General features: G+C 59.1%; 1 protein-coding gene and 1 long non-coding RNA gene across 2 annotated transcripts; both read left to right on the top strand.

Annotated features, from left to right (window-relative positions):
* Positions 1-9,359: 9,359 nt before the first annotated feature.
* On the top strand, positions 9,360-11,053 carry LOC147370201 (uncharacterized). Its single transcript, XR_015166071.1, has 2 exons — positions 9,360-9,807; positions 10,446-11,053. It is a non-coding gene; the product is annotated as an uncharacterized LOC147370201 (long non-coding RNA).
* A 16,522-nt stretch (positions 11,054-27,575) lies between these two features.
* Positions 27,576-57,075, top strand: HTRA3 (HtrA serine peptidase 3). The gene is made up of 9 exons (XM_086407430.1): positions 27,576-28,222; positions 40,915-41,014; positions 43,780-44,002; positions 45,891-46,085; positions 47,327-47,359; positions 48,294-48,408; positions 52,499-52,547; positions 54,274-54,369; positions 55,964-57,075. The coding sequence occupies exons 1-9, from the start codon at positions 27,838-27,840 to the stop codon at positions 56,127-56,129; spliced, it is 1,362 nt and encodes a 453-aa protein (XP_086263556.1). The 5' UTR covers positions 27,576-27,837; the 3' UTR covers positions 56,130-57,075.
* The last annotated feature ends 3,752 nt before the right edge of the window (positions 57,076-60,827 follow it).

Here is a 60,827-nt window from a genome sequence, read left to right as displayed (position 1 = left end):
AGTGCAGGGTAAGGGTGTCTCCAGGAGACAGGGGCGTCCATGCTGGAACACACAGAAGGGGTGGGTTCCACGTCTCTGATGGCTCCGGGGAGCCCCATGTGCAGGGTGAGGGGACCTCTCCAGGGATCAGTCGATCTGGGGAGGCTGTGAGGCTGGGGGAGGGCAGGGCTGGGATTCCAGAGGAGGGAGAAACAGCCCTTACAACACTGAACGCTGACGTCTGGGGCTCCGGCAGGCCCGCCCCTCAGAGGGGGGCAGCGGGAGTGGCAGGTCCACTCGCCAGGCCTGGGATGGACCCAGGAGCAGGGCCCCCTGCCCTCCACCCCGTGGGGCGGCCCCTGCCCGCCTCCTGCGCCCCACATCCTACATCTCGCCTGAGCCAGCTGCTGCCACTCAGACTGGCAGCCTCCTCGAGGCTGGCAGGGAGGGACCCGGTGGAGTGTGGTCACGGTCACACACGGCAGGCTTCACTGTCCAGCAAGAGCTGACACGCCCGTTCCTGACACGGCCTGGATCCTGGAGCCAAAGGGGAAGATGGGCGGGCCTGGAAGTCTGCTCCCCTGGATGCGCCCCGTGGGCCCTGCCTGGAACAGGGCGGCTGATGCGGAAGGGCCCCTCCGTGCCTGGATGGGCCCTGGCTGGAAGGAGGCCGGGGCGCCCTGAACTCAGCTGCCCCACCGCGACCCTCCACCAGCCTCCACGTCTCGCTGGGTCCCTGGCCAACGCCACGGGGCAGAGCAGACGAGACCCCCAGAACCACCTCAGTGGGTGCAGTGGATGCATTCTGCGTCCTGACACCCGACCCGTGATGAGCCCTCTCACAGATGAGGAGCAGACCCCCAACCTGGCGAGGGTCTCCACCATATCCAGTGGAGCCTGAGATGTGGTCCCCGAAGGTCAAGGGTGTGGCCGGGCGGCCCCCACCGCCCCTTCTCGTCAACATTGCAGTGAAGGTCCCAGAAAATGCAGCAAACAAAGGAAAAAGAAAGAGGTTGTTAAAGAAGGAACAAACGGACATTATTCACCGATGACGATGGTGGTTTACATAGAAGACCCCAAGAGAGGCTCAGACGGCTTTGGAATTAACAAGAAGCCAAGTCTGCAGGGAAAAGCGTGAGCCGAAGTCCACTCTGTTCCCGCAGACCAGCACCCATGAGCTGGGAAACGCTCTGAAAAGCCATGCGATTCGGAGTCCTTGCCCCGCCAGATTCCATGGTTTGTTATGAATACAAAGTCATTTCATGGATGCACGTGTGTGTGTGTGCGCACACATGTATGTGTGTGTACATGCGTGCATGTATGCGTGTAGTCGTGTGTGCGTGTGTGTGTGTATTTTCTCAGTCATGTTCAACTCTGCGACCCCATGGACTGTGGCCCACCAGCCGCCTCTGTCCATGGGATTTCCCAGGCAAGAACACTGGAGAGGGTTGCCATTTCCTTCTTCAGGGGATCTTCCTGACCCAAGGATCAAACCTACATCTCCTGCACTGGCAGGCAAATTCTTCACCACTGAGCCACCTGGGAAGACCCATTTCATGGATACAGGACAGGAATAAATAACTATGGAAAAAATCCGAAGCCTAGTGTTGAACTATCCCACGTGTGGACTCGGTAGAAAGCGTGCAGGCCTGCAGGGAGAAGTTGGATGCTGTCACTGCTGCAGAGGGGCACTGAGCTGCCCACCGGTGAAACAGCGTCCTGACCACACAGCCTCCTCATGCCCACTGCCGCCAGATTAAAGACCACAGGACGGAAAGAAGAACTGATGTGCACTTCTAAAGAAGAAAAAAGGGAATTTTCCTGAGCTGGCACGGGGAGAATGTCTCCAGAAAGACACAAATATCACAAGAGGAAAAGACGGACACTTGTTTACCATTAAAATTGTAAAGCACTGTGCGTGAAAAGACACTGAGAGCCGCTCAGGCATGTCTGACTCTTTGCGACCCCATGGTCTATACAGTCCATGGAATGCTCCAGGCCAGAATACTGGAGTGGGTAGCCTTTCCCTTCTCCAGGGGGTCTTCACAACCCAGGGATCAAACCCAGGTCTCCCATGTTACAGGCAGATTCTTTACCAGCTAAGCCACCAGGGAAGCCCAAGAATACTGGAGTGGGTAGCCTATCCCTTCTCCAGCGGATCTTCCCAACCCAGGAATCGAACCTAAGTTATCCTGCATTGCAGGCAGTTTCTTTACCAACTGAGCTATCAGGGAAGCTCAGGGGAAAAAAGCCACAAGCTTGGAGAAGATGTTTGAAATGTGTGTATCCAAAGCAGTGTATGTGTATTTAGGAGTATAGGAAGGCTCAAGAATTCATCAGACCTGATTAAGAAGCCTAACATGCTTGTGTGCTTGGCCGCTTCAGTCACGGCCAACTCAGCAACGTCATGGACTGTAGCCCACCAGGCTCCTCTGTCTATGGGATTATCCCAACAAGAATACCGAAGTCGGTTGCCATCTCCTCCTCCAGGGAATCTTCCTGACCCAAGGATCAAACCCGAGTCTCCTGCAGTTGCCTGCACTGGCAGGCAGATTCTTGACCACTCGTGCCACCTGGGGAGCTCAAGAAGCCTCACAGTGATTAGTAAACAATGAAACCAAAAGCTCTGGCTGTGTTTCAGCAGCACTTGACATTGAATGGGCTTTGTTCTTAATCCCAGAAGGGCTTGGCTTGGACAGGTCAGAGTAAAAGCCAAACGGATGAAACGTTTTATGATTCAGTTCAGTCAGTTCAGTCGCTCAGTCGTGTCCAACCTTTGCGACCCCATGAACCGCAGCACGCCAGGCCTCCCTGTCCATCACCAACTCCCGGAGTTCACTCAGACTCATGTCCATCGAGTCAGTGATGCCATCCAGCCATCTCATCCTCTGTCGTCCCCTTCTCCTCCTGCCCTCAATCCCTCCCAGCATCGGGTCTTTTCCAATGAGTCAACTCTTCACATGAGGTGGCCAAAGTACTGGAGTTTCAGCTTTAGCATCATTCCTTCCAAAGAAATCCCAGGGCTGATTAACAGATGGGAAGAGGCGCCGTGATACAGACCTATCAGGGTGCTACGATCCTCACCAAACGCTGGTGAGGATGTGGAGGGGGGCTCTGGCTCGCCGCTGGTGGGAATCCAAAATGGTGCAGCCACGGGGAAGGCAGTTTCTTACGAATCTCAACATCCAGCAGTCAGGCTTCCTTGGTATTTACCCAGAGGAATTGAAAACTTAAACCCACACAAAAACCCACAGATGCATGTTAATAGAAGCTTTATTCATAACTGGCAAAACTTGGAAACAACCAAGGTGTCCTTCAGTCAGTGATGATGGATAGAGAAATAGCTAACATTCAGAGCTTGAAAGAGACGAGCGATCAAGCCTCTGAAAAACATGGGGGGTGGGAACTCAGTCGCGTAGCTCTAAGTGACAGAAGCCACTCTCAAAGGGCCACAGACTGTATGAGTCCAGCTATCTGACATTCCAGAAAAGGCAACTGGTGTTGGAGGAGACTCTTGAGACTGCAAAGAGATCCAACCCATCAGTCCTAAAGGAAATCAACCCTGAATATTCATTGAAAGGACTGAGGCTGAAGCTGAAGCTCCAGTACTTTAGCCAGCTGATGCGAGGAGTTGACTCATTGAAAAAGACCCTGATGCTGGGAAAGATCGAAGGCGGGAGGAGAAGGGGACGACAGAGGATGAGATGGGCGGATGGCATCACCGACTCAATGGACATGAGTTTGAGGGAACTCCGGGAGATGGTGAGGGGCAGGGAGGCCTGGCGTGCTGGAGTCCATGGGGTCGCAAAGAGTCAGACGCAACTTAGCGACTAAACAACAGCAAAATAGAAACAGTAAAAAGAGCAGTGGTTGCCAAGGGCGGCGGGTGAAGGGATGAAGAGGCGGAAGGTGAGTTTTCAGGGCAGCAGACTCCTCGGGATGACTCTAACGACGGGCACGTGTCATCTCAGATTTGTCCAAGTCTCTGGAACAGGCAAGGAGAAGGCAATGGCAGCCCACTCCAGTACTCTTGCCTGGAAAATCCCATGGATGGAGGAGCCTGGTGGGCTGCAGTCCATGGGGTCGCTAAGAGTTGGACACAACTGAGCGACTTCACTTTCACTTTTCACTTTCATGCTTTGGAGAAGGACATGGCAACCCACTCCAGTGTTCTTGCCTGGAGAATCCCCGGGACGGGGGAGCCTGGTGAGCTGCCATCTATGGGGCTGCACAGAGTCGGACACGACTGAAGCAACTTAGCAGCAGCAGAGGCAGCAGCAGCAGCAGCTGGAACTGGCAAAACCAAGAGTGACCCCCAAAGTAAACCGCGGCCTTTGATGGTGGTGATGTGCCCGTGTGATTCACCGATTGTAACGAAGGTGCCGCTCTGGTGGGGGATGTTGGCGCTGCGGGGGTCTGTGCACCAGCGGGGGTGTGGAGAGGCACATGGGGACTCTCAGAATCTTCCCCTCAACTCTTCCATGAATGTAAAACTGCTCTTTAAAAGTGGACTAAGGGTCCCCTGAAGGCCGGCTGTGTGTGGGGGGCAGTGAATCAAACAGGGTGACTGAATGCCGGGAGGGCCCAGGGCCTGCCCTGTTTTGCTTTGTTTTGCCTGGCTTCGTGGCGTTGGGCATCTTAGTTCCCTGACCAGAGATTGAAGCTGGGTCATGACTGTGAAAGCTCCCTGTCCTAACCACGGGACCACGAGGGACCCCCCCCGGTCCTTTGGCAATTAAAACCTCCCAAACTCCCTTTGGGAAACTGGAAGGGGCGGAGAGAGGAAGGAGGCTCAGCGTGGGTCTCCGGGTGCGGAGGCTGGGGCTGCAGTGGCGGCTGGCCAGGGCGTCCCCGACCCCAGTCTGGGGACAAGGAAGTGTCGAGAGGGCTCTGGGAGGCCCGAGGCTTGCAGGACCCCTGGGGGACGTGAGTGGGGGCCTCCACGTAGGGAGACCTGGGCCAGACCATGGCCACCAGCAGAGTGGCACCCAGGACTGGAGGGTGGGGGGTGAGGTCTTCCCTGACAGCAGAGCTGTCTGAGAGCCCCTGAGAACTGAGGGGCCGGGCAGGTGCCGCTCAGGGTGGCTGAGTTCAGATCATAAGGCTGCCACGTCTAAAGCCAAGAGTAATAACATGGTCATGGTCCATGGGGTCGCAGAGTCAGACACGACTGAGCGACTGAACTGAACTGAACTGAACATGGTCATGGGAATCGTGCGAGCACGGTCCCTGCCCCAACTTTCTCATAAAGCAGTTGGAGGTGGGGACCTGGCATCAGAACCAGGTAGAGCTGGGACCTCCCCAGAGGCGCAGTGGTTAGGACTCCCCACCTTCACGGCAGGGACCCCAGGTTCGATCCCTGGTCAGGGAACTAAGACCCAGCATGCCTCGCAGCACAGTCCAAAAAAAAAAAAAACTCCCCAGATGACTCTGAGAGTAGCCAGAGTGACAGCCCCAATCTTTCCGGCCATCCGGGGCCACGCCCCCCCACTTAGGGGCTCAGAAGTGTGAGGCCTGCCCTCCCCTCCTCACCCCCACCCCAGGACAGCTTTTCCAGGGCTCCTAGGTACCTGGGGAGGGCCGCAAGCATTGGTCCGAAGTAAGTCCTCCTCTGCAGGCTTCCCGCGCTGGTGGGGGCCCTTTTGGGAACACAGGGGACAAGTTAGGTACACACAGGGGTCTGGAGGGCAGTCAGTCCTTTTTTAAAACTTTTCACTCGTATTTAAGAACCTCATAGTTCCCTATGGAAGCTGTAACAGATGCCCACAGATGGGGTGGCTTTAGGACTACAGAACACTACCCTCTGGGTTCTGGAGGCCGGAAGTCTGGCCTGGCCCCCGGAGGCCCTCGGGCAGGACGGCTCCTTGCCTGCTCCAGCAGCGGGGGCTGCCAGCATGCTTGGCTTGTGGCCGCGTCAGGCCAGCCTTCAAGGGCAGCATCGCATCCTCAGACGTCCCTGCTCCATCTCCACACCCCCTCCTCTGTGCCTCCCCCACACAAGGACACTTGTGAACACACACAGGGTCACCCAGATAAGCAGGAGGCTCACCCATCTCAGGACCCTTGATTTAAACACATTTACCATAAAAGGTCACAGGATCCAACGTTTGGGAGTGGATGTTTTGGAGGCTACCATCCTGCCTCTCCCTGGAGAAGGCAATGGCCACCCTTTCCAGTATTCCTGCCTAGAGAATCCCACAGACAGAGGAGCCCGGCTGGGGTCGCAAAGAGTCGGATGCAACTGAGCGAGTAACCCACACATCCTGCCTCTTACATCCGTCAAGGGCAACTCAAACGCCACGGCTACCGGTGGATTCATAGAGCCGGTGGAGGAGTGGATCCCACCAAGAGCCACAGGGAGGCGGGCGGGGAGGGGGCAGTCCGTCCACACCAGCAGCCTGGGATAGGCAGGCAGTCTGAGTCCCCACCCGCCCCCCGCCGCCCCCCGCCACCCCCCCACCGCCCCCCACCCCCAGCAGGAAGGAAAGGGTGTGGCCTAGAGCCTGGGAACTTGGGTCCTGGGTTGGGGCCACTGGCCCGGCAGGAGGCAGGAGGCAGGAGGGCAGGCGGGTTTCCTCTGAGAAACCTCAGGCCCTCCAGCTGCTATGAGCATCCCTGAAGGCTGCTGTCCTCTGGGTCTGGGGCCTGGACTCTGAGAGCTGGTTTCTTTCCCTTTGGGAGCTCTGTGTGTGTGTGTGTGTGTGTGTGTGTGTGTGTGTGTGAGAGCGAGGTGGGGGAATGAAGACGGACAGGAATTGGTGGGGGGAGAGATTGCAGGGGAGAGGTATTCCCACCCACGTCTGCCTGGCCCCATTGCCTTCCTGGAGGACACCGACCTTGCCTCTGACCCAGGAAGTAGCATCTCCAAGAAACGCGTGCCCGAGGGGCCAGACAGACCCCAGAAGGGAGCTGTTCAGTGGTGTCAGGCACTTTTGACATCCCCACCAGGCACATGAGGGGCTGAGGACCGTGATGGGGCGTACCCAAGGTTGGAGGGGCATGCCCAAGGTCAGAAGGGTGTGTCCAAGGTCGGAGGGGCGTGTCCCAGGTCAGAAGGGTCCCCACTCTGATGCTCAGAGCTACACATCTGTGAGCATCACCCCCCTGGGACCCTTGTTTTTCTCCTCTGTACCACGGGGATAGCGATGCTGATTTCAGGGATTACTGCAAGGATCATGTGAGGGTGTGTTGGTTAAGCACAAACCCTCAGTAAATGGCACGGTTCTTATCTTTTTCTGGGAAAAGCCTTGCGAAAAGAACAGAGGGATTACTTATGTGCACTGGGCCATAATCCGCCCGTCACATCCCCTTTGCACATGCGTGCTGCCTCCTCACCCAGGGGCTCCTAGTCACCCTCCAGGACCCACTGTGAATGCCCCCTTCTGTAAAGCCTTTTCCGGATGCAAGGCCTCCCTGCTGGTCTCCACCTTGCTGTCTACACCTCACCGTGCAGCACTTTTCATGGTAGATGGTCGCCACCTGTTTGCCCGCCGGCGTCCTGTTGGCTGTGAGGTCCAGGGTGGGTCCATCCACCGTCTATGCCAGCCCAGCTCTGGGCCAGCTCCCAGGAAGCTCAGGCAGAAGGCCCAGGGGCCGGGGCCTCCTGACGGAAGGTGGGTCCGCGAGGAGTCGGCCTCCTTCCGTGAGGCTGGTTGGGAAGCCGGCGGGAGTCATCCCAGGGGCTGGGGCACCCTGCCAGCCTCCCTGGGCCCCAGCGGCAGGTGTGTCTTGCACAGCTAAGAACAGGCCTTGAACCCACACGGGGGGAGACTTGGCGGATTCCTGCACAAAACAGAAAGTTCTTTTCTCAGAAATCCCTGAAGCACCTCTTTCCCGGGCCGTATTTTTCATCTTGAGTTATTGTCATGTATTTTTTCCCCTGAAGGGCGGGCCAGGCAAGCCGCCGTTGGGCTTCCTGCTGCAGCGCCCTTGCCAGGCTGCTTTGGTGAAGTACATGTTTGACAAACACCCGTGTGGAAATTCCTGCCCTGAACCACCACACGCACGCTGGGTGGACGGTGGGAGCCGAGGCTCCTTCAGGATGAAGCACCTGCAGAGACCACGTGGCCGCAGCCCCTCCGGGAAGCTGAAGCCCAGGGTTGAGAAAGACGGAACCCAGACACCCAGGTGGCAACCATCTCCCGTGGAGAGCGCTGCACACTGAGGTGACGAGGGCAAGGTGGAGTCCCAGCAGGGAGGCCTTGCATCCAGAAAGGGCTTTACAGAAGGGCTATTCATGGTGGGTCCTGAAGGGTGAATAGGAGCCCCTGGGCGAGGAGGCAGCACGCAGGAGCAAAGCCACCTGCAGCTCCTGGGTACCCAGCCTGCACCTGGCGTGGTTTGTCCCGGTAACCCTGGGCTGGTCAGGGCATGGAGTGGACTCACCCTTACGGGAGGTGGGCTGGAGCCTGGCCCGTGTCCAGCAGGGGCTGGGATGTGACTCACGTCTCCCCCTTACCTGGATCACCCTCAATGCTTTCCTTGTCTCATTACCGGTGTATTCATTTAACTGTTCCCTGAGGACCCTGGGCCCACAGCTAGGGGAAGAAAATGTCACTGCAATATGGGGTGAAAAATTAATGGCAGTGATATCTGCCTACTGAGCAGGCTGAGCATCTAGCTCTGATCTCTAGGAGGCCGGGAGCCCTGAGGACAGTAGTGGAGTGTTGAGCGGTGCCCCCAAACTCAGGTCCGCCCTCAGGTTGTGACCTCACTCAGATCTAGGGTTTTGCTGATCACCTGTCGTGGGTGCCCCCAAGTTCCGACACCCACTGGCTCAAAGCCTGGCCTCCCCCACTCGCATGGGGGCTCCTGCGGTCCAGGGACACCCAGCCCAGTGTCCCCTGCACAGAGTCACGCCCTGCTCCAGCCGGCGGGGCCCGGGGTGGGTGCACTGGGGTAGCCCGGAAGAACGGCGTGACCTTCTGAAGGGGCCAGGGGTGGACGGCCCCATCTCTGTCCTCAGGTGAGGAGACAAAGCAGGGAGGGGACACAGAGAAGGGGCTGGAGATCCCACCGGGGGCTGGGCAGGCTTCCGCCGAGGGGGGCCATAGGGTGCCCGGCTCCGCATGACAGCAACGTCTCCAGCTCCTGACGGCGCTCAGCGCTGTCCACGTCTCCCCGAGGCTCACGGGCGCCGCGTGTGGATGGACGCCGGGCCGGCAGGTGGAGCGGTGTCTGGGGCAATTCCAGGCAGAGCCAGCCCAGGGAGAGGCCCCGGACCAGGCCCAGGAGTTGGAGGGTGTGGCCGAGGGTGAGGCCAGCCCCTCCAGCAGCCGCCAGGGGAGGGTTTGGGGGAGAGCAGCTGCGGACCAGACCCCAGGCGTCCCCTAGAGCACAGACGACCCGCTGGCCTTCCATCCTGGCACCCCTCCTAGCGATGGCATCCAAGGATGCTCACCCAGCAGCAGGAGCTGGGCTGAGGTGGCAGCGCGAGGCAAGTAACTCAGGACGAGACTCCACGATGCCAAAGGTGCGCCCAGCCCAGTGCTCCGGCTGGAGGAAAGCGCCACCGGCAGAACCTTTCTGCAAAGCGAGGTGGTCCCAGTGCCAAGTCTTCAAGCATTTACACCAGTGACCCTGCAGCTACTCGGGTGGGACTCCTTCCCGAAGAAGCCAGTGCAATGCCCGCCAACGTTCACATCCAGGAGCTTTCATCCGGCCTTATCAGGGGCAGCGCCCTGCGCGAGGAGGTGGAATTGACTGACAGATGACAGCACCCATGCAGGCCAGGCGACACGTGGCCTCCAGCAGCAGGCTTTTGGGAAAGGGGTCGCTCCGGGACGCGACTCAGTAAACACGAAGCACGTCACGACAGGAGCCCCCGAGGTACACAGCCTGCTGGTCAGTGGCCCCCGCTCCCCCAGCCCCAGCTTGGCCTTCCCCGCTCTGCCCTGCATCTGCGGGGAGAGGACCCCTTCCAGGCCGCCAGCCAGCTTCCAGCTGAGCTCAGGAGAGCAGAGGGGTTAGGGACGGGTGATGGGTATGGGCGGGCACACCTGGCCAGGCAGTCCCAGACCTCAGGAACCGCCCCCACCCCCAGCCCCCGGGGCGGTGGCAGCTCTGTGCCCTGCTTCCGCTCCTCTGCAGCTCCATCACCACCCTGGTGCCCGTCACCACTCTGAAGTGCCGGGAGTGCTTTCTGTCTTCCCAGCAGGACGTTGTTTAACTTTCTATTTTGAAATGATTATTGATTTGCAGAAAGTTGCAAACACGCAGAGACCTCCCGTGTACCCTCCACCCGGCTGCACCTTAGGTAACCGCTCTGCAGAGGGAGCACGTGTGTGCGTGCGCGTGTGAGTGCGTGTCCCTTCAGCACAGGGGTAGATTCCGACGAGCGTCCCGCAGTGAGGACACAAAGCTGGTCCCACCCCCCACGACCACTTCCCTACAGCTCACGCACCTCCCACCTCTAACCCCCGGCACACATGCCCCTGTTCTCCATCCCTGTGATTCTGTCCTTCCAGGAAGGTGACGTCAAGGAATCACATGGCGTGTGAAGCTGTGACAGAGACCTTGTCCCCTCCACGTGATGCCCTGGGGGCCGCTCAGGTTGCTGTGTACCAGTAGCTCTTTCCCTGGCGTTGGGAGAGGCGTCCACAGTGCAGATGAGAGGGACAGACGTGCATGGTTGGCTTCACCACCCACGCAGGACACTGGGCTGTCCCCACTCTGGGCCACTACCCGGAAAACCTCTCTGAAGGATGGCTTGCAGGTCTCACGTGACCGTGAGTCTTCCTGTCTCTGGAATGAACGCCCAGGAATGTGAAAGCTCGGTCATACATAGATGTTTACTTTAGTGGATTTTTTTCATTTTTAAGAAGCTACCAGATAATTTTCCAGAGTGGCCACACCATTTTACACATCCCGGCAAGACTGTGACCAAGGTGCACGCCTCGGAGAAAAGCAATGAGACGGTTGTCTGTGGTCACCATGGTCCAGCCTAACATTTATCCCTTCTGTGTATATTCCCGTATGCTCTAAGTTTCATGAGATACAGGTGTAACTTCTAATGTACATTTTTGTCGTCAAAAGATGCGTTCATGAAAATACTTTATAAAATGAGAAAATGTTCATGAAATCGTGTTTTTTTTTAAAAAAAAATGAAGACACCACAAGGTCTCTCAGTAAAATCTAAACTGTGTAACGAACACATACACAGGCCCCAAGGCTCACGACCGGAGGATGGCACCCCACCTGTCGACAAGACCCACCCTGACGGCTGGGGTTGGGCTCACTGTTTGTCTCCTGGACCTGCCTTGACAAAGCACCACAGATGGAGTGACTGCAAACGATGGAAGGGCTTCCCGGTAAAGAGGCCCCCGGCCGATGCAAGAGACGCAGCTTCCAGCCCTGGGTCAGGAAGGTGCTCTGGAGGCGGGCATGGCACCCCACTCCAGTATCCATGGACAGAGGAGCCTGGGCGCTACAGTCCACGGGGTCGCAAAGAGTTAGACACGACTAAGAAGTACACGACTGAGCGACTGCACTGAAACTGAAAGCAGTGAGCACAAAACGATAGAAATTGATTTTCTTACCGTCTCAGAGGCCAAAACTCCAAATAAACGGTTCTGCGGGGCCGGGTCCCTCCCAAAGCTCCTGGGGAGGAGACCTCCTGCCTCCTCCGCCTCCTGGGGGCTCCAGGTGTTCCTGGGCTTTTGGCCCATCATGCACTCCAGTCTCCGTCTCCATCGTCACATGGACATTGTCTCCTCCTCTGTGTGTGTGTCTTACAAGGACTCCCATCCCTGGGTTTAGGACCCTCCCAGGTAACGGAGAAGGCAGTAGCACCCCACTCCAGTACTCTTGCCTAGCAAACCCCACGGACAGAGGAGCCTTGTAGGCTGCAGTCCATGGGGTCACTAGAGTCGGACACAACTGAGCGACGTCACTTTCACTTTTCACTCTCATGCATTGGAGAAGGAAATGGCAACCCACTCCAGTGTTCTTGCCTGGAGAATCCCAGGGATGGGGGAGCCTGGTGGGCTGCCGTTTATGGGGTCGCATAGAGTCGGACACGACAAGCGACTTAGCAGCAGCAGCAGGTCACCCAGGGGGATCTCATCCCAAGACCTTTAACTTAATTACATTTATAAGGACCCTATTTCCAAATAAGGAAGTTTACATTCACAGGGTCTGGTTTGCCTTTTTTTTTTTTTTTTAAGTTTTATTTTATATTGGAGTGTAATTGAATATTCATTTGAAGGACTGATGCTAAAGCTGAAACTCCAGTACTTTGGCCACCTCATGCAAAGAGTTGACTCATTGGAAAAGACTGACGCTGGGAGGGGTTGGGGGCAGGAGGAGAAGGGGACGACAGAGGATGAGATGGCTGGATGGCATCACTGACTTGATGGACGTGAGTCTGAGTGAACTCCGGGAGTTGGTGATGGACAGGGAGGCCTGGCGTGCTGCGGATCATGGGGTCGCAAGGAGTCCGACACGACTGAGCAACGAGAGTTGAATAACCATGTTGTGTTGGTTTTAGGGGTACAGCAGAGGGATTCCATTATACATACACATGTATCTGTTCTTTTTCAAGATCTTTTCCTGTTTAGGTTATTACAGACCGCAGAGCAGCATTCCCTGTGCTGTACAGTAGGCCCTTGTTGGTTATCTGTTTTAAATATAGCAGTGTGTACATGTCCATCTCAAACTTATAATGTATCCCTCCCAGTCTGGGGCTTAAGAACTTGGATCCATCGTTTGCAGGGCCCCACCATCCAACTTACTGTGAGGGAGTGACTCTAAAAACTGTGTATCTATTCTTTGCTACTTTCTAGATGAGCCACAATAATATTTTATTATTGGAAGCAGCCAGTAGGATTAATAATACTATGGAAAACGAGTTGCATACTAATAGCTTGAGAGAGAGCCAGCAACAGGGAGACAGCTGAGGCAGGCGAGTGGCAGGTCCAGACTCCCGGGGCACAGACGTGCCTGTTTGCCGGCGGCATCATCACACAGGCATTTCCGGGGCGTGCAGAGACAGGGCGGGGGTCCCACGGCCCGAGAGGACCGGGCCATGGTGCAGGTGAGGCGGGATGTCGGGGGGGAGCGGACGGGAGGCCCTGATGTGTTTACCGAGCGCGATGTGGGTGGCACCCGGGGTCAGCCTCGGCGGTCATCTGTGACCACCGGGTGAGGTCAGCGCAGCGGCCCATGTTGCAGGAGAGGAAACGGCGTTTTGGTGGGTGGGTGGCTGCTCGGGGCCAAGGGCCGGTGAGTGGCAGGGCTGTGACAGGGACGGGGCCCCGGGCTCGAGGACGCTTTCCAACACGGACTCTGGCCAAGTGTGGACGGGACCCTTGTCCCCTGGCCTTGCCTGGTGTGTGCAGTGGTGCTAGCAGACGCTCCTGGACCCGCCTGCCCGGGCGCAGTGCTCGTGTCTACGCTGTCCCCGTGTGCCTGGTGGCCAGCTGGAGAGGCGAAGCCCTGGGGTGGGGCCGCTGAGCTCCAAGCCCCCCGACTCAGCGCTCCCTCGCTCAACGATGCCTCCCCGGGCCTCGGTGTCCTCACCTGAGACCCGGACCAGCTCGGTTCCTCCTGTCTGCGATGACAAAGGGCAGAGCAAGGTTTTGTCCCCAGGAGTCTGGCCTTCCCAGAACCATGGTCAGCACTGCGCTCTCAGCATCCTGGCCCCTGCCTGGACCCAGCTGGAGGCGCCGGCCTCCCCCGTCCACCTCCCCTTCTACTCCCTCTCCTCCACCCCCTCCCTTCTCCCCTTTCACTTCCTAACCCCTCCTCCTCCCCCTCCTCCTCCCCCTCCTCCTCCCCCTCCTCCTCCCCCTCCTCCTCCCCCTCCTCCTCCCCCCTCCCCCTCCTCCTCCCCCCTCCCCCTCCTCCCTCTTACCCCTTCACTTCCTAACCCCTCCTCCCCACTCCAGTTCCTCCCCCTCCCCCTCCTCCACCCTCCCCCTCCCCTTCCCCCTCCTCCCCTCCAGAAGGAGTCCCAGGACAGGAAGTCAGGGGAGAACTCTCTTGACCAGGCTCTGGGAACAGGCTGCCTCAGGGACCAGGACTGTCTGCTGGGCAGGACAGTGGCTGGAGTGTGGATGCCGACACAGGGCCAGGGAGAGCGTGCACACACACTGCACACGCACCCCTGAGCACACGTGGACACGCACCGCACACCCAAAGCCATACACTCACATCAGCACACACACACACCACACACATGTACACGTGGGCACATGCGCATGTGCACACACGGGTGCACACACATCTCTTAAAAACCGCTATTCAAACTGTTACCCTCCACACGTGTCCATGGAGAGAGAGGCAATCAACAAGGGAAAAACTCACCCAGGGCCCCTCCCCCAGGGTTCACATGGAGAGGTTCCTTCCGGATTTTGATAGAAATGTACAAGGCATAGGCCCAGGCTGATCTTGCCCAACATGGCCTCCTAGGAGGCCACTAAATGTCACACCAGTCTTCAGGGTCATAAATAGCCCGTGGGAGAGACCACAGCCAAGCCTCGATTGTTTATTGATAAATTCCCAGGAGCCCCTCGTGAGCAGCATTTTACCTACGCAAGAATCGGATCCCGTCTGCCCGTCTGTCCAGGAGTCCCCATTCGCCCACAGGCGCCCAGCACAGGAGGAGAACACCGAGGGTGCCCCTGGATGAAGTGGGTGTTCCACTTGGTTGGAAAGCGGCGTGGGCAGAGGCCTGGAGGTTTGCACTGCGGCCGAAATCTCCCCAGGTGCTGCGGAGGGGATGGAAGTGGGCGGGCGGGCTAACTTCCGCCACAGCACGGGGCCCCTCGTTGCCAGTAAAGGAGGTGTAGACTTTCTTTTTTTAACTGTAGTAAAACAGATACAGCATAAAGCCTACCTTTTAGATCATTTTTAGGTGTGCAGCTCAGGGGCATTAAATCCATTCACAACGCTCAACCATCAGCAACGTCCACCTCCAGACAGAAGCGTCGCTGCTGGAGCCTGGCCAGGCTGGGAGGTGGGAAAGGGGCTGGAGCGGCCCAGGAAGTGGAGAGGAGGGCCCTGAGCTGCACCCTGGGCGGCCCAGAGCCCCACCCGCGCTCCAGGGCGCCAGGCCCGGGGCAGGGAGGGGTGGTGGGGAGAAGGGGTGTGGGCAGGGGGCATGCCTCGGGGCTGAGGTCACTCGGGCGGCTGGCTGCGGAGCAGGAGCCCACGTGCTGCGTCTGCACAAACTCAGGGCGGGCTGGGGGTGGCCAGAGCCGGCCGAGGGCGGGGTGGGCACCGAGGCCTCCTGGGGGCAGGGAACCACGGGCCTTGGGGCTGAAGCTCCCGACCTATCCGCAAGGAAATTATAGGGAACAGCCTGGCGGGGTTTGCGAGGAACGCATCCACTCTGGGGCTTGGGTTAAAGAGGCATCGTACTGGCAGCTCAAAGTGCCACAGAAGTGCCGAGCCCGGTGCTGGACACCCTGGGCCAGCCCAGGCGGGCACCATGCTCTCTCAGCTGCTTCGCCCCTCCCCTCCACAAAGCAGCCCTTGCCACCCTCAAGGACACACCAGCCCACCCTCCAGCCCCCTGGCGTCCCAGCTTGGAACCCTTCACCCGAGCCCTGCTCTCCATCTCCGCCTTTCCCTGCACGTCCCCTGCCCACATTGGCCACAGAGAGACAACTTCAGGCTCCCCGGGAGACCGACTTCAGAGAGGGGTCAGGGCCTGGTGGCCTCCAGGGGGTCAGGCACTCAGAACTGTCGCAGAGGACATGTGAGCAGGCCAGAGGGGTGGGCAAAGGGCACTGAGACCCCGGCCTCCCAGAGCAGATGAGCGAGGCTGGGTCCCTGCTGCTCGCCAAACACAGAAATTAACTCAGAATGGATCGCAGACCCAAACAGAAGAGCTAAATCTACAGAACTCCCAGGAGAAAATACAGGAATAAACATTCATGACCTTAGGTTAGACAAAGAAAGGCACCTTGGACAGGTCACCAAAAACACAAGAAACCAAAGAAAAAGTAGACAAACTGGACCCTGTCAAAGCTGAACCTCTGGGGTTCCCTGGCGGTCTGGTGGTTAGGATTCTGTGCTCTTACTGACAAGGGCCTGGATTAGACCCTCACTGGGGAACTAAGATCCCAAAGCTGTACAGCTTAAAAAAAAAAATTGAAACTTTCATACTTCAATTCAAGTGTTAGGCACCCAGTCGTGTCCAACCCTTTGCAATTCCCATGGACTGTAGCCAGGCTCCTCTGTCCATGGAGTTCTCCCTGCAAGAATACTGGAGTGGGTAGCTGTGCCCTTCTCTAGGGAAGATCTTCCCAACCCAGGGATCGAACCCAGGTCTCCCACGTTGCAGGCAGATTCTTTACCACCTGAGCCACGAGGGAAGCCTGCAAAAGATAAAAGTAAAAAGACAGCCTATGGAATGGGAAAATATTTACAAATCATATATTTGATAAAGGGATTTTATCCAGAATGTATAAAGAACTCTTACAACTCAGCAAAAAAAAAAAAAAAATGTAACCCAGTTTAAAGATGGACAAAGGATCTGAATAGACATTTCTCCAAGGGAAATATTCAAAAGGCCAATAAACACATGAAAAGATGCTCAACACCAGGGGAATGCAAATCCAAACCACAGTGGAATACCACCTCATATAGAGCAGGATAACTATACGAATTTTTTAAAGGACAGAAAATAACAAGGATGGGCAAGGATGTGGAGACGTCAGAGCCTCACCGCGGGTGGGAACGTAAAATGGTGCAGTCTCTTGGGAAAGCAGGCTGGCGGTTCCTCAAATGGTTAAGCATAGAGTTAGCATCCTTCCCTGGTGGCTCAGCTGGTAAAGAATCTGCCTGCAATGTGGGAGACCTGGGTTCAATCCCCGGTTCAGGAAGATCCCCTGGAGAAGGAAATGGCAGCCCATTCCAGTATCCTTGCCTGGAGGATTCCATGGACAGAGGAGCCTGGCGGGCTACAGTCCACGGGGTCGAAAAGAGTCGGACACGACCTGAGCAACTAACACTTTCTTTACCGTATGACCCAGCAAGTCCACCCCCAGGTACGTATCCAAGAGAACTGTGAAGTTATCTCTACATAAACATATATGAATGTTCATAGTATTTTTCCATGAGAACCAAAAATCTGAGCACAACCCAAACAGACACTAGTGGATAACAATGGATCATAAATGGACACACGACAGGCGGCATATCCATGGGATGGAACAGAACTTAGCCATGGGAAGAAATGAAGTACTGTTACATAATGACAACAGGATGACCCTTGAAAGCCTTACGCTAAGTGAAAGAAGCCGGTCACAACAGGACCACGTGTTGCATGATTCCGTTTGTGAAATGTCCAGACCAGGCAAATCCACAGAGACGGAAACTAGATCCGCCATCGTCAGGGGCCTTGGTGAAGGGAAAATGGGGAGTGACAGCTGACAGGTACAGCGTTTCTTTTTAGGGGAATGTTCTAAAATTAATTGTAGTGACAGTTGTTTTGTTGGTCAGTCGCTCAGTCGTGTCTGACTCTTTTTTGCGACCCCATGGACTACAGTATGCTTCCCTGTCCTTCACCATCTCCCGGACTTGGCTCAAACTCATGTCCATCGAGTTGGTGATGCCATCCAACCATCTCATCCTCTGTCATCCCCTTCTCCTCCCACCTTCAATCTTTCCCACCATCAGGGTCTTTTCAAATGAGTCGGTTCTTTGCCTCAGGTGGCCAAAGTATTGGAGTTTCAGCTTCAGCATCAGTCCTTCCAGTGAATATTCAGGACTGATCTCCTTTAGGATGGACTGGTTGGATCTCCTTGCTCTCCAAGGGACTCTCAAGAGTCTTCTCCAACACCACAGTTCGAAAGCATAAGTTCTTCGGCACTCAGCTTTCTTTATGATGAGAGCTCAGCTCTCACATATATACACAACTACTGGAAAAACCACAGCTTTGACTAGACAGACCTTTGTTGGCAAAGTCATGTCTCTGCTTTTTAATAAGCTGTCTAGTGATGGCTGTACATAGTGAAAATGCTAAAAAACCACTGAACTTCGCTCCACAAAAGGGTGAACTGTATGGCATATGAATCACATCCCAACAAAGTTGTTATATATTTTTTCAAACCAAGGTTAGGGGAAATTCCCTGTCAGTCCAGTGGTTAAGTCTCTAAGCTTCCCCTGCAGGGGGGCATGGATTCAACCTCTGATCAGGGAACTAAGATCCCACAGCTAAAAAAAATAAATAAAACCAAGGGGGATGGTTAGAAACTGAGATTTCAGAGGTGAGCAGTTTCTGGTGATATGAGATCCAGGATGTGGCGTGGGGGCCCCAAGGAAGGGGTGGAAGAGGAAGTCCCTGCGGTGAGGGGTCCTGGGAAGGGGCCGCAGGATGCGCGTCCACTCAGTCACTGGGTGGGGTGGGGACTGACATTCGGGTTTGGGGAGGGAGGGGTGAGCTAAGGATGCGGCAGAACCTACAACTTGAGCTAGGAGCCGCCTGCACCCTGGAGCCGGCTCAGGCCAACACTATGCTCCCTCCCACCCCCTGCAGGGATGGCCCCAGCCAGCCAGCACTCCCTGACATGCGCGGTCCAAGGAGTGCCCGTGGACTTGCCAGGCTGGCTGGCAGGATGCGGGTCCACACGGGAGAGCCTCCCCAGATGTCCACTGTGGCCAGGCTCTGGGCTCCAGCTCACAGGCGGTGCCCCGGGAGGGACTGCCCAGGGGCAGAGAACCCACACGGGCTGTGGAGTCAGACAGACCCAAGTTCAAATCCTAGCCTTGGGTAAGGCTCGGTGATCTATCGGTCTCAGATCCTCGCCCACGCAAAGGGAACCTCATCGTGGGGATGTAAAATAGACAGCTTCCAGCACATGGCAGGCAGTCCGTTCCGTGGCGTAACCCCACCAAGTGGCTGAGTTCTTGTTTATTGTCAGGGTTGGCTGGGCAGAGCCCCTGAACAGCAATCTGAGCTGCAGGTAACACAGGAAACTCAGTCAAGCTGACTTCAGCATTACAGAGGATCTACTGGCTCAATCATCTGACAGCTGAGAAACAACAGCTTCAGGCATGGCACGATCCAGGCTCAAGACCAGCTTGCTTTCTCTCCTCTGCTCACTTCCTCTCCTCGAGCGGCTCCATTCCAAGGCAGGCTCTTCCCTCAAGACCATCAGATGGCGACTGGTCACTCTTTTCATGGCTCCCACATGGAGGAAATGAGTCTGTGTAGAAAGAAATGTTCCTTCCTGACAGTGCTAGTGAATGATTGATCCATCATGCAGATTGGCTCTCATTGGCTAAAGGACTCTCCCCTGAACCAATCACCATGGAAGGAGGGCAGGGTATGCCGATGAGCTCAGCCAATCAGGGCTCACCCCTGAAGGCACTGGGTTCAGACCCACGTGAGTTTCACGATGGTCAGGAAACCAGGCTCCACGTGATGGATAAATGATAAGCAGTTCCAGAAAGGCACCAGGGTCTGCCTCCAGAGCTTGTACTGTCACAAGGTGGGCTGAGAGGCAGAGGGGAGCCCAGCCTGGCTGAAGAGACGTGGGTGTGAGGGTCTCCCAGGCCCAGGAACAAAGCAGGGCGGGCTGCCCTGGCAGGTGTGCAGGAGGGGTTCCCATTCCTGCCCGGGGTGCAGGTAATCAGGAAGTTGCCCGGAGGCCCTCTAGCCTCTCAAGGGGCTCCCGCAGGCTCAGACCACCTCACCTTGGCCACTGTGTGACCTCAGTCTCCAACTGGCCACCCCACAAACCAGGGCCCAGCCATGAAACCCGTCGGCCAGCACCCTGGTCTTCCACGCCCTGGCCGTGTGACCCTGGAGGAGTCACTTCCCCTTCTCTGAGCCTGTAACACGGGGATGGTAGGAGTTTCTCTGCAGGGACCCTGTGAGGGGTAAACCTGGGTGCCCAGCACGGTGGGGAAGGGCCTGAATGAGGGCCGTTGAGGGGGCGGGAGCCTGGGCAGCACCTGGACCCCATTTAGCAGCTTGAAAGCTTGGAGGGGAGCCCCCGGAAGGCCAGAGGCAGCATCCTCGCCCTCAGCTCTGCAGCCCTTCCTCTCTGGCTCGTCTTCAGTGCAGCAGGCCACCAGGAATGTGTGGACACAGCTCAGGGGCCCCGAAGGGCAGCGTGGCCCAGGGGCCAGGGGAAAGTGGCTTGAGATCCCTGCCCAGCACTCCCACCCAGCCAGCCGGCCTGACACCCTGGGGGGCCAGAGCGAGTCTCTGGGCATCTGCTTGGCCCCAGCTCTGGGGAGGATGGAGGAGGGTTTCAGGCTCCTCAGAGAGTGGCCAGGGGCTGAGCAACCTCCAGGACAGCTGCACCATCAGCTGGCCTGGGAGTGGGGTGAGCCAGAAGTCCAGGGAGGACTGCCTTGCTGGACAGGATGGACAGCATGTACCTTCCCAGGCGTGGGGAGGCAGTCTGGTTCAGGGGAAGCTTCACGTCCAACTCCTATCAGCTTTGGGGTGGGGCAGGCAGGGTGATTTCCAAGAAAGTCTTGGGCTGCAGACAGTCAAAGCTGAAAGCTGTTGTCTTAAAAGAAGGGAAAAGGACCAAGCCCTGCTGGCCGGGTGGCCCTGATTTCGTCATTTCACTCAGCTGGGGCCGCTTTCTGACGTCTGTGCGCTCCTTCCTACCAGCTCTCCTTACCCAGTCCTCAGTGTCTGCGGGTTCTGAACCAGCTTTTGTAGAAGAGGCATGTTGCCTGGGTTCCCATTGCAACTTTATAGCTCCCTCGCTTGCGCTGTGGCCTTGGACAGTTCCTGACCCTCTCGGTTCCCTCTTCGTCTGTGAAACGGGCATGTTAGCAGGAGCACGTGATCAGGGTCCGATACAGGTTTGGGCTCGTGCGTGGTACAGGCTCAGTCCCTGTGACCTTCTGTTATCAATTAGCCTGGTGTCTCTGCAACCCGCCTCCCCTTCCTGGGCCTCACTTTTCCCTTCTGTAAAATGGACGTGGAACAGAAATGTGGGGCTGAGGTAAGAGAATGAGCTTTGAGGTGAGACCCACCCGTGTTCTAACCCTAGGTCCATCACCTAATGCCTTTGGGGCCTTGGAAAATCACAGCCTCTCCCGGCTTGGTTTTCTGCTCCAATTTGGTGGGTATAGTAGTGCCCACCTTGTTGTATCCTCCCTGGAACTTAAAAAAAGCTCGCAAGAAAGGGCAGACCTGGCCCAGCAGGCAGGGCTCCGGAGGGGCTGTCTCCCGGGGCTGGGGTCCGGCCCCAGGGTGCAAGGGGTGCCTCCCCTCCTCCAGGCCGTTGTCCCCCCAGACCCCCAGCTGCTCCCCTGACTTGCTCCCTCTGCCCCTCTGAGTCAACCACCCACTTAGTCCTCACCGCCTATATTTGTTTTCTGTGCTCACTACAAACCCAGTGACTGGAGCCCATGCACATTTATTACCTCCTGGTCTCTGTGGGTCAAGACCCCAGCACGCTTCAGCTGGTCCTCACTCAGCGGCCCACGCCCCCGGCTGCAGGCTCAGCAGGGGGAACATCTTCAGGCCCTTCAGTTGCTGGTAGAATTCCTCTCCTTGTGGGTAGGACTGAGATCCTCACTATCTTGCAGGCTGTTGGCCGGGGACCACTTGGCTCCTAGAGGTCACCCCAGACCCTTGCCTTGTGACCCCCTCCATGGGTCCCTCACACTTCCAGTCTCTCTACACTTGTGTGTCTGACTTCAGGAAGGGCCCAGGGCCTTTAAGAGCTCACCTGATTAGGCCAGGCCCACCCATATTAAAGGAGCGTGTGAAGGATGTGTGCGCCGGGGGCAGGAATGTTGGGGACCATCTTACAGCTCTGCCTTCTGCCTCCTGCCTCTGCTGGTCCTTAGGAACCCCAGGAGGGTTTCCTTCTCATTCTCCAGAAAGAGAGAAAACTCAGGCCCAGGGTCACACAGGAACTAAGAAGAGAAGAAAGAACGTGAGGTCCAGCCTCTGGTGTTTGCAGTCTTCTTCTGGAGGTGAGGAGTCAGCATTTTCTCCCCAGCCTCCTGGGGTCCAGCAGAGCCCACAGGTGGGAGTTGCAGGAGCAGCACTTAGCTCAATCAGAGAAAGAACATTCTAACAACAGAAAAGAGTGCCATGATGGGTAGTGAGCTCCCCATCACCAGGGGTGTGCAAGCGGAGTGTGCAAGCCTGTGAACGGTCAGTCACTGGGCAGCTTCTTTCAGCTCAGTCTCTGAGGCGTACCTTCCTGCCATCTGGGACAGTCATCTGGCTGGGAAATGCTGAGCCCAACAGGAGGTGATCAGAGCTGGACTGCCGGTAGCCCCCACCTCTGCTGCCTTCGTGACTGAGTCAGGGATGGACGTGAGAACCACTGTAAGACACAGAGATTTTTGCTGGGACTGCGAGGGGAAAGGACCCTCAGAGTATGTGGGTCTGGCTCTGCTGATAGCTGTCCTGCAACCCCCAGGGCCTGAGAATGAAACCAGGGCTGCGGGGAGCACAGCCTAGATGGGCCACAGGACACTGGGAGCTCCTGGGTCAAGCCACATCTGACGCTGGCCCGCCGGGACCTATGGGGAAGGTGCATACATACGCCCTCGTCAGCTGAAGCCAGTTGGAGTCAGGCTTTCTTCCAGTTTTTTGCATACAACTTGGGGCCAAAGCATCAGCTTGCCCCCGGGCCCCTGACACACCCCGCTCTGGCCCACCCGGGCCCTCAGGTAACCCCGCGTCACGCTGCTGCTGCCCCTCCTCCAGGCGTCCTTGCTGCCCCAGAGAGAAGGCCTGTGGTCCTGAGCCCCGCTGCCCCCCTTTGCAGCCCTGAACCCTCTCCTGGGGCCCCCAGTCTTCTTGCTCTGCCTGGCAAGCCCCTCATGTCTTGGAGCCCGCTCAGGGAAGGCCCTCTTTCTCCGGGGTCCCCAGAGTGGCCCCTGCCCAGTCCCTGGGCTTCCCTCTGCCCCAGCATCTCCTGGGTGTGCAGTCACAGTGTGGTCGCCCCGAGACAGCGCAGTGGACTGACCGTGGGCATGTGCTCTGGAGCCAGAGAGCCTGCGTCCACAGCTGGCTTTGTCTCGGGCAGGCTGTGTGCCTTCGGGCACGTTACTCCACTTCTCTGGGCCTTAGCTGCCTCACTGGCAGGGATCTTTTTTTTATTTCAGAGTCGCTCAGTCCTGTCCGACTCTTTGCAACCCCATGGACTATACAGTCCATGGAATTCCCCAGATCAGAATACTGGAGTGGGTAGCCTTTCCCTTCTCCAGCGGATCTTCCCGACCAAGGAATTGAACCGGGGTCTCCTGCATTGCAGGCGGATTCTTTACCAACTGAGCTATCAGGGATCCCAGGAAGCAGGGATCATAATATCCCCTATTTCCCCGAGCAGTCCTGAGTGCTGGGTGGTGCCTGTCCGTGTCCCTCCCCTTGAGGCCAGGGGCCAGGGTGGGCACAAGGCTGGGGAGGGAAGTCTCCCTCTCTGAGGGACTCACTTCCTCTAAGTGTGGGGAGGGCCCGGGGTGGGGGCTGAAGACAGAGAGGGTCCCACCCACCCTGATGCCCCTCCCCACCCCAACCCTGTGCAGGGGCCCACCCTCTGAGTCACCGCTGATGAGTCTTACTGCAGGCCGAGGTGTGGCTGGGATGGCCTTCAGGTCCCCAAAGTGACATGAGTCATGACCTCATCCAGAGCCGTAGACAAAGCTGAGGTCAAAGGGCAGAGGCTGCCCAGAGCCTGGGGACTCAGGCCCGTCCGGCTGTCCAGCTCTGTGTAGAGATGGAGGCATGGGATAGGGGTGTCCCAGGGAGCCTGCACACCCTGGCCCAGCTCAGGTTCCCCCCTGGAGGGAGCCGATTCCGTTGCCATCAGTGGAAGTAACGTTGGCCGACGCCCATCCTGGCCAGCGCCAGGGAGGTGAGACACTGTCCCCATCGTCCGCGAGAGGCTGACATCTAGATGGGAGCCAGACCCAGAGGGTGGCCGTATTGTGATGGAGAGCGGGAGCAAGATCACTTTCTGTAGCAGGAAGCCCTCCCGGCAGGTGCAAGACCTTGAGCCCCACGGAAAGCATCCCCTTGGCCCAAGAATTTGGGGGCGTTTCCTGGGAGGGCGCTTCTCCCCCAGCTCACAGAGAAGGCGGAGTCTGCAGGGAGTAGGACTGTCCTCCGCCTGCCGCTGCTCTGCTGGTGGTCAGGAACCTGCTGGGTAACCCTTGGGGCCCTTGGGTGCCAGGCTATAGGGAGATTACCTTGGTCCCCTGGGCTATGTTTTGTTAGAGGGCCCCAAAGCAGAGTGTTGGGGCCCTCGCTGACATGGTTCTGATGGCCTTCAGTTCTCACGGGCCTCCCACCTCTTCTGAAACCTTCTCGCCCTGCTGGGTTGTGGGCCACTAGTTAGATAGGCCGACCCAGCCCGTGCACTGAACAAAGGTTCCTGGAGCTCTTTCCCTGCGGTTTAATGTGTCATGGAGGCAAGGACGTGCGCAGGGAAGACATGCTCATGAATCCGTGAGGCTGGTTCTCATCAATTTCAGTATCACACGCTCTCGCTCCTGAATGAGCTTCCAGGATGTTCTGCCAGGCCTGGGCACCACTGCAGAGCTCCCCTGCCCTCCCGGGCCAGTCCGAATCCCACCTGCTAACAAATAGCGTTTCTTCAAGCATGCCTAGGCTGCTTGCCCCTCGTTTCCACTGAGAGCTGTTTTCTGGGGAGCCACGTGGGACACGCTATGGGGGTGCCAGGACATCCGCAGCATCCTTTCTGAGGCTCCCCTGGGGATGCTCTCTCCTCTCTGTAGTGAGAAGTCAAGCTGCTCTGGAGTGACGGTTTGTTTCTGCAACACGGGCATCTCATCTCCATCCTTGCCTCGGCTGCCAGGAAGCTGGGAGCCAAACTTACAGCCATGCACTAAAACAGGGGTCCTCAGCCCCCAGGATCTGATGCCTCATGTTCTGAGGTGGAGCTAATGTGATAGAAATAAAGTGCACAAAAAATGTAACGCACTTGACTCATCCCGAAACCATCCCCTCCATCCCAGGTCGGTGGAAAAGTTGTCTTCAAGGAAACTGGTCCCTGGTCCCAAGTAGACTGGGGATCACCACACCAAAAAAGGGCATCTCAGGGCAATAATTTGTGCACCAGCCCTACCTATGGCTTCCTGTTTTGTTTTGTTTTTTCCCTATCACTCTTTTTGGCTTTACTTGGTTTCTCTTCTTTCCTTTTTATCTTGATCTTGTTTATAAAGGGGCTTAAGTACTGAGAGCAGCAGTGGGGGGTGGGGGATTAAATGTAAATGAATAATAAACAGGAGGAACTTCCAACTTCCTTGAAGCTCCACCCAGGAGCATCCTGGAGCTTTGAGGATGCCCACCCTCAGCAGCCATGAAATTAAAAGACGCTTGCTCCTTGGAAGAAAAGCTATGACCAACCTAGACAGCATATTAAAAAGCAGAGACATTACTTTGCCAACAAAGATTTGTTTGGTCAAAGCTATGGTTTTTCCAGTGGTCATGTATGGATGTGAGAGTTGGACCATAAAGAAAGCTGAGCGCCAAAGAATTAATGCTTTTGAACTGAGGTGCTGGAGAAGACTCTTGAGAGTCCCTTGGACTGCAAGGACAACCAGTCCATCCTAAAGATCAGTCCTGAGTGTTCATTGGAAGGACTGATGTTGAAGGTGAAGTTTGAATACTTTGGCCTTTAAGAGCTGACTCATTAGAAAAGATCCTGATGCTGGGAAAGATTAAAGGCGGGAGGAAAAGGGGACGACAGAAGATGAGAAGGTTGGATGGCATCACCAACTCGATGGACATGAGTTTGATTAAATGCCGGGAGTTGGTGATGGACAGAGGAGCCTGGCGTGCTGCAGTCTGTGGGGTCACAAAGAGTCGGACATGACTGAGCGACTGCTGAACGGAACTGACCCACAGGAGGGGCGGGGCTCTGGAGGAGACTGAGATGCGGGGAGGGTAGGTGGTGGTGAAGCATTCCTGCCACCTAAAGGGAAGCCCTGAAGGTGTCCTGCTTTGCACCCGGAGGCAGGACAGAGTCTGACCAGCAGGGGGCACTGCTCCCTCCGTCTCCTGGGCACTGCCAGGACATCTGGAACCCGATTCCCTTTACCAACAGAGCACTCGGCATCCAGCCATGCTCACGGCAGCTTCTGCGACCCAGGGGCCTGCCCTTTCCAGGCAAAAACTAAGGCGACCCCGGGGCCTGCACCCCAGTTTCAGATGGGAGAAGGAAAGCGAGGGATGGGTCCTTTCACTTCAGGCTTCAGTTTCCCCATCTGTTGTTCAGTCGCTCAGTCGTGTCCGACTCTTGGTGACCTCATGGCCTGTAGCCCACCAGGCTCCTCTGCCCATGGGATTCTCCAGGCAAGAATGCTGGAGTGAGTTGCCATCTCCTTCTCCAGGGGGTCTCCCCGATGCAGGGATCGAACCCGCATCTCTTGAGTCTGCTGCATTGGCAGGTGGGTTCTTTACCACATACTTTAACAAGCGTGTTCATAACAGCATGACTTCCCCCCAGTAACGCTGTGCAGCTTGCTTTATGCATGTAAAGCCATCATTCTGAGCAGGGCTCTCCAGACCTCAGCAGGCGGCCGCAGGGCCTTGCAGAGAAGGTGCGGACCCCCAGCTCCAGGGTCTGCACCCGAAGGCTTTCTCTGCCTGACAGGTCGCCCCTCTGACCTGGCTTTGCTTCCGAGCCTTCACCCAGGTGAGAACTAGCTCCCCACTTGACACCAGCAGCCCCCAGGCCCACTACAGCATCCAGACCCTACACCCTCTTGAAGCTCACCTCCAAAGAGGGTTCTGTCCTCTGTCTCCTTGGACCACACCCGGCCCACAGCCCTCGTCACACAGCAGGCAGCCGGGTCACCAGGCTCTGGGCCCTCGGCGCAGGGCCCTGGGCCTGGAGCGTCTTTTCCAAGAATGTGTGTGGAATAATCAGGGGGATGCCCTCTGTGGGCTGACTGCGTGCCACCCCCAACACGGGGGACGCCCCCTATACCCTATACAGCACAGCCCCACGCCTTCCCCTTTCCCAGGGAGGAAACTGAGGCACAGGGCTGTCAGGTGACCCCGCCAGGGTCCCAGGGCACCGAGAGCTGGGCAGAACCAGACAGACCTCGTGCGGAGCCCGGGGCAGCAACTCCTCTGAGCGCTAAGGGCCGGGGATGGTGGGGCGGAGGCGCTTCCTGGAGGTCTGTCCCCAGCGTCTCCCCAGGAGGGGCAATGTCCACCTCGACCACCCGTGGGTCGGGGGCCAGGCCTGTATGTCCTGAGGGCACCCAGGCCCAGGAGGCCCGGGGTGGGGGTGGGGGCGCAGCGCCGCAGGGCAGGGAGAGGAGACGGGCTGCGGAGGAGGGGCCGGGACTAACGGTCTGGTCTTGCCCATTCTATGAAGGGGGGACCCGGGGGAGTAGCTGAGGTCACTGGAACTGGGACACGAACCGGGCCGGGTCAGAGATTCCCCGGGGTGGTGCCCGCGGCCTGCACGCGGGGTGGCTCCTCCCCTGCAAGGCCCCTGCCGCCCCGGGGTGGGGGCCCAGTGCATAACCATCACCCGGTTTCCCAGACCAGGCAGGCCCAGCTTTTGGCCGCCGGTGGGTCCAGGCCCCGGAAGGCCGGGCTCGGGGGTGGAGGGGGGCGGCGGTTGGGCCGGGGCGGGGCTGGCGGAGGGGCCGGGCCGCCCCCTTTCTGCGAGGGCGGGCGGCCGGCGCCTTAAAACGCGGCGGGGCCGGCCGCCCAGCAGACCGTCGGCCCGGCCGGCACGGGGCGCCTCTCCAGTCCCCCGCCGCCGCGTTCCCCGCGCCCCCGGCATGTCCCTGCGGTCCCGGCGCCCGCCTGCCTGAGCCCGAGCCGCCGGCGCAGGTGGCCGCGTTCCCTCCGTCGGCGCCCGGAGCCGCGGCCTCGGTGCGCGCCCCTCCCCGGGCTGGTCTCCCGCGCTGCCGCCCGCCGCCGGCCGGTCCGCCATGCAGGCGCGGGCGCTGCTCCTGGCCGCGCTGGCCGCCCTGGCGCTGGCCCGGGAGCCCCCGGCCGCGTCGTGCCCCGTGCGCTGCGACGTGTCGCGGTGCCCGAGCCCCCGCTGCCCCGGCGGCTACGTGCCGGATCTCTGCAACTGCTGCCTGGTGTGCGCCGCCACCGAGGGCGAGCCGTGCGGCCGCCCCGTCGACTCGCCGTGCGGGGAGAGCTTGGAGTGTGTGCGCGGGCTGTGTCGCTGCCGCTGGGCGAACGCTGTGTGTGGCACCGACGGGCACACCTACGCCAACGTGTGCGCGCTGCAGGCGGCCAGCCGCCGCGCGCTGCAGCTCTCCGGGACGCCCGTGCGCCAGCTGCAGAAGGGCGCCTGCCCATCGGGTAAGCGCTCGGCCGGGGAGGGAGCGCCAGCATTGCTGGCGGGGGTGGGAGGGATGAAGAAGCGTCTCCTCGGAAACGGGGCTCAGAGCCAGGGCGGAGTGCTCCCCAGGGAACAAGTGGCGATTTCTTTTAGAGATCTCTAACCGGGCTTCTGGTCTTCAAGTAAAGTGCTGCCCCCAAGGTCGCAGAAGTAGCCCACCGGTGGTGAGACCAGGGGCTTTCTGACCACCCCAAGGGGCCTGGTCCGCCCAGCATTTCTCCAGCCTCATTAAAATGTACCCACCTTGTGTCTCGTTTCCCCTGGTCCCCATATCCCTGCCCTGCCTGGGTGTTGGATGCAAAGCACTTTCCTGGCCTTCAATGCCTGGATATTCAAACGACAGCAGTTGAGCCACATGTAGTGGGTTTTTGTTTTTGTTTTTTGTACCGCATTTAAAATGCCTCTCTGGAAGGTCGTTTAGGAATGGTGAGCCAGCGTGTGGGGTCTCTGGACTGTGTGTGGGGGCTCCGTGTGGACAGGCCGTGGGGTAAGAAATCTCTCAGTCCCATCAAAGCTTAGAGCATGTGTGCGTGCGTGTGTAAGTCATTCAGTTGTGTCTTTGTGACCCCATGGACTGTAGCCTGCCAGGCTCCTCTGTCCATGGGATTCTCCAGGCAAGAATTCTGGAGTGGGTTGCCATGCCCTTCTCCAGGGGGTCTTCCCCACCCTGGGATGGAAGCCACATCTCTCATCTCTTGCCTTGGCAGACCAGCTCTTTACTGTTGAGCCACTGGAGAAGCCTAACCTTAGAGTAGCCCCCCTAACCTGGGGTTGGCTCCAGGTGGCTTCTTGCCACACAGGCTGAGCCTGTGAATGAAAATGCTGGAAAACCCTGCTGTGCCTGTGTTCGTCTGGGGCATCTCTTGGGAAGGCAGGCTCCCACGTTGGTTCCCAGGCGCTCTGAGCACAGCACCCTGCGCTGAGTTCACAGCAACCGAAAGGAATCAGACTCCGTAGTTGTCTTCAGCCCGCAGCTGGGGAGATGCTGACGCCCAGGACGGGCTCCTCCGTGGGGCACAGGGCCACCTGGGGGCCAGGGAGCCTGGGATGGCTGAAGGGCTAGCTCTCCTGGGAGGAGAAGGCAGTGTGAACCGCCACATGGAGACCTCACCATGTGTGGTGAGTCAGGTCGGGGAGAACACACAGCCTGGAGCAGCTGGTGTGCAGGGGGATGTGTGTGTGCACGTGTGTGCGTGTGTGTGCATGCACATGCGTGTGCGCGTGCACTTGTGTGTGTGCACGCATGTGCGTGTGGGTGTGCGTGTGTGTGTGTGTGCACGCATATGCGTGTGTGCATGTGTGTGACACCCAAGGCTGGACAGCTTGGCAAGGACAGGACCATGCATGTCCCATAAACCTTGTACCTTAGATTTCACCCTGTAGGCCGGGCTTCCCAAATCGGGTTTGGGATTCTGAAAACAAGTGTCCTGGGGCCCAAACATTCTAGAAAGTAAACTCCAGCCCTGCAGTGGGGAGTCACACTCAGCTTGAGTCTATCAGAGCTCCTGAGAAAGCCTGCAACAAGGTAAAAAAAAAAATCAAAATGATAAAAACCCAGGGTTTCCCAAACAAAGAGCTCCTTCCTGGGAGAATGCACGGGACCTCCCCCTGGCACGCTGGGGTTCCAGGGAGCCTGGTTTGGGAAGCATTATGTGGGATTAGCCATGATTATATGGGACAGCCTTCGAAGGGTTTTAAGAGAAGTGAGGGTGATGTGGTCAGGCTTGTGCTTGGATTGTGCCTGGGAGACTGGGGATGTGGGGCCACTCAGTGTCACGGGGGTGAACGTTATCATTTACTGCGTGCCCACTACGCCCTCTGCCTTGGGGCTCAGAGCCAGCGGGCCCATCTCAGGCCGTGCTGGCGGGTCACACAGGCAGAGGGCTCAGGGTGGGCTCCCCAGAGCCAACTCTCCCAAGTAGTGGACGCTCTTAGAGTCAGGCTCCAGGGCGCCAGGGGCTAGAGTGGGTTGGAGGTGGTCTAGGCATTTTGAAGCCTTTATTTTCTCTAGTAACTATTGAACGTTGTTTTCTTTTTTAATGTTCATTTACTTGGCTGAGCCGTGTCCTAGTTGAGGCCCAGGGGATCTTTAGTTGTGGTTGATGAACTCTTAGTTGTAGCAAATGGGACCTAGCTCCCCGACCAGGGGTTGAACCCCGGCCCCCCGCATTGGGAGCACAGAGTCTTAGCCCCTGGATCACCAGGGGCGTCAGGAAACCTTTCTTCTTGGCTGATGGAGTCCCGGCTTGCGAAGCCCCTGCTCTGTGTGTCCTGCTGGCCGTGGGCTGGTAACAAGGCCCCTGCGATGAGGCAGAGCCCGGCTGGGCCTGGAGAAACAGATGGTGGGGGAGACACGGGAGGCTGAGCAGAGAACGGTAGCGTGGTGGCCACAGGCAGATGCAGAGGGCTCGGGCTGAGTGGGAGGCCTGCAGCTGGGGCTGGCCCTGTCCCTCCTACGAACGCGGTGCTGCCCGCGAGGCCCCGGTCCTCAGTTTCCTCATCTGTCAAGTGGGGCGATTGCTCAGTTTCGGTGAATTGGTGCAGAGAGTAATGAGCTACAGCTCGCACACACGTGCCTCTAACGAGCGGTGCCCAGACGGTCGGTTTCTTTGTGTGTTATGATAACACTTCTGACGCCTCCCCCACCCTTTCCATCACCTGGCGAGGCCTGGGAGGCTCCCTACAGGCAGAGCTCCAGTGCTGAGCGGCGAGAGGTGACCCGGGCTCTCTGGACAGATGGATAGGGAGGACGCAGGGAGCTGGGAGCCGGGCAGAGGCAGAGGGACCGGCCGCACCAGGCAGGTGCGCAGACCGCAAGCCCTCTCAGAGCCCCCAGGGCCAGGGGGCACCCAGAGGGGCTGAGGCCATTGGAGGGTGGGGAGGGGTGGCCTCGGTGGGCGGGTGGCCTCGGTGGGCGGGGCCACATGGGCCCAGCCTCTGATGGGCACCTTGCACAGCATGGTCCGTGCGCGGCCCGCCCTTGCTCCCGGCGCCTGGGCGCAGGGACCTCAGACATCCTGCTTCCCGTGAGGCGGCAGGGGCAGAGTCCAGCCCCTGTGGGACTGGAGCCGGTCCGGGGCTCCGACCGGCGATGTCTTACTTGGCGAATCTGTTCCTTACTCATGCACCCGAGATGTGCTCATGGAGTCAGGGAAGGGCTAAGTGATGGGGCTGAGGTCACTCGGCTGGGAAATGACAGAAGCAGGCCTGGCCCGGCTCCGGCTGGTGCTCTTCTTCAGGCAGGGTGGTGGACCTCCGAGGTCTGGGGTCAGGATCAGGCCTGGGTCTCCAGCGCCAATAGGCTCAACCTCTATAGAGCATCCCTGGCGGCGTTACCCGCTCCCCAACCCCGGGCCTTCCCAGAGCCTGGTCAGAAATCACCGGGTGATGTCCACATGTACAGGCAGGTAAGGGGCTACTGTCTCCAGCATATTCCCCCTGGACGTGAGTCCTGCTGGCTCCACCGTCACTTGCCTTCGGATGCACCCAGGGTCCTGTCTCCAGCCCCCCTCCTTCCCTGAGCCGGAATCCTGTGTCTCAGCTGGCCCTTACCCTCAACCGACAGGACCACCCCAGGGGAGTTTAGGTCAGAAGGCTGCGTCACGCTTTGACCCCATACTTCCCCGCATTCCTCACTCCCTGTCTGCAGGAGGGTCCTCAGCTTGACCTTGAGATGTTACCCCCAGGGTCCCTCCAGCCACACTGGCCTCCGTGGACCTTCTCCACCTCCCTCATCCTCCCTTCGGTCACTTCTTCACATGGCGGCCAGGGTGACCGTGATAAGTCCGTGCTGCCCATCACGGGTGTTCCCCAACACCGACCCTGAGCCCCAGACCCCTGTGCCGCCTGGCCCTGCCCACCCCTCCAGCACCGGCTCCTCCCCTGCTCCAGCCACACCGGTCTCCTTTCCACCTCAGGGTCTTTGCATGTGTGGTCTCCATTGCACCAAATTGTTCCCTCACCTTCGTGGGACCGAGTCCTCAACTTGCCTTGGCCTAGACGAGCTGCCCTCCCTGACTGCCTGGGTAGTCCCTTGCCTCAGCCTCATGGGCGCACCGTGGGGACTCCTCTGAACCACCTCTCATTTCTTCTCTGACTCAGTGACTTATTTTCAACTTCACCAGGCTCTGAGCCTCACAGGACGGACGTCTGATCTGTTTGTTCTCTGCAGGCCTGGTCCAGCAGCTGAGCTCAGTTGGTGCCATTGGAATGAAAGGCCGGCCCACGTGGTGGGTGTCCCTCCTCGCATACCCCCTCGCATACCAGTGATGGTGGGCTCACTACCTACCCAGGGAGCTTTTCCCGTGTCTGTGCGAGGTAGATGCTACGTGTTGGGGATGAGTATCCATCAAGGGGAGAGTAAAGGCCAGAGAGCTGCGTCTGCGTGAAGCAGAGGGGTCCCTTTTCGCAGCCTCTGCCCACAGCTGCAGACCAGGAGGCCTGCAAGTATTCAGTTAAGTCAGAATTTCAAGCCCCAGGGCAGTTCATTCATTTTCAGTCGCTTCGGCCGTCTTCGGACTCTGTCCCTGGGATTTTCCCAGCAAGAATCCTGGAGGGCAATTCACAACGTGGCATTTAATCATCGGCTTTTATTGTTCAGCCCCAGAGCAGGTGCCCGTGGAGACTCTGGGCTCTGTTTATTTAAGAGCTTTGTTGACTTTCAGGGTTTAATCCCCTTAGCAGCTTCCCGGGCCCTGCACTCAGGATTCACCAGGGCCCCCACCTCTCCCCTCCCGCCGCCCGCACCAGGGGCTGAGTTGCAGCCTCTGGCGGCTCCTGAGGACCTGTGAGGAGCCAGGGGTCCGGCCAAGAGGAGCTTAGGGCCTGGACTGCTGTGCCACCGTCCTTTCCCGGCCAGGGCTTGGCCTGGACGGCACTCTCACCTCGCCGCCTCGCGCTCCCTACAGCTGGTCTGGAGGTGCGCTGGGATCCCACAGAACCCGGTCTGGTCCTGCCTTCCCCGGGCCTGTCCCCTTCCCATGCACCTCCACACGGGACCCCCACTTGCCTTTGGGGACCAAGCAGGACTCCCCATGCAGCCCACCGGCTCAGTACATCCTGGGCTCTGCTTCATGTCCCCCTCCACCTCCACCACCAGCCGAGTCCCTGTGAAATCCCTGATCATCTGTGCCATGAGGGACAGAGGACAAATGGGTGAGACTCGGGGGAGGGAGAACACATCTCTGGGTTGGGGAGAGGGAGCAGTCAAGGAGAGCTTCCTGGAGGAGGTGGCATCTAAACAGCCGTGGAGATGCCCGATGCAAACAGAGCCTGTGCAGGAGGATAGCAGGAAATGCTAAGCATAGGCGGGAGGAGCTGTGAGGGTGACCCATCTTCAGGAAATGAGAGACCCCTGAAGCTTATGGGTAACAGGTGTGCAGAGCGGGCTGCCAGGGCACAGCTCGTGGGAGTCTGGTGCCTGAGTGGGTCTTTGCTCGGCTGGCAGCCGAGGGGGACAGGCCCCAGAGGCTCTGGAACCTCATGACAAGGGGCAGGGGCAGGGCGGGCAGGCAGCCGGGCCTGTCCTGAAAGAGCAGGTTTGGAGAGCTCTGCTTAGGTTCTGGCGTGGGTTCTGGCGTGGAGGGTGTCCAGTGAGGGACGGGCTTCCGCTGCAGGAGCCTGGCTGGCGAGCGGCCCTGGCCCTGGGTTGGTGCTGTGTTGCTGTGTTTGCGTCACTGAGAGGGGGCGGCCGAGGTTTGGGGCAGGGCCGCAGGCTCATCGCCCCTCCAGGCTGTGGGGGCCCCCTCCATGACCTGCGGGGCCCGTGGAGCCCCACCCCCACCCCATCCAAATCCAGGTCTGAGCTTGTCTTCAAGTCCACATCCCAAGGGGACCCGATGGAGACCACCCAGCCACTTGGGGGGTGAACTGCCCCGAGTCCGTCACGCCGCGAGCGTTGTACCAGGGGAGCCGGAACCCAGGTGTGCCGGGCTCAAACCACTGACGGCGTCCACCTGGCCTGACATGTGCCCCTTGGCTGCCAAAAGCCTGGGAGAAATGAGGCCAAGCACAGAGTCACATGGCCTCCTTGTAGGCCTGGGGTTCATACAAACCAGGTGTGGAGCAGTGGGCCACTGGCTGAGTCCCGCCGGAGGCACTGAAAGCCACCTCCTCCTGGGCTGCTCTGATGGAGAGAAGCCAGCAGGCTTTACCAGGGTCAAGGGTGAGACCTTTTGCTGCAGGCTAAACGCCCGTCATGTCTGGGTTTGTCATGGCCTTTCTAAGAAAAGACCCCAGCAAGGTACAGTGTCCTGCCCGAGGTCAGCAGGTGGGAAGAGACAGCTCTGCCCTGAGACTGGTCCTTCTGACCATCCCTGGACACCAGGCAGGCCTCCAGCACCTTGAGGAAGTGGCCTCCCAGCTTTGATAAAGGTGTTGAATAGTTGGAGAAAGAATGAAAGCACAGACTCCTTGCCCTAGAGTAGCACAGACATGGCCAGGACATGTGGGTGTGTGCCTCCCAAACAGAAGGCCAGGTCTGCTGCAGAGGGGAGCAGGGGGCCCCTGCGGTCGTGCCGCGCACAACCTGCCCGACTATGCTTTAGCCCTCTAGCAAAGCCAGAACTGAGACCCAGTTCTGTTCGAGTTCCACCACTTCCCAAGGTGAGGCTCTGCAAGTCTAGGCTCTCCACACCTCAGCTTCCCCATCTGTGAAGGGGGGACAACAGACCCTCCTCCCTGGATCACTGACAGTCGATGAGATAATTTACCCCCATGGAAGGGTTAACAGGCGTTAGTGGGAACAAACCTAAGCGTTGTCAAGTGGACGCTTCTGACGTGAATGGAGTTTATGAGGGAGGCAGGGCCACTGAGGATGGGAAGGAGCCAGAAGGCAGCATTGGCAGAAAGGCTGCCATGTGCCAGGCCTTGCCCACGGGGGTTCCACTGGCCTCATTTAGCCCCCATGTCACAGCTGAGGACCCTGAGCCCAGAGCAGTCAACTGATGGGCCAGTAGGCAGGGAGGGCTTCCTGTAAGAGGAAGACCAGGGGGTTGACCCCACCTTAGCTTGCGGGCGGCCTGGAGTCCTGCCTGGCCTGTGGGGCCCCTTCATAAAGTACAGACAGGCTGGTGGCAGAGCCCTCTGCTCCGTGGCGTTGGCTGCAGCTGCGTGGGATTCACAGCTGGAGGAGCTGGGCTGGCCCCAAGCTGAAGACTGGCCATGCCGGGCTCTCCTGGGAGCAGGACAGCCCGTCACCCTGGACAGGGACGACCAACGAGGAGAAAGAGACATGTCAGGGGTCGGGGGACCCGGCTGCCAGCCTTGCTGGGTGCCCTGACCTCTCTGAGCCTTTTTCCTCGCCTGTACAATCATGACGATCCCTGCCCTGCAGAATGGCTGTGAAAATTCCCTGAAGCCTAAGTGCCCGAAGCCTGGGCTGGCGTGGCCCGTGGAGCGGAGGTCTGGCTGCAGCCCTCAGCCCTGTGTTCCAGGGATGGGAGCCTGGGGGTCGCAGACAGCAGGGGTCCCCCCTCCCCACCACCCCACCCCGGGAGCTGCAGCAGGATCTGAAGTCACCGTCTTTGGCTGCGGGGAGACAGTTCACTCCAGGACAGGCATGTTTTCAAGAAAAAGAAAAACACAGGCAGGGAGCCATCCTGGGAACTAATTAGATCCGGAAGGCGGCCCCTGGGGCTGCAAAGCGGCCCCTTGTGGGTGGTGGGTGGGGCTTGGGGGTGTGGGCGAGAGGCGGCAGAGGGGCCCCTGGGACCGTGCACCCACTCTCAGGGCCCCCGTTCCCCATGGCTCTCTGCTCACTGCTGTGGGTCAGGGGTGCCCAGGCCACGGGGACATTCTTGGAGGACAGGTCTGGGAGGGAGTCACATAGGGCCTTGGGCCCCAGATGAGAGAGAGCGCTTGGTCCCTGAGCCCACTAAGTCAGGCAGGGCGGGCTCCCCAGGGGCAGTGTGTTGGCCTGGGCCTAGGGGTCTGCAGGAGAAGGACTGACTACAAAGGTTGGGGGGGGCACTTCAGAGCGTGCGTGCTTGGGGAACCACAGCTGAGGCCACCGGGAGGCGGGCAGGGCACTAGCGAGGCTGAGGACTAAATGGGACACCTCGGTCCCCGAGCCCTGGGGAGAGGTTGCCATCTGGCCGCATTGTGGATGGATGGGCCCAGCCTGGGACCTTGTGGGCACCTGCTGATGATCCCTCCATCCTCAGTTCCTAGCTGACTGCTGGGTGATGACGGGGGTAGCGGGGGAGTCTTCTGATTGCAGGAGGCAATAGAAGAATGGGCAGTGACCTCCGAGTTAGAGGGAAAAAAACAGAGTCTCAGTCCTGGCTCTGCCCGCTGTGTGCTGGGCAGGTAAGGCGTACAGTTGGGCAGGTTGCGCACTGCACAGTTCCAAGGGCAGCCGCCACACGGTGATCTCTGTTAACAATGGTCCGAGGGTTGTGCAGTACCCAACCTGTGTGACGAGTGGCCCTGGGAGGGGTGTCTGGGCCAGTCTGTCTGCCTTCCTGGGCCGGGACTTCCCCACCCATTCCCCTGGCCATCGTGAGCATCCAGAGTCAGCACACACAGTAGATCCTCTTCCAGGGCCCGCCACTGTCAGCCCTCCCGGAAGCCCTGCCACACAGAGACGCAGGAGGTGGGCCCCGGGCACACTTGGCTCTTTTCCATCCCCGGGAGGTGCCACTGGACACCTGGCCTTGACTGCTTTGCTCTGTTGTCGAGTTCTTCCTGACCAGGACTTCCAAGGCCTGCGGACTCCAGCTCATTTTTGAAAACACACACACAATGCTAACAGCTGAATCTGGTCAAGACTGACTGTTGACTTCAGAACTTTGGCTCCAGGACAGGGTGAGGCCGGGGTGGGGGTTGTCAAAAACCCCCCAAATAAACAGAGTCCGCCTCCCAGCCGTGGGGCCCGAGGTTTTCATGTGGAACGCGGCGGTGGGAACCGCGTCTCTCGTTTCCCACTGATTCATGGGATGATTCATCCGTGTGTGGGGAGGCGGCCCAGGAAGCCCGCCCCGCCCCACCTCCCACCCCATCCCCACCACCCACCTCGCCCGCTTAAAGGGACAGGACCTGGTTGGGGGCGGTGCTGTGAACCAGCCGGCTGACTCAGGAGCTCTGCAGGGGGCCCAGGGTCAGGGAGGGCAGAGGTTCTGGGGGTACCAGGCCTATGTCCACCCTCAACAGTCTTTACCTCCAGCCTGTTCCTGGCACACGGCTCCCACGGCGAGACCTGCTTAGGAGGCTGAACAACCTTTGTGGTGGTATTTGCAGACCTGCTGTGTGCTGCTGGGTCAGTTGGGGTCTGGCAGAGCATCCCTGCCCTCCATCCTTCCCACCCTCCCCCTCTCAAGGGCCGCCTCTGCTGGTGACAGCTGGGCGGTGGGGCATCCCGACAGGGCTGCTGTGTCCCAAAGGAGCTGGTGCACGGGTGGGAGGTGAGCCCTGCCACCTTCTCCCTGGGGTTCCTGCAGCCTCCAGGGCCCTGCTGCCTGCCCACGGGGGCGCTGGGAACAGTGCAGTCTCTCGCTCTCACACCCTCCAGCCCAGCTCACACGCACACACACTCGCACACGCGCACACACGCACACATACACGTGCGTGCAAACTCACATGTATGCACACACGTGAACACATGCATGCACACACACGCGCGCATGCACACACAAACGCGCACACGCACACATGCGTGCGCGCGCGCACACACACACACACACACACCCCGCCCCGACCAGGCCTCCCTCCCTCCTGTCTCTGTTTTATCTGTGTCTAACTTGCCTGGGGGAGAACCTTCAGAAAATCCACAAACCAAAACAAAGTCCCCATCGCTCTGCCTCTGCCCTGGATGCCACCATGAGATCTTGTGATGTGTTTTCCTGCCAGCCTGTAACCTGTGAGTGTTTTACAGGGGGTTTTGTTTTCAAATCGTTACATGAAATTGAGTGTGGCTGATTTTAACTCATCTCTAGAAAGGCTGCATTGGAAAGAAGAGCATCTGGGGGGACAGTCCACATGCCGTCCGGATCTGTGGGCGGCCGGGTCAGTGCCTCAGCGGCTTGGGCAGCTCGGGGCTTTCTCTGCCAGCCAGCTGGACCTGGGCAGGGTCAGCCGGTGGGGAGCAGACGTGCCTAAAGCTCTGGAGTCCCTGAGATGGGGGATGGAGTCAGAGTCCCAGAGGTCGGGGATGAAGTCTCTGAGGTCAGGGATGGAGTCCCTGAGGTCGGGGATGGAGTCAGAGTCCCTGAGGTCGGGGACGGGATCCCTGAGGTGAGAGACAGGGTCCCTGAGGCTGGGGACGGGGTCCCTGAGGCCGGGGACGGGGTCGCATGGTGGCACAGCCTCTTCTGCCCGATGCTTTCACCCCTTACCTACCTTGTTCACACTGGGCCAAGTTTGCAGTCGGCCAGACCCACCGGTAGCTGCCCTCATGCTTTGTCTTTGCATCTCTGCTCCCCGCCACCGAGTGCGCCCTTCCAGGCACTGGACTCCGCAGCGCGCCCTGGGCCTGCCTCGGTCCCATTGCTGGTCGCACGGTGCTGGACTGGCCGGTCACTGGCCCGTTCCCTGCACGGGCCGTGCGCCCAGAAGTTGCTCGGCACCCCTGTGAGAGCGAGCGTGGTGGACTGGGCCTTATGCCGGGAGCCCCAAGGAGGATCTGGGAGAAAGCTGCCAGGGGGCTGCCTGGAGGAGGCAGGGCTTGAGCTGTGCCTGGGACAGGCCGGAGCATCGAGGTGGGGAGGGCTCAGGAGAGGTGCGGGTGGAAGGAGGCACAGACAGTGGGTGATGGAGCAGGGGGCAGGCGGCCCCACCGGGGGGGCGATACCTGGCATTGCCCGCTCCAGTGCAGAGCAGAGGTGGGCACGAGCCTAGGCTAAAGAATATCCATGCCTAGTGCCAAGCCCTCCCCTGCCTGGGTCGTCCGGGAACCTTGGGGACATGGGGATTGCCTGGTAGGGGAGAACCTTGTGAGACCACAGAACCTGAAGTGGCCCCTCTGCCTTGAAGGCAGACATGAATGCAGGTTCCCAGCGCCCTTGGACGGGGCCACAGAGCTAGGCTCAGCCCCCACGGGCCAGCTGGCCAGTAGCTTCTCCTCCAGAATTTTGGGGACCATTAGCAATCCACACGGAAATAAGTGTGCTGGGCACCTGCGTGTGCTGGGGGCTGCAGAGCCCTGGCCTGGGTGGGCCCCAGGTCCGTGACCACGACCTCTGAACCTGAGACACCACCCCTCCACCGGGCTTTGCCTCTGCAGGGGGCAGGCCCCTGGCGCCCGCAGTTTGATCATCAAGGAGCCGAGAGTGGGGCACATTCCTAGCTAGGCTCCGGCCACCCTGGACAGGCAGCCTTTGATTCAGGCTGACCGTGGGAGGCTGGGCCCTGAATGGTCAGTGACCACGGGCTGATTGAGAGGCAGACATCACAGGATCAGTGGGGTGGGCCCTCCTCGCCTCCCCTGACCACAGAGCCCAAGACAAGCTCTCTTCTGGGCCCCGAGTTCCAGTCAGGCTTTAAACACAGTCAGGGCCTTGAGTTGGGGGTCTGGCGGGGACGGGGTCCCTAAGGACAGGGAGACCTGTGGCCCCATCCAGAGCCTGGCTCTCCTCCAATGGAGTTTCCATTTTTCCACCTTTGGGACGGAACCAATGACCGCTGCCCTGGCCGCCCCCTGGACAGCAGGGGAGATGAGTCCGGCTGTGGGTGGGGACCTCACTTGTCCACAGAGGCTTCCGAGGCCCCAGCCATGGGCCTGCACTCCTTCCCGTCCCTTTGGACAGTCAGGAAAAACCAGATTTTCTCTAGATCCTGGTGCCGGTCACTTCCCAGAGACCCTCAGCTGCGGAGCTGGGCTTTATGGGCTGAGCCCTCTTTGCTCAGCACCTTCAGGGAGCCTTAAGGTTTGCAAGTCACGGCCTGTTCCACAGGTCTCTGGGGCGGGCAGGGGTGGAGAGGCCCAGAGACTAAGCGATTTACCTAAAGCCACACAGCTGGAGCCCAGCCCGGTGCTCCTTTCGGGCCCTGGGAGCCTCTTACAAGCAGTGCTGAGCAGCACGGGCTCCAGATAACCCTGCAGTCTAGTGGGGGACCCGGGAGACCCCAGCACATACGCCCACAGGGCGGCCAAAGGGGGAGTGGGTCTTGTGCCATCCCTACGCCTCAGGCCCGTGGTCCCAGCAGGCGGCTGCTGATGGCAGCAGAAATCTGAGCCGGTGAAGGCTCCGGGGAAGATCGCGAGCTGCCTGGCAAGCCGTCCTGGGGCGGGGCCAAGCTCGACACACACAGAGGGGCCCTGGCAACTCAGACGGCAGCAGCCCGACGTGGCCCAGGAGGGGGCCGCCCCACGGCCGGGGGTTCAGCCGTGACCTTGTCCAGCCACTGCACGGGCCCAGGGCCTGCAGGGACAGGCCAGAGCTTCAAGCTGCGGTGGGGGACGGTCTCCTTACGCCAGCACACTGCTGTCTAGGAGAGAAAGGGCAAGGGCTCTTGGCAGCTGGCCCAGATAGATCCAGCCTGAACTTTGTATGAGTGCTGTGTGGCCCAGGGTAAGTGTCCTGGCCTCTCTGAGCCTCCCGGCCGCCCTGGCGATACAAGGTGGGGAAGCCCGGCGTCCGCCAGCCTTGGGACAAGCGAGCCCTGTGCCTGGAGGTCTGGGCCTCACTAACGCACGTGGTTCTTCCTGCCAGCGCAGGTCTCCACCAGCTGACCAGCCCGCGGTACAAGTTCAACTTCATCGCCGACGTGGTGGAGAAGATCGCGCCGGCTGTGGTCCACATAGAACTCTTCCTGAGGTGCGTGGAGCCCCTCCTGCCCCCTACCCCACCATGTGCTGGGCCCAGACCAGACTCGATCCTAGCACTTGGGGCGGGGGGGCAGTAGAGACCAGAATGGCTGTGGAGTCCAGCGGACCCTGCTCAGACCGCCTGGCCGCTGTTGCCCTGGGGAGGGCGCCCGTCCCTGACCCTGACCTCGTGGCCTAAGGAGACAGAAAGCAGCTCACACGTGACCCAGCTGTAGGGGCTGCTGCAGGGTCACAGGGGCTGTCTGAGCTGATACCGCCCTGCAAACTCCTGGCTCCCATGGAATCCTAGGAGTCTCTTCCCAAATTGACTTCAACACTGCAGCTCTGTCTTAACCTCACGGCCACTGTGTGTGGAAGGGGCCGGCAGGGGCCCAGACGGGACACACAGGGTCAGACCCCCCCACTTCCATCCTGTTGGAGTCGGAGGGAGCCAGCTCCTTGCATGCCACGCTGCCCGAGGGGACCATCACCAAGACCTCGGCCACAACCCCAGGGCCTCACTTGACTTCACAAAGCTTTCCTCGAGCGGTGGGGGCTGCCAGCATCAAGCCCCACCAAGGCATAGGGACGAGGCAGCCCGCCCCCCACCGCATCCTGGGCAAGGGGCCGGGAGTGGGCAGAATCGCTCCCACGCTGACTCCTAGCCCCAGCATGGGACTTGGCCCCTGCCCACTGGCTGTGGGGCTTGACCAGTGGGAGCCCCTGTCTCCCGGCATCCCGCTCCCAACCTCTGGAGGCCTGGGGTGGTGCTCAGCACCAGCGGTGCTCCAGAGGACAAGCGGACGCCTGGAGCGAGCTCAGCATGGTCCTCGGAACCCGCTCTGTGCCTGTCGCCCCACAGGCTGCCCTTTCTGCCCTTCTGAGCTTCTCCCATCGCCCCGGCCTGGTGCCGCCTCCCGGAGGAGACAGCCAGGCCCAGCCGCCCGCCCCTCAGCGCTGACCGACAGGGCGTGCACCGCACTCTGAGGCCCTCCCACAGGTTGGGAAGGCAGGCTCCCATGTCCCCATTTTCTGGATGTGGAAACAGAGGCCTGGGCCGCTGCCGCAGGCTCAGGGATGCCCCCCGGGGCTCTGGCGTCTTAGAGCCAAGCCCATCCCCCTGCAACACGCTGACCCCCTCACTGCCTTTGCCACGGGCCCCAGACCCTGAAATGTGTCTTTAAGGAAACGGCAGCCCAACGTGTGAATGGCCCGTCCTTGGCCTTCCAGGTGGCTTGTTGCGGGGGCAGCGTCCTTCCAGACACCAGCCCCTGAACCAGCTAGTTGCTGACCACAGCGGGAGGCAGCAACGCTGGGTCCAGCCTTCCCTGGAAGCTGACATCCCGGGGTGGGGGTGGGGTGAGGCTGAGGTGGGCGCCATCCCAGACACAGGCAGCGTGGTCCTCCAGCACAGGCACCTCCGGCTGTGACCCCGGAGTGCGCGGGGGGAGGCCCTGGACTGCCTGGGGCTCTTCCTCAGACCTGAGGCGAGTCCTGCACCCAGCAGGCCCCACAGGGCTCGGGTCTGCTCAGGGAACCGCACGGAACCGGGTGGAGGCAGGAGCTGGTCTCAGGCCTGAGCGGACAGATGCTCTGGTCATCGCGTGGAGGGGCTGAGTGACCAGGTTGCCCAGGTCAAAACCTGGCTCTGCCCTTCCCCTGCCTGACCCGGGCGGCTGGTTCATGTCCCCGGGCTTGGGTCCCCACCTATGAACTGACTGCGGACAGGAGGCTGACCCCTCTGAGCCTCAGTCTCCTCATCCAGGAAATGGGCTGACGCCACCTCCACTGACCCGGGCGGCTTCAGGCCTTGTCTGCCCACCTGTGAACTGGGGGGCCTCTGTCTCCTGTAGGGCGGCCGTGAGCACGGTGGGACGCGGTCCCTGGCTCCGTGGGCGCTCTCGGTGACCTTGGTTGTTCCTGACCTGCTGGGGAGGTGGCGTTTCTGTGCTTCCCAGAGATCTGCTCCGCTCTTCCTCCCTGCCCTTCCCCATCCCCGCCCCCTCACACACACACACACACACACACACACACACACAGAGTTAGACCCTTTATGGCTGGTGTCTCTCCAGCAGCCTCGGGCATGCTTGACCTGCCCCGTCCAGGCCCTGCACTGCGGCCCCAGAGACAGAGGCAACCCTCCCCGGGGAAGGCCCTGAGCCTTCCAAGGGCTTCGGGGCAGGCAGCCAAGGCACCGGAGGGAGGTGGGAGCATGGGCCCCTCAGTGTTTACGACCCTGTCTCTGTGCAGCTGGAGATCTGGGACGCTGACGTTCCCCGGGGACCTGCTGAGTCCCATGGAGCTGTGTGCACATCCTCCTGTCTTCCCTATGGCTTGCTGACCGACTGCCTGCAGACGGGCACCCTGCTTGCTGGAGCAGGTGGTATCGGCCCATTTCCCAGAGTGGGAGACTGAGGCCCAGAGGGGTCACCCTCCTGGCTGTCCACAGTCAGGCAGGTGTAAGTGGGGACCGGACTCAAGGTTACAATCCTGGTCTGTCTGGCTCCAGGGCAGGAAGTGCCTGCTGCGTCGTCACGGTGCTGACATTCACAGGCCTTGCATCTCGTCCTCGCAAATGGCAAGTCACAGGCCATCGTCCCCCTCTGTGGCTGTGAAATGGGTCCAGACTTAACGACTGGCCAAGGCCACAGCCAGGAGGTGGCAGAGCCAGGATTCAATCCTAAGGCCTGGTGGATGCTCGTCTCCCCCAGACCCTGGCTGTGGCCGCCCCTACCCGCAGTCCTGACCCAGCGCACCCACCTGCCTCCCCCACAGACACCCTCTGTTTGGCCGCAACGTGCCCCTGTCCAGCGGCTCAGGCTTCATCATGTCGGAGGCGGGCCTGATTGTCACCAACGCACACGTGGTGTCCAGCACCAACACCGTCTCGGGCCGGCAGCAGCTCAAAGTGCAGCTGCAGAATGGTGACACCTATGAGGCCACCATCAAGGACATCGACAAGAAGTCGGACATCGCCACCATCAAGATCCACCCCAAGGTGAGTGGGTGGGGGGTGGGGAGCCTTTCCTGGACCCTGGGGCTCAGAGACCTTCAGCGCCACTTTCCCGTCAGACAGTCAGAGGAACCGAGGCCCCTGGGGACTGGCAACGTGTCCTAGTCTTGGGTCTAGTGAGACTAGAACCCCAATGTCTGGACACCGCCCTGCAGGGCCCTAAGTGGCCCGGCTGCTGTCCAGGAAATGTGCGGCTCCCACACGGAGGGTGGCGAGTCTCCAGGGCCGGGGACCCTTCCATTGTCCTTCCTGGGCCTATTCCTGGAGATGCCACTGTCCCCCTGGGGGTCACAGAAGGGATGACTCCCTCCTGCATGTTTATTGCTGTTCAGCTTCGTGGTCCCGGCTCCATGGGGCGCTGTGGGCTCACCTGGGGTGATCTGTGCCCTGCCCACGCCATGCAGTCCATGCGGATGGGCGGGGGTTGGGGGCGGGCCCATGTGGGCTGGTGAGTCCAGCTTGGTTGAGCTTGCACCCAGCTTCTGCTCTTTCTGAATAAAAGTTGCCAGGACTTGAGATGATCGATGTCTTGCAAGGAGGCCTCCTCTCACCTGGTCACGTGAAAGGGAATTCAGTGACTCCATGAAATTATCCTAAGGGAGACAGACCCTTGCCCACTTTCGGAGCCCTGTCACAGTCATCCCTGAGCCCGGGGCACCATCTCTATGTTGGAGACGGGGAACCTGGGGGTGACGAGAGGGCCGCACTCAAGGTCAGAGGTTGGCAGACGTTTTCCGTGAAGTGTGGACAGTGAACGATATAGGCTTCACGGGCCCTGTGGTCTCTGTCGCAACCTCTCCACTCTGAACCGTCCTGGGAAGGCAGCCACAGGCCAGACAGATGGCTGGGCTGCGGTCCAGGGAAAGATGTGTTTACAGAAGAGGCTGCTGGATTTGGCCAAGGGCCATAGTATGCGCCCCCTGCTCGAGGACCCCCGTGGGGAGAGGCAGAGCCGTTCGGAGCCCTGGGTGGGTGGCCACTTGGTCTCTCCCCTTCCAGGCACTGGAATCTCCCCCTGGGGAGTGGAGGGGTGCATTCTAGCAGCCACCAAAGATGCTGGCAGGGTCAGTAAGACCAGATGTCCTGGTGCTCAGATGCTCCCAGTGCCTGCAGGGGTTCTCATGACCACAGGTCTGACTTCCAGCCCCCAGCCCTGCGTTAAACTGGGCTTTGGGGAAAGCTGCTGACCTGCGTTGTCCCCTCTGGGTCCTCGTCCCAGATGCCGCTCCCTGGGTCCTCACCTGGGACCCCGTGTGCCTCTTGCTGAGGCTTCACTGCCCAGCAGCACAGAACGTGGCACGTTGAGGCTCCATGCCTCCCACGTGGGCACAGCTGCTCAACGCCTCCTTAACCCTCACTTCTGTGTACAGCATTTTTCCTGCTTTATCAAGAGCTGCTGTGAAAAACAGAAAACTTCTTACTTGACTTAGAGGCAGACAGTACGTAGGGGACGCTCCTGACACGGGAGGAGAGGCTGGACGGATGGAGCCCACAGTCCTGAGGGTCTGTGGCTCAGAGTCCTGGCCTCTGACCTCCAGAGTCAGCAGAGGCCCCTGGGATCTGGGCGCGGCTGTGCCTCCAGGCTGTGCCCAGCCAGACCTCTCTGTGTCCTCCCTGATGTGGACCTTGTGGCTTGCCTTGGGGAGACCTGTGGTCGCTGGTGGGCTGAGCCCCTGCTCTGCAAATGCCAGCCCTGGGTCTGGTGGCCCCCAAGGGTCAGCCAGCCTTGCTTTGGCCTGCACCCTGATGGCTCTGTCCAACTGCTCCGGGGACCACCCTGCCCGGGGCCTGGCCATAATTTGGCTCTGGTCCCACCAAAGGCCCACCACTGAGCTTCCCTTCCCGTGCCCTCCCCACCTCCCCCCACCCCCAGAAAAAGCTCCCTGCGCTGCTGCTGGGCCACTCGGCAGACCTGCGGCCCGGCGAGTTTGTGGTGGCCATCGGCAGCCCCTTCGCCCTGCAGAACACGGTGACCACCGGCATCGTCAGCACAGCCCAACGGGATGGCCGGGAGCTGGGCCTCCGGGACTCTGACATGGACTACATTCAGACAGACGCCATCATCAATGTGAGTGTGCACAGCGGCCTCAAGGCGGGTCCTCAGAGCGCCGCCCCGGAGCCCCGCCCCGGAGCCCCGCCCCCATAGCCCCGCCCCCACAGCCCCGCCCCCCACAGCCCCGCCCCCCACAGCCCCGCCCCCCACAGCCCGTCTATCTCTCCAATATGTCCACTGGTGGAAAGTTCTTTCTTTACATTAAGTGCAGCTCTGACTCCCGGGACTTCTGCCCGTGGGCACCAGGCTGGCCCTCTAAGTCTCAGAGGCCGCAGCCCTGACCCGGGACAGTCCTTTAGAGTCGTAGAGATGCAGCCAAGACCTCAGAAATATTTTTGCCTAAATCACACACCCCAACAACATCATTACCATTATTATTGCTGCTACTATTATTATCCTATTGGATGCCACGTCTTACATTCACAAAGCCGTTTGTCCAGACACCCAGCGCCTGCCACCTCTCTGCTTTACCATGGTTCGGAGAAGGCAATGGCACCCCACTCCAGTGTTCTTGCCTGGAAAATCCCATGGACAGGGAGCCTGGTAGGCTGCAGTCCATGGGGTCTCTAAGAGTTGGACACGACTGAGCGACTTCACTTTCATTTTTCAGTTTTCATGCATTGGGGAAGGAAATGGCGACCCACTCCAGTGTTCTTGCCTGGAGAATCCCCGGGATAGGGGAGCCTGGTGGGCTGCCGTCTATGGGGTCACACAGAGTCAGACACGACTGAAGCAACTTAGCAGCAGCAAACCCTCTTCTGGGAAGTGTTGGTCTTTGAAAGACTTCTCGATGCCAGTGGGATGAGAAACGGTGCCCTGTCCTGCATCCACCGGGGAGGGTGGAGACATGGATGAGAGGCTGGAGGGAGCCCATGAGGTCTGGGCGGACAGTGCCGGCCAGCTCAGACCCCGATGATCAGAGACGACCGTGCACTTGGCCACTGCGGGCCTCAGCCTTCTTGTCTGTGGAATGGGCGCTGAGGCCTATTAAGCCTGTTGTGCTCAGTTGCTTCAGTCGTGTCTGACTCTTTGCGACCCCATGGACTGTAGCCTGCCAGGCTCCTCTATCCATGGAATTTTCCAGGCAAGAATAATGGAGTGGGTTGCCATTTCCTTCTCCATTCAACCCTGTTGGGGGAGGAAATTCAATTACATGTTTCTGGGCCCGTTGGATGGTAGTTTCTAAAGAAAAAGCTTCAGAAGCCCTCCAGGAGGGGAGGTGCGGGGCCTGGCTGACGTGCATTTCCTCCCTGCAGTACGGGAACTCCGGGGGACCGCTGGTGAACCTGGTGAGTGTCCCCTGGGGCAGGGGCCTGCGGTTTTCTGGGGCCCTGTTCACACTGGGATGGGCGGCACAGCCTCGAGGGGGACTTGGGGCCCAGAACACAGCCCTCGTGCCTTCACACCCAATGGTCTGGGGGCTCCGGAGGAGGATGCAACCCCAAGCATGTGCTGCCCCCAGGGGAGCTGATGCTGTCGGAGGAGCGAGGGAGGTCTCAGAGCAGCAGGACCCGGTGCCTGTGGTGGGCCTGGGGCAGGGGACACGGGTCAGGGGCCGGTCCCCACATCATGTTGACGGGAGAGGAGCTGGGCTTGCCACGCACCTCTGGGGCTGGTGTCTGGGCCGTGTAAGGATAGACGCAGGCGGGGTCCCGCAGGAGCGCTGGGGCAGGGGTGTCTGCCGGGCACCCCTGGGAGGAGCTGCGTCCAGGAGTGGGGTCTCAGGTGGCAGATCAGGCCAAGCAGCACCCGCCTCCTGGCGGGGGAGGGCAGGACAGGGAGGGAGCCCAGCTCGAAAGGGACAGATAGTGGAGGATGCTGGGGGCTGCCCTGACCCCATGTTCCCCCACCCTGCTTCTCGAAAGAGGGGATAGAGGGTCCCCCAGTCTCACCATGTCCCTCTTGGCTCCAGCCCCTCAGAAGGCTGGCTGGGGGCGTCCTCGGTCAGTAGACACAGCTTCTCGGGGGCAGACTGTAGCTTCCCAGGTCAACACTCTGCAGTGATGCAGCTAGGGGTCAGCTGTGGAGGCAAACGGCGGGAGAGGTGGGGGTCCCTGACTCAGACCTGGACCCTGGAGCACCTTTAGGGAGCTTCTCAGGGAGGGCGCTGACGGCCAGGGCCCCTGGTCTGGGAGCCGAGTCGCACGGACACGCTGCTCTGCCACTGAGGGCAGTGGCCACTTGGGCTCTCGGAGTGACTGCCCGCTCTGATCTCCCGCCCAGGACGGTGAGGTCATTGGCATCAACACACTCAAGGTCGCGGCCGGCATCTCCTTTGCCATCCCCTCAGACCGCATCATGCGCTTCCTCTCAGAGTTCCAGGACAAGACTGGCAAAGGTACGGAGCCCCCACGTGGGGTCAGGGACACTGCCCCAGGGCTGAGCTCAAAGCCTCCAGCAGGGCCAGGCGATCCCACCATGCTCTGTGATGGCACCCACTGCCCAGCTCACCCTGATGTCTCAAGACCCCCAACCGGGGATACCTCAGCCTCTCTCCCATCCTCTCCTCACCTCATGACGATGACCACCCGCATCCCTCTAGACGGTCCCCTCTGGCTGGGGATCGTCCACCTCACCTCCCACCTCCTAAGGTGGTGGCCCCTAGGTTTCACTCATCTGAGCCACTCCATAGTTGCCAGACCCAGATAGAACTTCCTTCTATCCCATTAACCCATCTGCCCTCCCACCCACCAGCCCATCCACCTACTCACCAACCCACCCATCCATCCTCCCACCCACCGTCCCACCCACGCACCAACTCATCCATCCATCCACTCATCGCTTCATCCACCTGTCCTTCCTTTCTACCTTCTTTTTCTTGCTTTCCTTCCTCCCATCCCTCCCTCTGTTCATTCATGCATCCACCCCCCCTGCATCTTTTTATCTATCTAGTTTTTGAGATGGTGGTTTTCCTTCTTCATCTTTTGATATGGTAAATTTCTTTGGTTGGTTTTATAATATTAAACTATCCTTGCATTCCTGGAATAAAGCTCACTTAGTCGTGATGTATTATCCTGCTTTATATATTGCTACACTTGATTTGCTGAAAGCATTTCAAGACTTTCCACGTCTATCTTCATGAGGAATGTGGGTCTAGTTCTCTTTCTGGTTTGGTGTTGGGATAATGAGTTGAGAAGTGGCTTAGGAAAAACATTCCCCTGTCTGTCTCTTCTACTCTCCGTTTTCTACTGCAGTGCTATTTTACTTCTGACACATCTGGTCAGCAATAAGTGGGGTTTCTCCCTGCCAAGCTGAGTGTCTTACAATTTAACTCAATTCTGACACTGTCTACCTGGAGATAGCATCAGACCCCACAAGTTAAGGGCTCAGTCCTATGACTGTCCCAGCCCTGCCTTCAGATGCCAATTGCACACTGACTATAAATCAGAATTGCCCATGACCCCTTTCTTGGGTTGGATCGTTTGCTAGAGCAGGAAGACTGTTTTCTCAACAGATAACCAGTTTATTGTAAAGCATATGTCTCAGGAACAGCCTGATGAAGAGATTTGTAAGGCAAGGTGTGGGGGAAGGATGCGGAGCCCATGGTCTCTGGGTGCACCTCCACACAATCGCCAACCCAGAAGCTCTTCAAACGCATCTTTCTGGGATTTTGTGGCGGCTGCACGACATAGGCATGGTTGACTAGGCTGCTGTGTGTGTGTTAGTCACTCAGTCGTGTTCGACTCTGTGCGACCCCATGGACTGGAGCCCATCTACTGTCGACCGTAGCTTCTCTGTCCATGAGGTTCTCCAGGCAAGAATACCAGAGTGGATTGCCATGCCCTCCTCCAGGGGATCTCCCCTACCCAGGGATTGAAGCTGGGTCTCCTGCATTGCAGACGGACTGTACCATCTGAGCCACAAGGGAAGCCTCTGAATAAGTTATTAGCCACTGGCAATTGATTCAACCTCTAGTTCATCTCCTCTCCCTGAAGCAAGGCAGAGAAGGCTGAGGAGAAACGTTCCAATCTTCCAATTACGTGGTCGGTTCCCCTTGCAACCAACTGACACCCTTAGGGGCTTTCCAAAACTTACCTCATTAACATAAAGTCAAATGTGATTGAAAGGGACTTGTGAATAACGAAAAGCCAAGTGAGAGTTAGACCATAAGGAAGGCTGAGCGCCAAAAAACAAAAAAAAAAACAAAAAGGAAGAAGAAGGCTGAGTACCAAAGAATTGATGCTTTCAAACTGTGGTGCTGGAGAAGACCCTTGAGAGTCTGTGGACAGCAAAGAGATCAAACCAGTCCATCCTAAAGGAAATCAACAATGGAATATTCATTGGAAGGACTGATGCTGAAGCTGAAGCTCCAGTATTTTGGCCACCTGATGCAAAGAAAATTGTCACATTGGAAAAGACCCTGATGTTAGGAAAGATTGAGAACAGGAGGAGAAGGGGACGACAGAGGATGAGATGGTTGGATGGCATCATGGACTCAATGAACAGGAGATGGTGAAGGACAGGGAAGCCTGGCGTGCTGCAGTCCATGGGATTGCAAAGAGTCGGACACGACTGAGTGACTGAACAACAATAACAATTTCACCTTTAGAGGTCTGGAACTATTTCAGGAGCTGTGAGAAAAAAATGTCCCTTAGAAATCTGATCACTTTAGGGAAGTACAAAAGTTTCAGGAGCTATGTGTTAGGAACCCTGGATGAAGACCAAAATATGTATACATTTCTTATTATTGGTCACAGTATCACAGAAATAGCCACTCATTTTCAGTTTCTAGACCCGTTTGTGTAGAACTGATATGGTATCTTCCTTAGGCATCCGTTAGACTTCTCCTATAAGACCGTCTGGGCTTGAAGTTACTTTGTGGCAAGATTTTTAACTATTTCAATTTCTGTAATAGATGTGGGGCTATAAAAAGTGTTAGTCCCTCAGTCTTATCTGACTCTTTGCAGTCCCCTGGCCTGTAGCCCACCAGGCTCCCCTGTCCATGGCATTCTCCAGGCAAGAATACTGCAGTGGGTTGCTGTTCCCTTCTCCAGGGGACCTTCCTGACCCAGGGATGGAATCCAGGTCTCCTGCATCACAGACAGATTCTTTACTGTCTGAGTGACTAGGGAAGCCCATATAGGGCTATGGAGGTTATCGTTGCTTCCTGAGTGAACTTTCGTAGTCTGAAATTTTCAAGAAATTGGTTCCGTTTACCTCTGTGGTCAAGTTTATTGAGCCCTAGTTGTTCATATTAGTCTCTTATCTTCTTAATACCTATCGAATCTGTAGTGATGTCACCTCTCCCATTCTTGATACTGATCATTGTGTCTTTTTTCCCCCTAATTAGTCTGGCTAAAAACGTATCAATTTTGTTGATTACGAAAAATCAACTTTTGGTTTTCATTTATTTTCTCCACGTTTTCCACTTTCTATTTCTTTGATTTCTACTCTTTATTATTTCTTTTCTTCTGCCTACATTAGATTTCATTTGATCTTCTTTTTCTAGTTTTAAGGAGAAGGCTGAAGTCACTGATTGGATATCTCTCTTTTTTTCTGATATTGGTACTTGTAGTGCTATTAATTTCCCTCTAGGTACAGCTTTGCCTCCACCCCACGAAGTTTGGCATGTTGTATCTGGTTTTGTTTTTTCAATTTAAAATGCCTTCTAATTTCTCTTTTGATCTATTCCTTAAAGTTGGGTTATTTAGCAGTATGTATATTTACTTTCTAAGTTATTGTGAATTGTGTAGAGACCTTGTGGTTTAATTCCACTGTGGCCAGGGAGCACAGTTTTGTGATACAAAATTTAAAAATGTGCTGAGACTGCTTTAGTGTTTGTTGCTGTTGTTCAGTCGCTCAGTCGTGCCCGGCTCTTTGTGACCCCACGGAATGCAGCACACCAGCCTGCCCGGTCCTTCACCATGTTTAGGGTTAGACTATGTGAAGGTTGTTGTGGAGTCTAAGACACCTGCTAAGTCACAGGCTGGAGAAGCTGGGGGCACAGAGCTACCACCTTAGCCGTCTATGTTTGTATTGCTCCAGCCAGGGGCCTGCCACGTCGTTAGAGCTCACTGGGTGTTATCAATTAATATCTGGTTTTTGGAGAAGGCAGGAGAAGGTGACCAGTTCAGATCATGGCAAGGCGACTTGGGGAGCCTGTGGGATGGAGGCTGGGGCAGGTGGGTCCACTGTCCACTGGGGTCGGGTAGGGGGCCCAGCAAGAGAGCAGATGTCAGAGCTGATGTGGGTGAATGGTGCCCAACGATGAGGGAGGGCCCGAAGCCCCCAGATCAGAACCACGGCCTCTCCCAGGCCCTCAGGAGTAGCCACGTGGGGAGTGGTGCCTCTGGGCTCCTGAGGACACAGGGGCTGGGCTGGCCCCAGGGGCGTAGCTCCTGCTGCCTCTGCTCCCTGCCCAGGCCCCTCGGGGAGTACTGAGGCCTCCATGGCAGCTGTAACCAAGTCCCGACACGCTCTGTTTCTAGACTGGAAGAAGCGCTTCATCGGCATCCGGATGAGGACCATCACACCAAGGTGAGTGTCCGAAGGATGCTGGCGCCCGCCGCCCCTCACCCCCACACTCCTCCCGGGCCCTGGCCCCAGTGGGCCTGGCCACCGGCAGGTGCTCCCATGGACCAGACGCATCAGGCTTCTGAGCCTTTGCTCAGGTCAGTCCCGCAGCCTGGAACACCTTTCCCCCTCAGCCTGATCCAAAGGACTCCGTTCAGGTGCTCCTCCTCCAGGAAGCCTCCCAGATTAGTTTTCCTGGGGCTACCATAACAAATGACCCCAAGTTAGTGGCTTAAAACAACAGAAATCCTTTCTGTCAATAGTTCTGGAAGCCCTCAGTCCAAACTCAAGGGATCAACAGGGCTGAACTCCATGGATGCTTCAGGGAAGGGTCCTTCCTTGTATCTCCCAGCTTCTAGTGGTTCTGGGTGTTTTTTGGGTTGTATTTGCATCACTACAAGCTCTGCCTTTCTCATTGCATGGTGGGCACGTAGCCCCCAGATTAGAGCCAGGATATCTCCCAGACTCTCAAGAGCAGCCACGTGGGGAGAGGTGACTCTGAGCGCCTGATCACACAGGAGCTGGGCTGGTCCAAGGAGGGTGGCCCCTGCTGCCTTCTCCCTCTTCTTTCTCTGATAAAAACACCAGCCATTGGATTTCGGGACCACCCTAAGTCAGGCTGCTCTCATCTCAAGATTCTTAACCAGGTGAATCAGCCAAGTCGCTATGTCTAAACAAGGTCACGTTCTGAGGCCTGAGCAGACTTGAATTCTGGGAAGGGGACACCATTCTCCCTGCCCGGAGGCCACTTCAAGGGGAGGAGATGTCTCCTCTTCAATTACACAGCTGCGCTTCCCTCCCCAGCTTGCACTGGGTCCCCCGATGTGAGAGCTGCCCACTCCCAACCTTGGCCACGAGCTCTCTGTGAGCAAGGGCTGTGTCCTGCTCACCCCCAGGGCCGGGACTATAACAGAGCAGGTGTCTGCAAATTCTGAGTGCATGAAATAGGGGAGGGGCTGGGGAAGAGGAGGGACAGGGAAGAAGGAAGGGAGGCCGAAGGGAAGAAAATGCAAAGTCCAGGGATTTGGAGAAGGAAGAGGTCACTGCGCTGGGGAGCTCTGGGGCTAACTCAGCTCATCTGAGGGACCCTCCCACCCACACAGTCCCTAAGATGACATTCCTTCCTGTGTCGGCAGCGGTTCCTCTGGGGAGTAAACCTGAAAGCAATTTGGAATCAAGACCAGTGTGTCAATTTACCATCTAAAGGTGTCATTTTTCTCTTCCATCCAGCCATCCATCCACCCGGCCTTCCGTCCAGCCATCCGTTACACCATCCTTCCAGCCTTCTGTCTCTCCACGTTCACCTGTTGTCTGTTCATCCTCCTTCTGTCTGCCCGTCTATCCGTCACTCTTTCCTTCCCTCCGTCCCGCCATCTGATCTCCCATCCCTCTTCTTTCTTTCCCTCCTTACCCCTCCTCCCGCTCATCCTCCCGTCTGTCCGTCACTCTCCCCTCTCCACACTTGGAATCATCCACCCTCACTGAGATTTCTTTCGAGGAGCCCGAGCTGAGTGGGGGTCACAGACAAGAACCAGTGACAACCCAGAGTGGTCAGTGGCAGGCCCCTGCAGCGTGGGGGCACAGAGGAGACTCCTCGTCCTGGGTGGAGGAGGGGACGAGGGGGCAGCTTTGTACTAAGTGAGCTTAGAGGCCCAGAAGAAGTGCCTTAACGGTGGAACTGTCTTTTCAGTTTGGTGGAGGAGCTAAAGGCCAGTAACCCAGACTTCCCAGCAGTCAGCAGTGGGATTTACGTGCAAGAAGTTGTTCCGAATTCACCTTCTCAGAGGTAAGCTCCACCGGAGGAAGCAAGGAGGTTGGGCGGGCGGGCTCGGGGCCTGGGCCGGACTTCACTGACCTTGCATGACTTTTAGCTTCCTGGCAACGTGGTGTAACGTGAAAATGGCAGGCGGGATCCTGGCCAGTCCTCTAAGCTGGGCTCAGGCTGGAGGCCGAAGGCTGTCCCCTCCTTGGCCCAGAATGTCCTTCCCTTTGGGTTTGGAGAGACAGTGCAGTGGAGGTCCTCACCCCCCAAGCTGAGAACTGCATGCCAGCCTGACTCTCACCAGCCTTGCGGGTCAGCCTGGGTCTTTCCTGGCCAGTTTCCTCATCAGCAATGGGTATGATTCTGCCTACTCTTCCTCCCCCACGGGACACTGTCAAGATCAATTAGGGAACAAAGCCTTGCCTTCTCGGAACCTGAAGATGAGGGAAAGGTCGAGTGTTGCAGCGTGGTGGGCTGAAGCAGGCCGTGCGGTGGGCGATGGCACTCGTGATCCTGTGCCCTGGATCGGCGCCGAACAAGCGCCCACCCTGCCTCCTCCCTGGCGTCCCTCTGTGCAGTGGGTGGGCTCCTTTGGATCCTGCTTCTAAAGTGTAGCTTCAGGAGCAAGAAGTGGCCCATGTAGGGTCTGGGGCCCCTCTGGGGGTGGTGAGTGGAGCCAGGCAGGAGGGTATCCCAGCCCCTTCAACCCAACAGGACCTGTTTTCTCTGTTTTGTGTGCTGGGCTGGAAGATGCAGATCCCTGGAGTCTTCCTGCCCTGAACACAGCACGCGTGCTCAGCCCACAGCCGCCGTGCAGTAAAAATTGTTGAGATACAGATCTGTGATGCCAAAGAGTAATCACCCCCAACTCAGGCTCTCTATTTGGGGGTGCTGGGGCAGCAGGCAGGCGTCAGGGAGAGTGGCCACACGCAGGGTGCCCTGGACAGGGGAGCTTGGTGGCGACGGTGGCTGCGGCTGACCCAGGCTGGGTCGTGAGCTGGGCGTTCCAGCTGCGTCCCCTCAGGGGCTCCTCACTGCAGCCTACGAGGTGTGGGCTCTCATCCCATTGCTCAGATGGGAAGACTGGGCCTTGACGCAGTCAGTCCTCTGAGGTCATGCAGCTAGCCCGTGTGGATCTGGGTCCTGTCACCCGCGAACCTGACCTCGGTGCCACTCTGCCTGCCCTCTGGATGGAGGGGAAGGTCACGGCAAGTCAGGTGCAGAAGGGGGCTGGCCTCGCTCGTTCCAGCCCTGACTGGAAGTCTTAGTAACTGCCGCAGTGGTGGAATCGATACCCTGGACCTCGCTGTGATTTGCCGAGAGCGTCCCCACCCAGGGCTGCAGTGGCGGGAACCGAGGCTCACGGAGCCGCATCCTTGGCCCAGGTTGGGAGGCCGCAGCCAGAACATGACTTCATTCCCCATGCTGTACAGAAAAGTCAACAGACAAAGCGTTAGCCGGTGGTTGGACAGTGGCCTCTGCCCGGGGTGAGAGCCTGGCGGTCAGGACCCTGTTCTCACCTGTTGAAATGACTTTCCTTAAACCTGAGGCTGTTAGAGGCACCCAAGCCCTGGCCTCTCGGAGAGGAGCTGTGACCGCCTCTCTCTCCCGTTGGCAGGGGGGGCATCCAGGATGGAGACATCATCGTCAAGGTCAACGGGCGGCCCCTGGCCGACTCGAGCGAGCTGCAGGAGGCCGTGCTGACCGAGTCCCCCCTGCTGCTGGAGGTGCGGCGCGGCAATGACGACCTGCTCTTCAGCATCGCGCCCGAGGTGGTCCTGTGAAGGTGGGGCCGTCTCCCCCAACCCCGCCCGTCGCCAAGGACCGGGGCCCGCGGGCTGGCTCCCTCCAGAGCCGCTGCCCTCGCGGGATCAGGACGAAGGACCCGGGTCGGTCCTCAGCACAGCCAGCGGACTCTTCCCGGCATCCAGGACCGGAGCCACAGGCTGGCTGGGCTTCGCCGGGGGCCCGCATCTCAGCCGCATCACAGTGCCCCCCACGCCACCCCCAAATGCTCCGGGGGGCCCCCCACATTCCCAGATCTAGAAGACTCTCGTATTCCCCCTAAAACCCCTCCTCTCTCCCACCTTCCTGCCTTTGCACCCGTCCGTAGGGTACTTCTCTGTAAACGCCTGCCGTTCCTTCCCCACCCACACCTCCCCAGCTCTCGCTGATCAGGTCTCAGGCCCCCAGCCTCCTCCTCTCCCTGGGGTGTCTCTCTGCCCCCCACAACACAGCGCCCATCACCTTAAATGACCAGGGCTGTCTGCCTGGCTCACCTGCCCCCACTGAGAGTCCGGTGTGGCGGGTCTGGCCGGAAGCTGGCACTGTGAAGCATCCCCTGATGACCTAGCCGAGCCCTAGGGCTTGGCGACCAGCCCCGGCCTCCCAGGTGGGGGAGAAGCAAGCAGAGAGAGAGCAGAGGGTGTCTCCCACCCCTGCCTCCCGGGAGGCTGGCCTGTCCTCCCGGAGAAGACCCTGGGGTGGGGTGGGGACTGCGGAGGAAGCTGGGACCTGCGGGCAAGGGGAGGCGAGGACTGAGCCGCTGGCCTCCCCAGCTGTTCCGCGGGTAGCGGGGACTCATGGCATCCCCAGGAGCTCAGGTGGTCCCCTCTCGGTGGGGAGCCTGTTTCCGGGTGACCCCGTGAGCTCCCCAGCGTAGTCCGGCCCCCGAGTTGCTTGTACTGTATGTTTCTCTACTGTATGGAAATTAAAGTTTACAAGCACGTGGTTCTGGGCCAGCCAGGGCGCATCTGGGGCCCCCTGCCTGCTGCTGCACAGCTCCTCCTGACCCAGAGCCGACCCGTCCGTCAGCAGGCACAGAGACAGCGGCGGGGTCCGCCGCCCAGAGCAGCGCCTGAGCATCGCCATGCCCCAGCCGCCCCCCCCTCAGCCCCGGGCTCCCCACTTTGATTCCTGGCCCCTGGTCCCCAGTAAGATGCCTCCCCTCCCCATTGCAGGAGCCTCTCCCCTGACACAGGAGGGTCCTGAGACCACCCACCTCCTGGCAGTGGCCTCCTGGCTGCTTGGAGAGGTGTCTGGCTGGCAACGGCGAGCCACCGCGTGTGCAGTGCATGCCTGGTCAGGCCGTGGGGTGAAGTCTCCCTGTGTCATCTTCACTCCAGACCACCCAGCAAGGGCGCTTGTGGCAGAACCGGGGAGGCCGGGGCAAAGCCAGCTGCCCAGGACCCCAGCGGGGGCTGCCGGCAGGGACCGAGAGCTGTGAAGTCGCCCAGAGCCCGCCCCCAGGGTCGCGTGAGCGGGAGGCTGAGGGGCGCTGATCCGGGCTGAGAAGGAGAGCCCAGCCCGGAGTTCGGGACCACCGTCCTGGAAAGATGCAGCCCCCTTTGGTCCAAACCTCTCAGAGCAGCAGGGCCTGCCCCCAGCCGGCCTCTGTGTGACCACAGCCAGCTTGTCACTCAGGGCTGGGGGGGGAACTACAGACTTCACGCTTTCCCAACTCCGAAAGCCTGAGATTCGACAGGTCCAAACTTAAATGACCTGCCAAGGGGGCTAATTCTAGGAGCTAGCCTCGGATGGCCACGGTGGTGGCTGGAATCCCGCTCAGTACCTGGAGGGACTCATGGGAGATGGGCCCGGAGGGTGGGGGTCTGGAAGGGCCGAGTGGGGCTGACTGTGGCCACAGGCCGGCTGGACAAATGGGGTGGGAGGTGGATAGGGAATCAGACTGAAGAGCTCTCAGCACCCACAGCCATGAAAGAACCCGAGACCGTCTGGTGACACCGTGACCCCATTCGCCATCCTAGTTTTGCAGTCCCGGGGTCAGACGATCACAGAACTGAGCACACTCCCCACCCCCAGGCCACGTCCAGGGCCTGCTGGGGAAGGAGGGGGCCGGCACAGAGGCCACCCTGCAAGGAGCCTCCCAGCCCCACCACGCAGTGGTCCCTGCCACCCACCGGCCAGCCCACCCCCTTGCCCTGTCCACCCTGAGCCAACTCCTATCACGGCCCGCCCTGCAGCCAGAGTTCTCCGAAACTGTCCAGGCACTGCCCCGGAGCCTGGCCCAGCCCCCACTGTGGGACCACCCACCTCGCAGCCAGCCCCCATGCCCCTCGCCCACCCAGGGTGGACCAGACCATCCTCACAGAGCAGGCCTGTGCCATCTCACCCCCCCTGCCCCTACCCCGCCCACTGCTCAATCTGGAGCAGTCGTGATGCCCAGGGTCGGTCCACTTGCCGAGGTCTCCGCTCTCACCGGCCCCAGGCGGGCCCCAGCTCTCACCAGGAACTGAACTGACCTGACCCCCTTGATCACGGGCCCAGAGCCCTCTCCACAACGTTGCACAGAGCCTGGTCCTTGTTCTCCATCTCTGGCCCCCGTCAGTGTGCCCAGCGGCCACGTGGTCCTCCCTGGGGGTAGGGAGCCCAGGGAGCTGGGGCAGCTGTCCAGGTCAAGGCCGCTGGTCTGGGGGCCTGGGCTTGGGTGGACGATGAGCTGGAAGTAGGGCACTAAGAGCGGAGCCTTGGACTTGAGCGGGGCCAGGCGTCTGAGAGGGCTCTGGGGCCCGCGATCAAGGGGGTCAGGTCAGTTCAGTTCCTGGTGAGAGCTGCTTCCTGGCCTGGCAGAGGCTGCTGATGGCTCTATGCCCAGGAGGCAGGGGTAGGGGTGGGGAGCTGGCAGGAGAGGACTGGAGTCCTTCCTACATGGGCGGCAAGCCCACCGTGAAGCTACCCACCTTGTCTAACCCTGCTCGCTCCCCCAAGGCCTCGCCTCCACTTCCCGTGACGCTGAGGGTAGGGAGGGCTTCCGCTTGTGAAATTGGGGTACACGATCCAGTCCTTAGCGCAGCGGCGCAGGTATGGGGAGGAATGGAGCAGGGAAGGAGAGAAGCAGACCGGCCTGCGGGTGTTGTGCTGGAGGGATCAGGGGGTGACGACGCCGGCTGAGCCCTCTGAAGAGCTGTGCAGGTGGCGAGCTGGTGGCAGAGGTGGCCCCACCTGCCCCCCTTCCGGGGGTGGAGTTAGTGTCTCCTGGGCCCCGAGGGGACCCCTAGGCTCCCGAGGGAGCCCTGAGCCCAGAGCTGTCCCCTGCAGCTGCAGGTGTCCTCAGAGGTGAGGGTGTAGGGGGGACCTGGCCAGCCGCTCCCGCCTGAGACTTGGAGAGACAGACAGCGGGGTGCCCAGCACCTGCCCAGAGGTCCAGCGGCGTCAAGTACTTGCAAGTGCCCAGGATGGGTCACCGGCACCCTCCGGGCATTTTCCAGAACCATCTTCCCCTGAGGTGTGGTGCTGGGGTGCACCAGGCTCCCTGACATGGCCTCTGCGGGTGTCGATGATGACCAGCCCATCAGCATCGCCTCTCCCTTCCACCACCACCTGGAAACCCTCGTGTTTGGAGGAGAGTCATGACTGTGGCCCCAAAGGGGTGGTGCTGAGGCCCATCTGACCCCAAAGCCGCTTTGCTGCAGCAAGTGTCAAATTAAATGTCCCACAGGGTGGCTTCCCTGGCAGTCCAGTGGTTAGGAATTGGCACTTTCACTTAGGGGGCAAGAGGCCAGTCCCTGGTCAGGGAACTAAGGTCTGCAAGCCCTGTGTGTAGTCAAAAAAAAAAAAAAAAAAAGAAAGAAAAAAAAAATCACAAAGGAGGTTCCTTACTCACACTCTGGCCCCAGAGTGCTCAAAATATCACTTCATATCCGGTCACTTCCTGCACCAGGCCCTGGGGGACAGGGCTACCCAGCCTCCGCGACCTCAGGCCATCTGTGTGTGAAATGGGAGGTGGGATGCGAGGGTCTCAGCTCAGGCCCAGGCTGGGGTCTCAGCTCAGCCCTTTGCTGCCTGTCTGCGGGCGCCCTTGACTTTGTGCTTCAGCCGTCAGGGAGGCCCATGGATACCACCTCTGGGGCGGAGGGACCCCTTGCCTGAGGCTGGGGGCGGCCGGCTCACCTGCCCCTGGGCTGGCTCTGCAGCAGCAGGCTCTGTGGGGTCGAGGCCTCCGATCCCCGCTTGCCACTCAGCTCCGACCACCCCCAGCCAGGCAGATCTGGCCTCTCCACAGCTGTTTCAGCGGCTCCTGGTGAAAAACAACTTTGTCAGAGCCCGCCAGCTGCCGCCTGAGCCATTGTGCAACCCTCAGGCTCCTGACACAAGCCCTCCACCCCCCTGCTCTGTGTCCTGGGAGCTACAAACAGGGTTCTGAGACGGTCAAAAGCACCCGCCCCCACTTCTGGCTTTGGGATTTCCACCCCCCTCCAAAACACCTGGATCTCTAGATGGACTGGATTGGAAGGGGCACCACAGCTTCCCCGACTCGAACAACCCATTGCACAGAGACCAAAACCGAGGCCCGGAGGGGAGAAGGACGTGGGGTCACGCGCGAGCCAGGGACCGGCTCCTGCAGGGCCCAGGGCTGAGCCGGGGCAGACAGCTGTGGCCGCAGCTGCAGCCGGACAAGCATCCATCTGTCCGAGTGTGTGGGGCCCGGGCCGAGAGCTCCAGGAGCCGGCGTTCCGGGGGTG

This window comes from Bos grunniens, chromosome 6, assembly GCF_055505025.1.
Source record: "Bos grunniens cultivar Pamir isolate PY7600 chromosome 6, Bosgru_T2T1.0, whole genome shotgun sequence".
Taxonomy (NCBI): Eukaryota; Metazoa; Chordata; class Mammalia; order Artiodactyla; family Bovidae; genus Bos; species Bos grunniens.
The sequence above is the reverse complement of the archived record's forward strand: the minus strand, read 5'-3'. Positions and strand labels throughout refer to the sequence as shown.

Coding starts and splice junctions, on each gene's coding strand:
- HTRA3 (XM_086407430.1), top strand. CDS start 27,838: ATGCAGGCGCGGGCGCTGCTCCTGGCCGCGCTGGCCGCCCTGGCGCTG. Junction 52,548..54,273: donor ATGAGGACCATCACACCAAG/GTGAGTGTCCGA, acceptor CTGTCTTTTCAG/TTTGGTGGAGGAGCTAAAGG. Junction 54,370..55,963: donor CCGAATTCACCTTCTCAGAG/GTAAGCTCCACC, acceptor TCCCGTTGGCAG/GGGGGGCATCCAGGATGGAG.